Consider the following 72,089-nt stretch of genomic DNA (forward strand, 5'->3'; position numbering starts at 1 on the left):
GACAGCTTCGAATGGTCGTATGCATTCTATTATTTCCAAGTATTTGCTTATTTGTTAGCTTTTACGAATTCTGCTTTAAATCCATTGGTCTACGCGTTCTGCTCGGAAACTTTCCGAAAGAAATTGTGTATTTGGTCAAAACGCAAGCAAGATCATTCGTTGCTGTCTCATTCGAGATTAACTAATTATTCTATTCGATCAATCCCTCAAAATACTCAAGAAATTCCAATGGACAAAATATCTCTGTAAACAAACAAAAACAAATAAGCATATATTTTGTCTTTTTTTTTATTATCACGACTTCTAAACAATAGCATCATTGGTTAAAAGTTACAACATAACAATTACTGGTTCACTGTATTTGTAAACGGCGACAAGGACTGTCTGTAACTCTGTGTAAAACAAATATCGCAAAAAACACGAGTTTTTTCCTTTTTTTTTTACGGTTTTGTCACCTGTGTATACATCTTTCAACCATATACATCGGCAATATTTAAAATTCATGTTCAGTTAAATGAAGGGGGAAAATGGAGAGTTAAGATAATAATAATTATCTATTATTAAAAAACTAGGTAATCTCTACTTCTTACAGCCGTTTCCATTAGTGCTCAATAAGAAAATTACAAATTTATGCTATAAATTTGCAATTATATGTTATGAGCATAGTTTCATCAGAGAAAAAGAGTCTGCTTGCATGAAAGGAAAGGTCAGCGTGTAATATCTAAACTTTTCCTCTGATGAAATTATGCTCATAACATATAAATGCAAATTTATAAATTTGTAATCTTCCTATTGAGCACTAATGGAAACAGCTGTAAGAAGTAAAGATTACCAGTTTTTTAATAATAAAATATTATTATTATTTTAACTCTCCATTTTCTTTCCTTCATTTAACTGATCATGAATCTTATTCTAAATATATACCTATTGATTTAAAGAATTTTCATTTCCCAAATATACTAGGAATAGAACCAATATTTCCTTGGATGTAACCATCCCTTGATGAGGTTAACATATCCTCTAAGCAACTTTAATAATTAATATACATATATATATGTGTGTGTGTGTGTGTGTGTGTGTGTGTTTGTGTGTGTGTGTGGAGGCGCAATGGCTCAGTGGTTAGGGCAGAGGACTCGCGGTCGGAGGATCGCGGTTTCGATTCCCAGACTGGGCGTTGTGTGTGTTTATTGAGCGAAAACACCTAAAGGTCTACGAGGCTCCGGCAGGGGGTGGTGGCAACCTTTGTTTTACTCGTTCGCCCAACTTTCTCTCACTCTTTCTTCCTGGCGTCCAATCCAGTTGGGGGGAATACATACGCCATAGAAACCGGGACACCGAGCCCATGAGCCTGGCTAGGCTTGAAAAGGATGCATAAATATATATATATACATGAATTATACTATTTTATAGAGATTGTTATTAGTTAACAATACTCGTAGACAGGCTAGAATCGAAGTGCTCAAACTGAGCTAAGTTTCAATTTATAATTTGTATATATATATATATATATATATATATATATATATATATATATATATATATATATATATATATATATATATATATATATATATATATATATATATATATATATATATATATGTGTGTGTGTGTGTGTGTGTGTGTGTATGTATATATATATACATACATACAAACACATACGCACATGCATACATACATACGCACCTACATACATGCATACATACATACTTACATGCATACATGCATAAGAAAAATAAGGTAAAACTCAATTTTAGTTTAATTTAAAGTTCCTACTCGTGTTTCGCCATTATGGTTGTTTGGAGCTCTGCTATGGAAGTTCCAAATGCATATAAAAGCTCAACCACGCCGAATCCAAGGGATCCGGCGTGTTTCCTGACGATCCAGCGTGACTGAGCATCTACGTACATTTGGAATTCCTAGCATAGGGCTCCAAACAGCCAGATGGTGAAACGCGCATAGGAATTTTAATATAAACTAGCGTTTATACTTATTATCCCTACAGTTGCTATGTAGCTCATAACTGGTAATACTATTCAGCGTGGAAGTTACTTAACAACTATACAGAAAACAGATGAGGGCGGACTTCGGATTTAGGAAGCACCAACAGGTTGGAATTTCTTCGTTTTGATGGGGTTTTTCAGATTTTTTTTTTTTTGGATCTAGTTTAAAACGGGGGCACCAGTTTTCATTAATGTTTTATGTAGTGTTTTTGGTACCGAAAGACTTTCAAACTTCGTATACTTATCTATTTTGTGTTATAGAACAGAAAAAAATTTTTGTATTCGAATTTATTTCATGTAAAAAGTTGTCTTATTTCGATAATTTCTACTAATCACTGACGTCTATTCAGTTGAAAACAGTTAGCGCTGTAACGGTGTATATCGTATTAATCCCCTAACCCTAACCCTAAAACTAACCCTAACTCTAGAATCTGAACTCTAAAATTGTTACACACATAGATACGCACAGCGTAATTTATTATATAAACAATATATGCGTATAAATTACGATTAAACCGGATGAAATATGTCACAGAGAATAACATTTTTATGACCGCCCAGCAGTAACTCTATTCAGCTGAATAGACGTCAGTGATTGGTTGAAATTACAGAAATACGACAACTTTAACATGGAATAACTTGCGAATTCTTTTTTTTTTTTTTTTTTGTTAAGAAGACTAAGAGTAAAAGATGTTTTATATGACACATTCTACCAGTGTCCCAAGTTTCAAAGTGTTTCGTTAGTGTTTCGTTAAGAAAATACTGGTGCCCCCGTTTTAAATTAGATCCTTTTTTTTTTTTTCACAGTGCCATTGAAAAGCTCTGGACTATCTTTTTAGCAAAATCTTCCTTTAATCATACACTATTTCGTCTGAAAATATTTACTTTTTTTCTTACCGAAAAGGCTTCTCCGATAGTTTTTAAGCATGTGGTGTCCCAATATCGTGTAGTGCCCCCAAATCGGTCGGGGGTGGTGTAGAAAAAAAAATCATTTTTCGGAAATTTTTTTGCTAAAATGATAATCCAGAGTATTTCCAAAGGCACCGTAGAAAACAAAAAAGGAAAAATCCTCTTCAAAACGAAGAAATTCTAACTTGATAATGCTTCCTAAGTCCAACGTCCGCCGAGATGGGATTATAATAAATCTAGATGGAGGTCTAAACATAACAGTGACAATCGTACATCAACTTGTACACATAATTTCTACTTAAACACTACCTACAAGGTAACAGTTGACAATGGCTCGAAGTTTCGCCATGGGTCGCCTTCGTAATACTGTCTGATTCTTTAGTCCTTGGTGCTATTTATATGCTTAGGCTCGGCTTATGAGCAGAGTAGAAACGAGTTGAACGTGCTATAAGAATATAATTAGTATTTAAAACAAAAGAATTTTTTATAGTTTGACTAAGCCGACCAATGACAACATTTCGAAGTCCCTGTCAACATCTTCCTTGAAACAATAAATTTAAAACCTTTCCTAAATGCATTGAATCATCTTTCTGTGAACATTTGACTGTTTTTATGTATAACTGAACATTAAAAAATCCACGTTCACATATAATACATACATGCGTTTTGCTTCATTTATCATTATTCTTCATATCTTCTCAAAATACATCACTTTAACTTGGTATTTCTACCTATTAAACGGGTGTGATATCCCAGTTTTTGTGTGATTTTTGCTACCCATGGTAACTATTAACATATTTACATTATCGAAGATTTTTCAACCGAGATAATATTAATATATACATAAATTGATATATATACATATATATATATATATATATATATATATATATATATATATATATATATATATATATATATATATATATATATATATATATATACCCGGGTTTCTGGGTATTTACCCTTCGTCAGCGTACCCGATATATATGTGTGTGTGTGTGTGTGTGTGTGTCTGTCTGTCTGTGTGTGTGTGTCTGTGTGTCTGTCTGTGTGTGTGTGTCTGTCTGTGTGTACATAATATAATATGATATATATATATATATATACATGCATATACATATGTAATATATAGTATACACACACACATACATATACACATAAATACTCATATATATTGTGGTGCTAAAATTATTACTACTCGGGGTTTCGGTTATCCCTATTCATTATACTCTGTAAATGTACCTACCTACCGACATACATACATACATACATACATACATACATACATACATACATACATACATACATACATACATACATACGTATATATTCATACTGGCGCTATGCTAGAACATAACTCCAAGGTCGATAACTCTGCTTTTTTTTCAGTTTTGTTTACTTGACAATGAAAGAGCAACATTCGACCGGTTGACTACAACTAAAGTGGTTGCCTGGTTTACGGATTAAATGTGGTGGGGGGGTGTATTACGAAGATATCTCTCTCTTGTCTCTGCATACATAAATACCCTTATCCACCAACAAGTCTACTTACTTTACAAGCCATCTACAAGGGGGTAAACTACCCACCAAATTCAGTTCTGATTATTCGATCTCGTTACAGAATACAATAACAGTGCTCTGTGGTGAAGCTACAGAATTATTATTGCTCTCCATATTTCCAATGTATTCTGCACTAACAGCAAATAAGTCATCTCTCTCTGACAACCGAAACGTTAAACTGCTCACTTTCTTCACTGCAGTCTAAACTATTCGACTTTTTGAACATTTCGTACTAACTTTTTCCCACACAGACCATCACTAGTATTCTCGCATTCTGCTGTTTTACAGCAAAATTTTTAGGGTTTTAGTGAGGTGGAAAAGGTGCATGTGGCTAAGGCCCTTGTAATATTATAATCTTCTGATTTAATAAGAGTCATGATAAAGAACATCAAGAAATACGAAGACAAGTTAAAATTCACTGCCACATTAATTTTGCCGCTAAAAGAAAATACAGCAATTGGTTTACATGAATAATTCTATTTTTTAAAATACATATGTCTCTCGTGTTTCTTGAAGATGAAGATGTACGCGAGAAAAACATAAAACATGGCGATAAGAATCAGTTGACAATACTCTCTTCACTGCGAAAGTACAGCGGAATAAAACTGCTCTCATGCCGAAGATCCGAACTCTTTTGTGACGACCAACCTCACTGAGGAATACGCGGAAAAGCTTCCTCTAAATATCTGATGATGATGCGCTTAGCTAGTGGACAGTCCGCGTAAAGCTAGGACTCGACCGTCACGTAATGAGCCAAAATGTAGGTACCTAAATGTAAAAAGGCAAAATGTGTGTACCAAAAGGTGGGTAGTTAAAGGTAAAGAGTGAACGTGCTTTCTACCGATTCTTACATTATGTTCTTACATAACGAACTAGGAAAATTTGACAGGAATCTTTTCGCCATGAACATTAAGAATGTAAGGGAAGTGGCTTCTAGCTGGATAATGCAATTATACTAGAACAATGTAAAGTGAAATAAAAACGCTGGTTCCTTTTTAACGAAGTCGAAAACAGCTCTATTGGGCCTAAATTTTTTTAAAGGACAGAAATATCAATCATGTGACATTGATATCCTGAAATGTAGTTTCCTTTTTACTATATAATGCAACAGGGATTGTAAATGAATCCTTTAACGAAAGCTATACGAGACTCTTGATGGAGTTTGATGCAAACATGACATTTATGATGGTTTCTGAAGCTGTAGGCTTTATTTACTTATCGAATTTATTAAACATGTAACAATAACACCATGAACGTCGGATTCTTGGTTTGGAAACAGACTTGTGGTTGTGATACAGCTATGTAAACTTCTAATAAATTCAACCTGAAGTTGTTGTCATTGTTTTTACTGTTGTCATCGTCATTATTATTGTTGATGTTGTTTTGCTCTTGTTGTATAATTTCAGTTTAAAAGCTCTAACCCGGAGCAAATTAATCATCCGAGGCATTCCTGGCCATATATTGAGCGATTATTTTTCCATTCACAGAGCAGAAATAGAATGGTTTGTTTGTCTTTTAATTGTAAAATAAGATCCCTTTTCTTTCAGATGTGGTAACTTTTTAACCAAATTACACAATTTCAGGTATTTTTCCTGAAATGGTTAGCTTTCTCAGTATTCTTCACAAAAAATAGTTTTTAGGGGCATCAGAATAAGATTGCAGGAGAAGGAAGTCACACTTTACTCTTATTACAGTAGCTTGCAGGTTAATTTCTGAATTTCAAAGTCACAAAGAAGGATTTGTCCATTTCTCGTGTGTTGTGTGGTTCAACTGTGAAGGCGCAATAGCCCAGTTGTTAAGGCAGCGGACTCGCGGTCGTAGGATCGCAGTTTCGATTCCCAGACTGGGCGTTGTGAGTGTTTATTGAACGAAAAGACTTAATGTTCCACGAGGCTCCGGCAGGAGGTGGTGGCGGACCCTGCTGTACTCTTTCACCACTACTTTCTCTCACTCTTTCTTCCTGTTTCTGTTGTACCTGTATTTCAAAGGGCCCAGCCTTGTCACAGTCTCTGTCACGATGAATCTCCCCGAGAACTACGTTAAGGGTACACGTGTCTGTGGAGTGCCGTACTACTTATGGTTCAACTATAACTTGATCATTCTGACGGTGTATCGTAGAAGCACCAAATAGTCTCTGGTGCTTTTTATTACTTCTTTGAACATTTCTCAAATTAAGCAACACTGTCCTTCGTTCATGGCTTCTTTTCTTTTCTTTTTTTTTTTACTGCGTTCTCGATTCCTTTCGCGAAGTTCTTGATATTCTGCTTGCTTTTCATTCATTATTCGTGTCTTTTGCCTCATTCAACTCCCCTCTCTCTCTCTCTATCATTCTTTCTATTTCTCTCTCACTCTCGTTCCATATGTTCGGCTCACCATTTCCCTTCCATCTCTTCGTATATTGATTTTCTCTTTTAGACTGTAAGTATTCTGCACTTTCGTTCGCAGTTATTCTGGCCTTTCTTCTTTGTTAGTTTTGTTTAGAACGTAACTTTCTTTTTGTTTTTTTGTCTTAGTCTAAAATGTCTCGTGTTGCTTCAAGTTTCAATCTTGCTCCAAAATGAAAGTTTAAATACGACGAGAAAATATAATTAAAAGTTTAAAACTTCGTAGGAATTAAAAAAGAAAAGAAGATGCCTAAGAAAAGACTGGTAAACGAAAGCAAGAAACTCGACTACTTTCCTGGTCTTATTGCCGGTTTGTCTAACAACAGATAAAAATAATGGTTCGAACGGGGTTGCTTCCCGTCAAAATCGTCTGTGTCGTCTGCTTCTAGTCTTCCATTTTGTTCCATAACGAAGACTTGTTTAAATGTTAAATAATAAATAAAATTTACAGAAGTGTAAACTGACAACGGAAGCTAATAAAAGATACCAAGAAACTGTAATCCTTTCCGTACTGTCTGCTTGATTAACTACGACATATAAAAATAATAATCGAAGAAGTTTGAGCAAAGTACCAGTGGAAATTTCACCTTTTTAAAATTTCCTAATTTGTATTTTGAAACAAATTTATGTAACTTCATGAAAACTGTTTCATTGATTGTTAAAGATTTTTAGGGTAATAAACCACTCAATAGATTGAATTTATATTAAAGAAAATTGATTTAGCTCAGATGTAAATTTAACCAAAATTATTTGCCCTCCATGCAGGCCATTGCCACTGTCACCCTTACATATTTATTACCTCCACCTTCCTTGCTTTCTTATTGTCTGACTATAACAGATAATTGCCTCTAATATAAGCACAAGGCCTGAAATGTTGGGGGGAATGGATTAATCCATTACATTGACCCCAGAAAATGTATAAAACGTGAAATTTCCACTGATAATTTAACTAGATCCAAAAACGGGATTTCTACATGTCCCCTGCTCGAACTTCTTCGATTGTTATTTTTATCTGTTGTAGTTAGTCAAGCGTGGAGGCGCAATGGCCCAGTGGTTAGGGCAGCGAACTCGCGGTCGTAGGATCGTGGTTTCGATTCCCAGACCGGGCGTTGTGAGTGTTTATTGAGCGAAAACACCTGCTCCGGCAGGGGATGGTGGCGAACCCTGCTGTACTTTCACCACAACTTTCTCTCACTCTTTCTTCCTGTTTCTGTTGTGCCTGTAATTCAAAGGTTCAGCCTTGTCAGTCTCTGTCACGCTGAATCTCCCCGAGAACTGTGTTAAGGGTACACGTGTCTGTGGAGTGCTCAGCCACTTGCACGTTAATTTCACGAGCAGGCTGTTCCGTTGATTGGATCAACTGGAACCCTCGTCGTCGTAACCAACGGAGTGCCAACAAAGTTAGTCAAGCAGACAGCAAGGAAAAGATTCTAGTTTCTTGGTACCTTTTTTTAGCTTCTATTGTCTGTTTACACTTCCTAGACAGGTTGGAAGACTACGTATTTCTTGTATACAAGCAATATGTGGTTTTCCAACTTGTCTAGGAGGGCAATACTGCAAGTGAGAAACAACTCAGATTGACAACCCATAAAAGCATGAAAAGCAGACGTCAAAGGGTGATGATAATGATGACGACAATGATCATGATGATAATGAATGCTTCTCGCAGGAAATGCCGACATTTAGCTAATGTATAATGAATTGAAGGAAAGACAACTCAACCTGCTAGAAATAGCAGCCAAACCATCTGAGATTTGACAACGTAGTTTTACAGATGCAAATATGGCTGTATGGTTAGGATACTTGTTTTGCAACTATTTAGTTTTAGGTTCAATCCCACCGCGAAGTAGTGTGTTTATCATGCTGGCATGGGTTGGATAGATCATCTCACAGCCTCTACTAGGAAATATTGCCTTACTTATCACCAGTTAACCAAACCCAAGTGAGATTTTCGTTGAAACTGAGCGGAAATTTGCCTTCGAAAGGTGTGAAGAGCATTATTCCTGTTCTATTATGGCACTTTGGGCAAGTGTCTTCTATTGTAGCTTCAGACAGAAACTGTGTAGTACACATTGAGTGTGTGTGTGTTTCTGTTTGTGTGTCCCCTGCTGCTTGACAGCTGATGTTAGTTTATGTCCCCATAAGTTAGCGGTTTGGTAAAAAAAAAAAAGACTGATAGAATAAGTACCAAACTTAATAAAAAAAAAAAAATACCAGGAGTCGATTTGTTCAGTGCCCCAGTATGGCCAGAGTCTAATGACTGAAAGAAGTTAACAGATAGAAAAATATATATATAAAAATAGTAGTCGTTGCTGGATTACTTTTGGTCAAATGTCACCCATTAATCAAGACAGAGTTAAACTTTGCTCAGTCTTGAATAAGAGGTTTTGAGGAAAAATAACTGGAGTCTTGTTTCTCAAAACTTTTAATGTATTGTGTGTGTGTGTTACTATGTCCTTGCATTGACATCATGTGATGGTTGTAAATGAGTGTCATTCTCATGCAATGTTTTTCACTTCCAATCTTCCATGGAAATATGTTTGGACAGCAGGGATTATTATTTTGTGGAAACAGGTGAGGGTTGGCAATAGGAAGAGCATCTCATCTCATCATCGTTTAACGTCTGCTTTCCATACTGGTATGGGTTAGACGGTTTGAATGGAACTGCTAAGCCGGAGAGCTGCACCAAGTTCCAGTCTGATTTCGTGTGGTTTCTATGGCTGGATGCCCTTCCAAATGCCAATCTGACCATAACAAAATATGCCTCAATAAAAAAACTCTATCTAACCCATGCAAGCATGGAAAAGTGAACATTATTAAAATGACGATAATTATCCGAATAGAGACCCATAAGTAGAAATATAACAAAAAACAAACAACCCAGGGCCTTTGGTATTCAGGATTGTCCATGTATCTGCACCAGTGTGTGCTGGCTGGGGAAAATTTTTTTTTTGAAGACCAATGATTGTCCATGCAAGCAAGTCTCCCTTCATCATGCCACTAATGTTATACGAGAGAATGACTGCTGCTAAGTTAGAGCCTGAAATAACTTGCCATCAGTGTCATCATAGGTTTTACTGTTAGAAACACAAACAGCCAGAGAAGACACCACTGGACATCTTGTCTGCCATTTTGACAGTTCTACCAATCCAACACTCTGAATACTTGGATCATCATCGTCATCATCTAACGTCCATATTCACACTGGATTGAGTTAGACAGTTTGACAGGTTCCAATGGATCTGAGAACTGCATAGCACTTCAGTGTCTGTGTTGGCATGGGGGATCTTCCTACATACAATCTTCAGCCTTTCTGAATGTCAACCACTTTACAGTGCATACCAGATGCTTCTTTGTGCCACCAAGTATATAATTTCTTTTTTTAAATTGACGTTGCCTTTCTGGCACTTGTGCTGGTGGCACGTCAAAAAACATTTGAGCGAGGTCGTTGCCAGTGCCGCTGGACTGGCTTCTGTGCAGGTGGCATGTAAAATACACCATTTTGAGCGTGGCCATTACCAGTACCACTTGACTGGCATGTAAAAGCACCCACTACACTCTCGGAGTGGTTGGCATTAGGAAGGGCATCCAGCTGTAGAAACTCTGCCAAATCAGATTGGAGCCTGGTGCAGCCATCTGGTTCACCAGTCCGCAGTCAAATCGTCCAACCCATGCCAGCATGGAAGGCGGACGTTAAACGATGATGATGATGATGATGACGACTGAAAAGATGAAAGCCAAGGTTGGTTTTAGCAGGATTACAACAAATAAACAGGAATGATGCTCCACCTATTTCAATAAGACTTCTAGTTTCAATGTACCAAATCTTTACAAATCTCAATGGGTTTTTTTTTTAACTGGATTTTTTGCACGTTTCTCCTTTCCATTGCCCAAATATTGTTGAAAGTGTTAATCATGGTGTTAATATGTAGTTTACTAATTTGTCTACTATTTGTAAGGCTCAAGTATGGCTGTGTAGCTAAGCAGTTTGTTTCCCAATATTTTTTTCAGATTCAATGCCACTGCACTCTAGTCCCAAGCTGATCAAAGCATTGTGTAGATTTAGTAGCAAGAAAATGAAGGTTCATAATATACATACATGCGTGTGTATGTATCACTTTGTTTTGACATTATGTGATGATTGGTAACAAGTGTCACTGTTATATATTCAGAGTCTCTGACATCCAATCTTCTGTGAGAAACATATCTTGCAGTGAGGAAATATTACCTGCTGAGAAACTGGTGAGTGTTGGCAACAGGAATGGTATACATCCCTAGAAAATTTACCTTCTCAAATTCCATCTGAACCATGCAAGTACAGAAACGTGGATGTTAAAAAAATGATGTGGACTAAAATAAAAATAATGAAGTGGATTAAATATGCAGCTTCCTCATTTCTTTTCATATAAGACAATGTGTACCCCCTCTGACGTCTGCCTGTATTTTTTTTCTATTTTTCGTCAAATGGGGAATATGCTCCCTTATCTAATTTTCTTTTTTTATTTTCAGTTATATTGGGAAAATGTTTGTTCCCTTATTCAATTACAAGAAGAAAATATGCTCTCCCCACCTCCTACCACACCACATGCTCAAAACATTATAAAAGATGAAAAAAAATATTTTCACTATTTACAAATGTTTTAATGATCTTAAAATGAATTTTTTTTTTGTAATTTTATTTACAAATGATTTAAATGTATGTTTGTTTTGTTTCTTTCTTGTTTGTTTTGTCTTTGTTTAAAACTTTCAATTGAAAAAAAAAAAAATTGATACAATAAAGAACTTTTAACCTTTAACCCTGTTGGTTAAAGACAGCTGACAAGTTTTATCAAATAAAAAGTTTTAAAAAGCAAGGAAGAAAAATCAGCACCGTATTAAATAAAGGACAAATATTGGGAAATGATTCCTTTTCTCCTGTTTTTAACACAACAGAGTTCTATACCCAAAAAGATCGATAAAGTGTAGTTTGACCAATTAAAAACTACAAATGGATGAGGAGTAATAAACCAGTTCAATCCCAAATATTTGGCGGATTATAAATATTGGTTTCAAATTTCAAGGTCAGTGATTTGAGGGAGGGGGTAAGTCATTTACATCAACTTCAGTGCACAACTGGTACTTATTTTATCGACCCTGAAAGGATGAGAGGCGAAATCAACCTTGGCAGAATTTGAACTCAGAACGTAGAGACAAGCAGAATACTGCAAAGCATTTTGCCGGGCCTGCTAACAGTTCTGCAAGTTCACTGCCTTAAATATTATAAGTGTTACACTACTGGAGTTAGTAAAATTACAAAGAGTTTGTTTTGTTTTTGCTTTTGTTGTTTTTTTTTTATGAAATAGCTGGATGATATTTCAACAATTACCAAAACTTTTCAATTTAAGCTGAATTTAATTTCCTTTCAAATAATTTTTGAAATTTTTTTTTTTAAATATATTTCTGCTTCAAAATGAAGCCAATTGGAATTATGAAAATAAAATGCAAAATATAAGAATTATTTTGAAATTGGTTAAATATGAAATAGTAACCTAATAGTAACTTCATATTACTATTTTTTTGTTGTTGTTTTTGTTTCAGATTTTAACACTAAAATTCTGTTATTAGTTGCAAAGAGTTTAAAAAATATACAAAACGAAAAATTATTGAAAATGCACCTGGGTTTTAATAGAAATTTTATTTTATTAATTTTTTTTAAAATTTATCAAAATACCATATCGGTTTCAACAATTTTCTATTTTTCAATAGTACATAATTATATACACAATAAAACAGGCTCAAAAATCAAATGTTCAAAGTATTATGTTTTATTGGTATGAAACTTTTTTGAACATTCTCTTTCTTTTACATTTTTATCTTATTTTATATTTATTTACCATTGAAAATCTAACATTGTTGAAACCGGTATAGTATTTTGATAGATTAAAAAATATCTTTAAAAAACCAAAATCTGTTTTAAAACCAGGTGCATTTTCAACCCACAAACCAATTTTCTTACATATAAATGCAATGAAATATTCAATACATCTGAATGAAAACTAACTTTACATAAGTTTGTTTGTGACTAGCTTACAGTTTCATGATCCCGTTTCAGTCCTTTATGTTTTAACAAAACTGCCAATGTTTCAAAAAAGTAGAACAAGACTGAATCAAGATTTAAACTCTGCTTCAATTCTGTAAACCAGCTGCAAATAAACTACACACACACACAAACACATGAGCACATCAGTGCAAAACAAAGAAGAGGAAATAGTATTCAAATCCCAAAGGTAGAGTAAAATAGTAATTTACTGAAGCTCAAAGGATTTCACAAACTGTTATTAAGAATTTCATGTAACCACTCTTTTACATGAAAATCTAAGTTTGTGAAATCCTTTCAGCTTTCACACACACACACACATCCCAAAAGTAAATAGACACCCCTCATTTTATATATATATATATATATATATATATATATATATATATATATATACATAAATGGTGAACAAGAATGATCAAAAAGAAATGAACAAGAATTATGTTGCATTGGCATCAAAAAGATAAATTCCAAATTACTAAGATATGAAGACAAATTCTTCACAATCATAGGAGAAATATTCCAAAAGCCAAAAAGCAATATCAAGGCCAATTATATACACAGGAATGGTAATTACCTCAAACAGAAAATATGACTACATAAAAAAAAGCAAGACGTGTGATATTTTAAAGCCACAGCCAAATTCCAAAAAAGGCTATCTTTTCTGAACAATAAAATATACCTTCCTGTGTATGCTTCTTTATATTACACACATATATAATATATCTACACACACGTAAGTATATATGTAACTGTGTGTTTATATATATATATATATATATATATATATATATATATATGCATACATATGTATCTATACATATATGCAAATTTTTCTTTACACACACACACATATACATATAGTTCAAAAACATACATACACATTTATATACACACACATATAATACATAAATATATACATATGTACACACATACACATTTAAATATATATTTATATATGTGCGTATACCTGTAGATATAAACATGTCTGTGTGCAGACTATATATATATATAAAATATTATATATAATACATATATATATACATATACACACACATTATATATCATGAACTACAGTAATCAAGACAGATAGCCCAGTAAGCTGGCATTGTGCTGATATAAATTATCCATTTCCTGAGAACATTAAAAATTAATGAATGAAGTCAAAGTATCAAAGAATCTCTCTTCATTAAAACTGATAATTTCTGGTGTTAATTAATGGCCAAAGTCTACAAAGTTCTAAACAAAAATAAAGAATTTAGCAAGGAATTTTGCCACATTTTTTCTTTCTAAATAGAACCTTTTTTTTTTCTTTTTAATTTTATAAAAAAACGAAAAATAAAAAAAATCTATTAATCTGTGAAAAATATGAAATATATAGTTCTGGTTTGTTTACAAGCAGAAGACAATGATAGCAATTTCAAGCCAGTATTTACTCAGATCATTTAAATACGAGAAGTGTTGGTAAGGTAACAAGTTCAAACCCATGATACTGCAGAATAAACTACAGCAAACTCTTGGAATGAGTTTCAGTGACTAGGTTTAAAACACCAGTATCAAGTCCAGTTGAAGTGTATGACAAATCAGAAGACCTAATGCAATTAAATGATAACACACACACACACACACACACACACACATATATATATATGCATATATATATATATATATATATATATATATATATATATATATATACACATTACACCCACACGTGTGTGTGTGTGTTATGTGTTGACTGTTGGAAGAAAGTGTACTCAATACCACAGAAGAGATTAATAATATTTTTATTTCGGTCGAGACAATCTCTTGCTACCCGTGAGTTCCACCGGGGTTTTGACAGGGTCACCAGGCAAAGCACCAGAGTATCAGGTGACTCGACCAAAATTATATATGCATATATTGTATTCTCATCCAAGATGGAGAAGAGTACTAGCATTCCATGTGGTAGGTTGAGAAATTTCTCTCAGCATAAAACCAATGGTAGCCTCATTTACCCACAATTAAAGAATATTTATCTATCAATGCAGTATTGAGCACTCAGTTTTACTGTTCAATATTAGCATAAATATCATCATCATCATCAACATCGTTGTTTAACGTCCGCTTTCCATGCTAGCATGGGTTGGACGATTTGACTGAGGACTGGTGAAACCAGATGGCTACACCAGGTTATATATATATATGTATGTATATATGTATGTGTGTTCACGTATGGCTTTGCAAACCAGCAAAAGCTCACCAGTATGATAACAGCAGGTAGAGAAAAGATGAAGTAATCTAATGAAGTCATATAAATTACAGACTCAAATGAAAATGTGCTTGCATAAAGCACAGTCTGCATGTATGTATATGTGGATACATATGTGTGCAAATAAGATGTGCGTATGAAATGCGTTTGGATGCGCATGCAAGCATGCACAACACAGACGTGAAGGGGGATGGAGAGAAATTTTTTTACATAATTGATTCTTTTTTTTTTTTTATATAGATATTATTCTGGGCTCCCATTCAGATGAAAAAAAAAATAATAATAATAATAACTTTGGAGATAATTTTGGAAGTTTTCTGTCAAGAGTCAATATGATAAAATTAAGACAAACAAACAACATGTATTTAAAATAGAGAAATTAACAACAGTAGTGAAGTTTAAAACAAAAAAATTATTAAATTTGTTGTTAAATATCAACTACAAAACCTTAATTATTTATACCCATTAACCCTTTAGTATTAAAACTGGCCCAAAAATTCTACCTGTTTTATATTCAAACTGGCCAGATCCAGCCTCTCACAGCTACCCTGCAATGTCATTCTAATAATAAACAACCACATCATTGAAATCTCAAAGCTAAGAGATAACGAATGATTAATTAAAAAAAAAATGTGAATAAATAAGTTTTACATTCGGCAGAGTAATATGAATGCTAAAGGGTTAAATATCTGATGGTTTTTATGAAGGAGTTCTGCAATATTGTCCAAACAATGGTTTCTATGAAGCTCTGGATATCTTAAATATCCAACACAATTTACAAAACTCTGGGATTTTATTCCAATAACTAAATGATGCTCTGGAGATATTAAAAATCCGACTGGATCTATGAAACTCGGAGATATTATCCAATATCAGGTGATTCCAATGAAGAAACTCTAAGGATTTTACCCTTGTTTATTCTAACTCAAGTTCTCGATGTTTTTTTTTGTTGGGTTTTCTTTTTAAGGTCTTTTTGTTTCTACTTTCTTTGCCCCCTCTTCATAATCCAAATAGAAGAGGAAAAAAATGAAAAAAGGAAAAATAACAAAGAACAGAATAAAGACAATTTACTTTTAGAAAATTTGGTAAAAGTTCAGATGATATAAATTGGACTCTGCAAATATTAACATAGTTTTAATTTCGTTTTGTAAACCACTTTTTTTTTTTTCAACTTTTATTTTTTTCTTTAAATTTCTTCTTTTATCTCTTATCATCAGCAACATTTAAAAAAAAAAATGTTGAAGAAAAAAAAACAAACAAAGAATGTACATGTACACACATGTTGCATACATGTGTTATTAGTATGTTTTGTGTGTGCGTGGTAATTAAGTGATGTGGAGGTATGAAAACTCAATCAAATATATTTCTTTAAAAAAAAAAAAAACAGATGTTCTAACACCATTACTTTGGTGCCACAACACAAAGTTTGGCAGTCTTTTCTTTGTTTGTTTTTGGTTTCTTTTCATGTTTTTGTTGTTGTTTTTTTGGCCATTGGTGGCTTGGTGGCTTCCAACTAGATATACCTTATTACTAAAATTTCAAAATTTTCAGAGTCTATTTTATCATATATATATATATATATTTTATAATATACATATACAATGTTATATATACATAAATATATATATACATATATACACACATATAATTTATATATATATATATAAATACATACATACATATATATATATACACACACATATATAATTTATATATACATACATATATATCTATTTATATATTATATACTATACATATGTTTTACAAATATATGATACAAATATATAGTATATACAATATATATGCAATATATATATAATATAATATATATGCATGTGTGTGTGTGTGTATGTGTGTGTATATATATGTATGTCTATATATATATATATATATATATATACACATATATATGTATGCATGTATGTATGTATGTATGTATGTATGTATGAATATATACACACATATATGATGTAAGCAAATATTTGGAATTCGTTCTTTTAGTTGTGGCCACCGACAAAAAATTTTAAAAAAAAAGGAAAATTCCTGACTGCATCACCTCATTTGTTTCACATCATAAAAGCAGTCCACCAAATCATCTTTGCTCTGCCTTGTGTTTAGGGGGACGAAACAAACCTTTGGCCTTTTTGCCACCTGCCTTCCAATTTCGCCAGCTGTTGACACGTTCTTTACGACTTTCCTGCAAACAAAAGAGACCGCGATCAATTGATCATCATCCAATATTCAATACGATAGATTTTATCTTTTACCTGTTTCAATCATTAAACTGAGGCTATGTTTAGGCATCGCCTTGTAGAATTTTTAGTCGAATGAATCAACCCTGGTACTAATTTTTTTAAAGCCTGGTGCTTATTTTATAGATTGAACCAAATTCGATGACCGGCACCTGTGCCAGTGGAGCGCTAACAGCACCGTCCAAGCATAATCATTGCCAGAGCAGCTGACTGGCTTCCGTGCCAGTGGCGCATAAATAGCACTATTTGAGCTATATATATCATCATCATCATCATCATCATCGTTTAACGTCCGCCTTCCATGCTAGCATGGGTTGGACGATTTGACTGAGGACTGGTGAACCCGGATGGCAACACCAGGCTCCAATCTAATTTGGCAGAGTTTCTACAGTTGGATGCCCTTCCTAACGCCAACCACTCAGAGTGTAGTGGGTGCTTTTACGTGTCACCCGCACGAAAACGGCCACGCTCGAAATGGTGTCTTCTATGTGCCACCCGCACAAGAGTCAGTCCAGGGGCACCGGCAACGATCTCGCTCGAAAAACCTCATGCGCCACCCACACAAGAGCCAGCCCATGGGCACTGGCAACGATCTCGCACGAGAGATATCATGTGTCGCCCGCACATGAGCCAGTCCAGGGGCACTGGCAACGATCTCGCACGAGAGATATCATGTGTCGCCCGCACATGAGCCAGTCCAGGGGCACTGGCAACGATCCCGCTCGAAAAAGCCTCATGTGTCACCCGCACAAGAGCCAGTCCAGGGGCACTGGCAACGGTCTCGCTTGAAAGATATCACGTGTCACCCGCACATGAGCCAGTCCAGGGGCACTGGCAACGACCCCGCTCGAAAGATTTCATGTGTCGCCCGCACATGAGCCAGTGCAGGGGCACTGGCAACGATCCCGCTCGAAACATTTCATGTGTCACTCACACAAGGGCCAGTCCAGGGGCACTGGCAACGGTCTCGCTCGAAAGATATCACGTGTCGCCTGCACATGAGCCAGTGCAGGGGCACTGGCAACGATCCCGCTCGAAACATTTCATGTGTCACCCGCACAAGGGCCAGTCCAGGGGCACTGGCAACGGTCTCGCTCGAAAGATATCATGTGTCGCCCGCACATGAGCCAGTCCAGGGGCACCGGCAACGATCTCGCTCGAAAAACCTCATGTGTCACTCGCACAAGAGCCAGTCCATGGGCACTGGCAACGATCTCGCACGAAAGATATCATGTGTCGCCTGCACATGAGCCAGTCCAGGGGCACTGGCAACGATCGCGCTCGAAAGATTTCATGTGTCGCCCGCACATGAGCCAGTCCGGGGGCACTGGCAAACGATCCCGCTCGAAAGATATCATGTGTCGCCCGCACATGAGCCAGTCCAGGGGCACTGGCAACGATCCCGCTTGAAACATTTCATGTGTCGCCCGCACAAGAGCCAGTCCGGGGGCACTGGCAAACGATCCCGCTCGAAACATTTCATGTGTCACCCGCACAAGAGCCAGTCCAGGGGCACCGGCAACGATCTCGCTCGAAAAAGCCTCATGTGTCACCCGCACAAGAGCCAGTCCAGGGGCACTGGCAACGATCCCGCTCGAAAGATTTCATGTGTCGCCCGCACATGAGCCAGTCCGGGGGCACCGGCAACGACCTCGCTCGAAAAACCTCATGTGTCACCCGCAAGCCGGCCCAGGGGCACCGGCAACGATCTCGCTCAAAAGATTTCATGTGTCGCCCGCACATGAGCCAGTCCCAGGGCACTGGCATCGATCCTGCTCGAAAGATTTCATGTGTCTCCCGCACATGAGCCAGTCCATGGGCACCGGCAACGATCCCACTCGAAACATTTCATGTGTCACTCGCACAAGAGCCAGTCCATGGGCACTGGCAACGATCTCGCACGAAAAGATATCATGTGTCGCCCGCACATGAGCCAGTCCAGGGGCACCGGCAACGATCCCGCTCGAAAGATTTCATGTGTCGCCCGCACAGCACCATCCAAACATGGCTGATTCCAGTGCCCCATGACTGGCTCCCGTGCTGGCGGCATGTAAAAAGCACTATCCGAATGTGATCGATGCCAGGAACACCTGACTGGCCCCCGTGCCGGTGGTGCATAAAAAGCACCATCTGAACCTGGCTGATGCCAGTACCCACTGACTAGCACCTGTGCCGGTGGCACATAAAAAGCACTATCCAAACGTGGCTCCTGTGCCAGTGGCACATATAAAGCATCCACTACACACTCGGAGTGAGTGGCATTAGGAAGGGCATCCAGCTGTAGAAACATTACCAGATCAAATTGGAGCCTGGTGCAGACACTGGCTCTCCAGACATCAGTCAAACCATCCAACCCATGCCAGCATGGAAAACGAACATTAAACGATGATGATGATGATATATATATACATATCTAAATGAAAAATGCATTGTAAATAAACAGATAAAAAACGTATATGTATAAGACACAAAGAGCTTCTGAGTCTTATACGTATATCAATGGGTTCACTTCGCCAGATTCAGCCAGGCTGGTCGTTTGAGCCAAAAAACTTTTTGGCCAACTGCGGCCGGGTTGGTAACAAAAGGGTTAAGAGTACATGTGTCTGTGGAGTGCATGTTGATTTTACAAGCAGGCTGTTCCATTGGTCAGATCAACTGGAAAACTCATCATCATAAACAATGGAGTGACAGTTAAGAAGCCTGAAGTGTGATGCTATCCTCAAAGGTACCACATGCACAGGATAATAGCAAATGTCTTCTAAATCCAGTTTATATCTCTGCCAACCTTAATCAAAACTCCTCTGATACAGAGTACCTAGGATATGGTTGCAAGACATACACATAAACAGACTGAACTCCTGTCTGAAGGAATATAAATATCTACACTGCTCAAATACATAACAACACACACATCTGGTCCACAAAACAGTGTCTAAACAACTTACTTCATAGTTTTTCTGCCATTCTGCTTCAACTTTTCTCTTTTCTGCATCCAAAATTTCTTCTTCTGCTTTCCTCTTCCTGTAATGGGATACACATTAATCAATGACAATACACATCCGAATTAATCAATAGAAACACCTACACAATACAAAGTCAATCATTCCTAACGATGGGCATCTTGTAGGATGAGGAGATAAGTCGATTACATCAACCCGTGTTCCACTGGTGCTTATTTTATCGACCCAGAAAGGATGAAAATCAAATTCGACGTTGGCAGGATTTGAACTCAGAACATGTGACTGGTGAATACCACTAAACATTTCATCCAGCGTACTAACAATTCTGCCAGCTCACTGCCTTAATGATGATGATGATGATGATGATGATAATAATCTTGGTATAAAAAGATGGGCTACAGCAAATATTCTGCTCAATACCACAGATTTGCTTGTCAGTTGTTTGACCTTAACCAGTTGAGCATGTCCCTTGGTGGCTGACGATATGTGCATCTCTGATCATGAGCAGAAGTAGTGGGGGAGCATCATAGCCATGTGTTGAGAGGAATTCTTTGGGGTTTGAATAATTCACCTTTGGAAACACGGGTGTTTTGCTCAACATCCTTAAACAAACCTTATTCAGGGACCTTTTGAGTGGGATGGGCTACTCGACCTGAAGAAAATTTTAACTGGGCCCCACCTGCGTGGTCATGCGCTGTTTATCTTGATATGAGATCACCATGTCGCGCACATATGGTTGTGATGCATGTGCCTGGTGTACCCTTATCAGACGGGTAGTCATGATGGCTATAATGGGCTTCGTATATTTTACCCCAGTGTCACTTTGATGGCATGCACTGCTCTCTCACTCAATAATAATAATAATAATAGTAATAATAATAATAATAATATAGGAAACTTTACCTTTCATGCATTTCTTTGGCTTCTTTCTCTTGACGCAATCGCTCTAAGTCAGCAAATAGTTTACAAGTCTGCACATATACTGCATGTTTATGCTACAAATGGAGAATTACAAGTGAAAAATATAATAAGTACATGCTGCAGAATTATATTTAGAAAATATAATAATTACATGTAGAATATAGGCACAGGAATGGCCGTGTGGTAAGAAGCTTGCTTCCCAACCACATGGTTCTGGGTTCAGTCACATTGCATGGCACCTTGGGCAAGTGTTTTCTGCTATAGCCTCGGGTCAACCAAAGCCTTGTGAGTGAATTTGGTAGATGGAAACTGAAGGAAGCTCATTGTGTGTATGTATGTATATATATATATATATATACATCTATCTATCTATCTATATATATTCAAATCGTCCAACCCATGCTAGCATGGAAAGCGGACGTTAAACGATGATGATGATGATGATATATATATATATATACACATATATGTATAAATTTGTGTGTATCTGTCTGTCCCCCCTCCATCACTTGACAATCAATGTTGGTGTGTTTATGTTCCTGTAATTTAGCGGTTCAGCAGAAGAGACCAACAGAATAAGTACTAGGCTTACAAAGAATAAGACCTGGGGTCTATTTGACTAAAGGCAGTGCTCCAGCAAGGCCACAGTCAAATGACTGAAACAAGTAAAAGAATGATATTTCATAATCACCATTATGGTCATCATTATTGCTGTCATCAACACCCCATCGTTTTATATCTGCTTTTTGCAGGCTGCACGGGTTGGATAAAACTTACTGAGGCACAGGTCTACAGCTGGATGTCCTCTCTGTCACCAACTCTTATCTGTTATCTTTTGTAGCCCAAAGTACCATGTAGTGATGGAACCCGAAATCATACAGTTGCAAAGTAAACTGCACGGATTTTAAATACAAATATAAAAGAGCAAAACAGGGGACTTTCACACCAGAAAAGAAAGCAGATGTATGAGGATTTCAGAACGACTTCTGTCACATTCCAGGGAGAAAAACTAGAAGGAGTTGACAGCTTCCGTTACCTAGGTGACCAAGTCAGTAGTGGGGGTAGATGCTCTGAAAGTGTAGCTGCTAGAATAAGAATAGCCTGGGCAAAGTTCAGAACGCTCCTACCTCTGCTGGTGACAAAGGGCCTCTCACTCAGAGTAAAAGGTAGACTGTATGACATGTATATGAACAGCCATGCTACATGGCAGTGAGACATGGGCTGTGACTGCTGAGGACATGCGTAAGCTCACAAGGTATGAAGCTAGTATGCCCCGCTGGATGTGTAATGTCAGTGTGCATACTAGACAGAGTGTAAGTACCTTGAGAGAAAAGTTAGACCTAAGAAGCATCAGTTGTGGTGTGCAAGAGACACGACTGCGCTGGTATGTTCATGTGGTGCGAATGAATAAGGACAGCTGCGTGAAAAGGTGTCACACCCTAGCAGTTGAGGGAACCTGTGGAAGAGGTAGACCCAGGAAGACCTGGGATGAGGTGGTGAAGCATGACCTTCGAACATTGGGCCTGAAGACAGCACTGCCTACCTGGCACCCATGTCAGTGGAATGTTAAAAGCACCATCCAAGCTTGATCATTGCCAGGGCCGCTGATGCATAAAAGGCACAATTCGAGCGAGGTCGTTGCCAGTGCCGCTGGACTGGCTCCTGTGCAGGTGGCAAATAAAAAACACCATTTGAGCGTGGCCGTCACCAGTACTGCCTGACTGGCCCTCGTGCCGGTGGCACGTAAAAGCACCCACTACACTCTCAGTGTGGTTGATGTTAAAAAGGGCATCCAGCTGTAGAAAATCTGCCAAATCAGATTGGAGCTCCGAGAGTGTAGTGGTTGCTTTTACGTGCCACCGGCACAAGGGCCAGTCAGGCAGTACTGGCAACAGCCACGCTCAAAATGGTGTTTTTTACGTGCCACCTGCACAGGAGCCAGTCCAGTGGCACTGGCAATGACTTCGTTTGAATGTTTTTTATAGTTTAGGCAAATAAGTAGTACTTGCATTAAAGTGGTTGAGGTAAATATAAGCCGAACGTTATCTTGCACTGAGTGCTGACCTCAATCGGCGCGATTACTGTTGCCGTGTGCAGACAACCGAATGAATCACCGTTGTAAACTGGTTAAAGTACTTGATGTATATATATGCCAAAGCATTACTGCCAATGCAACCTGGTTGCTTGATAAAAAAAAAAAACTGTTCCCATGGGGTTAATAATACTTAAGGTCTGTAATGAGTCGTAGTCGTAGGACACATAAGGTTGGAGCTTAGCTTAGTTTCCTTGGTAGATAAGTGACTGAGATGATTACAACACTTCCTCCGGAATGGGACACTAGTCTATCACAGGGTTAACTTCCCAGGTGTGAACTGAACTCTTTTACAGCTGAGTGGACTGGAGCAACATAAAAGGAAGTGTTTTGCTCCAGAACACATTATCTTATGAGTGTGACTTAAACAGCCTAACCACTAAGCTACACTCATTCATCTGGGAAAGATAATGAGAAAAAATGGAGAGAAAAAAAAAGAGTACAAACTTTATTAACGTCATCATCAACTATAGGTTTGCCTTCTTTCTTTAACTGTTTCCTTTTCTGTTTATTCTGCAAATAGAAATTAAAAAACAAAATAAATGAAACATCTGCTGATGAAGAAGTCACTCAATAAAACAAGACATTCAGGTTTGCTATTTGTTTTCTTTCATCATTCAATGGCCACTTTTACAGGCTTGCATGAGTCAGATAAAATTTAAGGCAGGTTTCCAACAACTGGACACCTTTCATGTTTCCAACACTCACCTATTCCCCCCACCCACCATATCCAGACATGTTTTTCTTGAAAAATTGGAAATAAACAACATCATGATATGATGAAAATGCCTGTTTGCAACCACGATGTCAAGACACACAAACACACATGCATATACAAAAATCTTTTATATTTTACTTGTTTCAGTCATTAGACTAGGGCCATACTGGGGCAACCCCAGTACTTTTTTTTTTAAAGCCTGGCACTTATTGTATCAGCTACTTGTTGCTGAACCACTAAGCTTTGGGGCCATAAACACACCAATACCAACTGTCAAATGGTGATGGGAATAAACACAAAGACACACACAAACACCTGTCATCATCATCATTTAGTGTCCGTTGTCCATGCTGGGGTGGGTTGGTTAGTTTGACCAGTGATGGTAAGCTGGAAGGTTGCACCAGACTACATTTGAGTGAGTGTCATCTACTCTTGCTGAGTAGATCTGGAATGCAAGCTTCACAACCACACAGCCAGTGTCCCTAAGACTGGTCATGGGAAACAGAGGGAGATGTTAATATCCTCAAACCAAAGACCAGACCCTTATATTTGCCAACAAGTGGTTTCAACTAAACATACCTACAGTACTAGATAGTGGTGGTCATGGTGACAGTGTTATTTCAGCTAAACCTTAGTAAGAACCCAAAATATTAATAATCGTTTCTGCTAAAGGCACAAAGCCTGAAATTTGGGGTCAAGGGGCCTGTCAGTTACATCAACCCCAGTACACAACTTTTAATTTTATCAACCTCAAAAGTATGAAAGGTAAAGTTAATCTCAGTGGAATTTGAACTCAGACTGCAAAGATGGTCAAAATGCTGTTAAGCATTTTGCCCAGCATGTTAATGATTCTGCCAGCTTCACTGCCTTCACCAAAATTCTTAATAATATTTACCATTTCATCAACTCTGGAAATTGCTTCATCAATGATTTCTCGACATCTCTTATAACCTTCCTCATTTTCAAGAGTCTTGTATGCTCTGTTCACAGCTGAAACAAATAGAGAACAATTACGAGAGTAAAACACTCTTTCAAAAGACATAATAGAGTTGTTACAGACCAGGGGCGTAGCTAGGGTAAATGGGGCCCAGGGCAAGCATCAAAGTTGCGCCCCCAACCCCAATGTTTTTTAATGGCTTAATTAGAAAATGATTTTGGTCAAAATTGCACCCCACCTCAAAGTGTTTTAATTCAAAACTTATGAAAACAAGACATTTGTACAACAGAGCCAGAACCGGTTTCAGCCAGGTTGGTAACGAAAGGGTTAATGTCTGCCTTCCATGCTGGCATGAGCTGGACAGTTTGACAGGAGCTGGCCAAGCAGGAGCCTGCACCAGACTTCTGTGTCTGTTTTGGCAGTTCTTTTATGGCTGGATGCCCTTCTTAACACCAGCCACCCAGCAGAGTGGACTGAGTGCTTTTCACAAGCACAGGCGAGGTCAGTTTTGGCAAGGTTTTTACAGCTGGATACCCTTCCAAATGCCAACCATTTTATAGTGCGTACTGAATGCTTTTTATGTGGCATCAGCACTGGCAGGGTCACCAAATAACTAGCAAGACAAAGATCTTTGAGAGGGGAGGGGCATTGGAGGAGGTGATCTTACCTCAGATGATGAAAGGTAAGTGCAAATGAGAATCTATAGTCTGGATACAAGAGCTGTATGTTTTTTATTAATCTACTGTAGATGTTCTCTTCTACAATTTCAGACAATATATTCACATATAGGCGCAGGAGTGGCTGTATGGTAAGTAGCTTGCTTACCAACCACACAGTTCTGAGTTCAGTCCCACTGCATGGCACCTTGGGCAAGTGTCTTCTACTGTAGATGGAAATTGAAAGAAGCCCGTCGTATATATGTATATATATATGTGTGTGTGTGTGTGTTTGTACCCCCAACATTGCTTGACAACCGATGCTGATGTGTTTACATCCCCGTAACTTAGCGGTTTGGCAAAAGAGACCAATAGAATAAGTACTAGGCTTACAAAGAATAAGTCCCAGGGTCGATTTGCTCGACTAAAGGCGGTGCTCCAGCATGGCCGCAGTCAAATGACTGAAACAAGTAAAACAGTAAAAAGAGTAAAGAGTATCCATCAAACCATTGACAGCTTCAGCCTTCAACAGTGCAAGACTTTTGTTCTTTGCCCCTTAGAACAATGTGTTTGCATGGGGTTACAGTTTTTAATGAAATATTCCTCTAGTTTTCCTTATTTCAAAAAGGTATAGATACATTTTTGGTTACGGTGTGTCCTTGGTAGGACTACCAGAACAATTCTGTCTGCAAATAGCTTCATAAACATCTTTGACAAGAATACCAGGTCTCATGGTAAGGTAGGTCCCTTGTTGACATTCATTGACATATATGTGGTGCATTGCTGTAATCAAGAAGACTCACCCACCACAGCAGAATTGATACTCTAAATCCAATGTACCACGTAAAAAGCATTGGTGTTGAAGCTGATGCTATATAAAAAATACGGGTACAGGTGCCTCGTAAAAAGCACCCAGTACACTCTGTAAAGTAGTTGGCGATAGGAATGCCATTCAGCTGTAGAAACCATGCCAAAACAGATTATGGAAACTGGTGCCTTACCATCTCCTGTCAAACCATCCAACCCATTCCAGCAATGGAAACAGACGTCAGATGATGATGATGATGATGATGATCTACTGATATGGGCAATATCTTCCACACCAATATGGTACATTCAACATTTTTTAATCAACACAAAACTTTTAAGTGTTGTTGTCTCTCTTATTAATCAGTTGTTATCTCCTGTTCCTTAATGCAAAGGAATGTGATCTATCTGGTACAGGTTCAGGAGAGACAACTCTCTCAGTCAATGGTGATATTATCTTCTAGATAGCAGGATATACACACAGGATAAATTTCTGCTGATATGACAAGTGTTTCTCTTTCTAGTTTCCATTTAGTAAACTATTCCAGTTACATTTCAGTCACATAGACTCAGGGTACCTATTCAGTATGTAGACCATCTTTCTTTTCAAATTATAAGAATTCTTCCTATGAATAAAGAGCTGATTTCTAACAAAGAAACAAAGCTGCATCATGCTCAGAAACATTGTTAAAATCCTTCCTGACATTTTAAAATTTAGACTAAAAACTCATTTAAGATTTCCCTGAGAAAGGGCTCTTTTTATGAAGACATTGCTTTCTTTCAGCCTGTAGTAAATAGTTGGCACCCATGCCAACGTCTCCTTTGTTGGACACTTAACTTGGCTTGTGAAGACCTGTTGGGGCAAATGAAAGCGAAATCGTGATGGCACCTGTACCAGTGGAGTGCTAAGAGCACCGTCCAAGTGTGATCGTTGCCAGAGCAGCTGTCTGGCTTCTGTGCCAGTGGCACATAAATAGCACCATTTGAGCGTGATCGTTACCAGCGTCGCCTTCCTAGCACTTGTGCCGGTGGCATGTGAAAAAACATTTGAGTGAAGTCGTTGCCAGTGCTGCTGGACTGGCTCCTGTGCAGGTGGCACGTAAAATACACCATTTTGAGCGTGGCAGTTGCCAGTACCACCTGACTGGCCTTCATGCCGGTGGCACGTAAAAGCACCCACTACACTCTCGGAGTGGTTGGCGTCAGGAAGAGCATCCAGCTGTAGAAATTCTGCCAAATCAGATTGGAGCCTGGTGTAGCCATCTGGTTCACCAGTCCTCAGTCAAATTGTCCAACTCATGCTAGCATGGAAAGCGGACGTTAAACGATGATGATGATGATGATAAGAAACTAAGTTGTGGCTTATGCTCACACACTATATTTTCTTTAATGAAGATTTTCATTCATTGTCTTGAGATGTCTTTAATGTTACAATTTTACGTTGGGTGAATGCATTTCATACATGAGGTACACTAATGAGTAGGAGATCGATTGGGGCGCCACAAATGGTAAGGACCAAGAACACCTTCAGAAATGCATCAAAGAAAGGCAGCAAGCTGGCAGAATTGTTAACATGCTGGGCAAAATGCTTAGTGGTATTTCGTCTGTCTTTATGTTCTGAGTTCAAATTCTGCCATGGTTGCCTTTCATCCTTTCAGGGTCAATAAATTAAGAACCAGTTGCATACTGGAGTCGATCTAATCGACTGGCCCTCTCCTCCAAAATTTCGGGTTTTGTGCCCAGAGTAAAAAAGAAATGCATCAGTGAAAACGGACACCACATGATGGATGTTGTTTTCCACACTTGATTTTGACAAATGCTAATTCAATTCGAACACATTGATGTCAATAAAATTTATTTGCAGCTAAAATTAACGAGTTTGTGAATTTTTCAAAAACGTCCGTCCTCTCTGCCCTACCCTGTATATAGGACCCGGGGTGAATTTTTCAGACCATTCTTTTTTGTCTGCAAGAAAGTGTGTCTTATGTGCTACCAAATACGATAAGTATGAATGATAGCTAAATAATTAATAACTTTAAACATAATCTTGATTAACAAAATACGTACCTTCAAATGATATTTGTGCTCTTTCTTTATCCTGCTGATTTTTATCTGGATGCACCAATATGGACATCTAGCAAAAATACAAACGAAGCATACTTGAGATACACATACATGTATAAGCGCTATATATATATTTATAAATATATAAATGTCTAAACTTTTGTATGACATGTATACATATATATATATATACTCTCTCTTTTACTTGTTTCAGTCATTTGACTGCGGCCATGCTGGTGCACCGCCTTTAGTCGAGCAAATTGAGCCCAAGACATTCTTTGGATGCCTAGTACCTATTCTATCACTCTCTTTTGCCGAACTGCTAAGTTACGGGGACCTAAACACACCAGCATCGGTTGTCAAGCGATGTTGGGGGGAAACAGACACACAAACATATACACACACATACATATATACATATACATATATATATATATATATATATATATATATATATATACATATATATATACATATATACGACAGGCTTCTTTCAGTTTCCGTCTACCAAATCCACTCACAAGGCTTTGGTCGGCCCGAGGCTATAGTAGAAGACACTTGCCCAAGGTGCCACATAGTGGGAATGAACCCGGAACCATGTGGTTGGTAAGCAAGCTACTTACCACACAACCACTCCTACACAATCGTAAAGCATATGTGCAACTACAAACAAAGCAGACCTCAATATCGTTGAAATAGAAAAATATATTTAAAATATTAAATAAACATGGAAGGCTCACACACAGAAACACTCTGAGTTTCATGACAAAGCATAAAAACAAAGATTCCCAGCTGTTCATCAAGGAATCAATGCTTGTACCATTGCTAATCAACTTTTGTATAAATCTTCACACAATGGCTAACGAACAGTGGCATGGGTGTTGATCACTAATTGGCAATTGGACAACTTTGTATTGTGGCTTAACAGGAAAGTCAGTGAGTCTTTTATGTCTGTTTAGCATATGCGTACGTATATACAGGTCGTCATCGTCGACTTACAACCACTATTGGTTCCAACTGACTGGTTGTAAGTCAGCCGACATAGCTCTCTCAAAGCAAACTCTCAAGTAGAAGTTACACACAGCATTCTGTATTATACTAATATACTGGCGTTAGTCGAAAATTTCAGAGTCTCAAGCAGTCATCTTATAAACAAATACGAGGTTGCCTCGATGTCTCCACAACAGGATAGCCAACCAACACAGTGGCGATTGATAACCAAACCTAGGGGAAGCTGTTAGCAGACATCATCCATAGATGGGTTAATTTCTAAGAAACTAAACCCATTAAATTTCAACTGGACTACTTATTATTGCTGCCAGGAGCTGATACGCCAATCATTGTAAAGTTGATCGGTCGTAAGCCGGATAGGTCATAAGTCAACAACAACCTGTATATATAATATGACTTTTGTTGATTTCAGTCATTAAAAGGAAGGGTTTTTCTTGGAAGACTGGAAATGAACAAAATCAGTCTTATGATAATGATACTCATTTACAATCCTCATGTGATGTGATGACAGAGGCACACACAAACACACACACACACATACATACATGTATATATATTTATAAACACAGAATAGGCTTCTTTCAATTTCCATCTACAAATCCATTCATAAGGCATTGGTTGGACAGGAGCTATAGCAGAAGACACTGGCCCAAGATGCTGTGACACTGAATGCAAAACTACATCATTGGGAAGCAGTTTTCTTAGCTATGCAGCCTCATACAACATTCAATCTGGTTTCTCTTCATCTGTAACAGATTCATCCTCACAACCCCAAAATTTGAAAATTATGAGGATCTAATTGACTACCTGTCTGTATTTTTTCTTTACTTCAGGCATAGGCATATCAGGGTCAATTTGAAGAACCTGAAAAAAAAGAGAACAAAACAACATAAAATAACAACAAATATTGAAGTATACAAAGCATTAAGATTGCAATACATATCATGTGATGGTAGAAGCTGAAGCCAGATTGACAATAATAGTTAAAAAGTAACTGGACTTGGTTCGAAACTGGGAAAAATGAGAGACATTTAAGCAAGGCTGTGGAATCGGAGTCATGGAGTCAGAGTCAGAAACAATTAAGGGGTAGCTGGAGCTAAAGTCGATAAAACTATACTGACTCCGACTCACAATATCTTTCATCATCATCATCATCATCGTTTAACGTCCGCTTTCCATGCTAGCATGGGTTGGACGATTTGACTGAGAACGATTTGACTCTGATCTGGCAGAGTTTCTACAGTTGGATGCCCTTCCTAACGCCAACCACTCTGAGACTGTAGTAGGTGCTTTTATGTGCCACCAGCATGAGGGCCAGTCACACAGTACTGGCAACGGCCATGCTCAAAAAGGTGTATTTTACATACCACCTGCACAAGAGCCAGTTCAGCAGCACTGGCAACGATCTCACTCGAATATTTTTTATTCTTTAATATAAATTAGTTATAACACATAGGCCTACTCAAAGTACATGCGTATGCATATGCTTTATGAGATATGTAGACCACGATTACAAAAAGAAGAGTCGGAGTTGGAGGTGCAAATAGTAGCTGAGTCGGAGTTGAAGTTTATTGTTTCGGCTCCACAGTCCTGCATTTAAATATCAGTTTTGTATCTTTTTGGTGTAGGGATCACACTCAAACAATCATCAAAAACACTGAATTAGCAAATCTTGGTTATGGAACTACAGGAAATTGTCATTCATTATTCAGAGTTAAGAAAATATATATAGAAAAAAAAAACACCCGGTACATTTTATCAAGTGTTTGGCATACAAGGTTTTCCAGCTGTAGAAAACTTGTCGAAACGGACAATTGGAACCTGGTGCAGTTGTCTGGCTTGCCAGCTCCAGTCAACCCTTCCAACCCTTGCTAGTATGGAAAACAGATATGAAATTGTGGTGATGATGATGATGATGATGATGATGATGATTGTGGTGGTGGTGGTGGTGATTAGCCGCAAATATGAGGAGATAAATTCACCAATATAAACAACAGGACTAGAGAACCTTTACAGAGAGTATATAATGCAGAAAAGATGTATATATTTGATTGTGTGGAGAAAGAATGAATGAATGAATGAATGAAGGGAGGAAGGAAGGATGGATGGATGGATGGATGTAGTGGGTTGTCTAGACTGCAAATGTACAGTGGATTTGTATAGAGCACAAACATAGACATGTATACAATCCATTGTATACAGCAAAAATGTAGGGGAGGTGTGTAGAGTCCATTTTATAGGCCATATATAAAGAAGAGACGTGTATAGCCTATTGTGCAGAACACAATGCAGGAGAGGTGTGTAGAGTCTATAGAATACAAATGCGGGAAATATATATAGTGCATTGTATAGACCAGGAAAAAAATCTGGAATAAGTGTCATCTGAAGTTTAACTTGATGCTTAGGAATGTAAGGCACAGCTTGTTCATGTGGGAGGTTACTTTAAAAGTCATGAAACTACCTGAAGTAGATAGCTTGTATCTGTTATTTTATTGGTTTCAGTCATTGTCCTAGAGTGTTTTATTAAAAGCAGTAAACCCCAGGCAAACACAACGTTATTGTTCTAAGAGGGCGAAGAACAAGTCTTGCTCTGTTGGAGGCTGAAGCAGTCAATGGTTCCATGGATGTGTTGGATGTATTGTCTGAAGGTGTAAAAGAGAACATCTACAGTGGACTAATAAAAAACACAGCTCTTGTATCCAGGCTATAGATTCTCATGGAGAGTTTTAACAAATTATACTGAACCCCCAGAGATTTGTCTGGTACCCCCAACCATAAACACACACCAAGAAAATAAAAATGCTATAAGTAGAAGCTGCACTCATCCTCTCCCCTATCTCACCCCTATATCTATGATACCCTTCTGACTCACGCTCTCTCTCTTACTGCTCTCAATACAGTCATCCACTGCTCCACCCCTCACCTCTCTGGCTCCCACTGTCCTCTCTCCACAACTTCTTTACCACCTCATCACCACCCACCTACATCTCATGTCCTTCTCTCAACTTGGGTCAGATAAGAAAACTCTCCCGTGTTGGTAAATAATAAAAACAAAATTCACAAAGTAAGAATGAATTAGTTTGCAATGAAGAAAAGGAGAGATCACAGAAGGGCTCACCTCACGCATCAGGGTTTCCCTTTAATTACAGTAAAATAACTAATTTTATCGTGAACCTTCTAAGTGGTTAACTTGATTAATTTTCCATTCAGTTTTTTTTTTAATAAAATAGTGAAATGAAGTGAGGAAATGTAAACTTACATCAAAAGGATTCAAGTTAAAATATGTGGATCCTGGTCTTGTAAGACGATCAATCTGCTCTTTAGATGTGAGACATGCATCTCGTTTTTCAATTTCTTTCACCTAGAAAAAACAACAGAAAAATTATAATACAACAAGCATTTTTAGAATTTATTCACATAAATTACTCTTCCTCCACTTCCTCCCTGATCCTCTGTCTATATTCTCTTTTATACATTCATAGCATGCTTTGGTACCTTGTCATCTTAATTATCTGAAGTCCACTTTAATGTGGCTGACATTATAAAGGGTACCCAGCTACAGAAACTATGCCAAAACAGAAATAGGGGCTCTGCACAGTCTTCTGGTTCATCAATTCCTGTTGAACCATCCGATTCATGCCAGCAAGGAAAACTGGTGTATACGCTCTCTTTTTCTCTCTTTTACTTGTTTCAGTCATTTGACTGCAGCCTTGCTGGAGCACCGCCTTTAGTCAAGCAAATCAACCCCGGGACTTTTTCTTTGGAAGCCTAATACTTATTCTATCGTTCTCTTTTGCCGAACCGCTAAGTTACGGGGACGTAAACACACCAGCATCGGTTGTCAAGCAATGTTAGGGGGACAAACACAGACACACAAATACAAACACACACACACACACACACACATATATATATATATATATATATATATTGGCGTTAGGAAGGGCATCCAGCTGTAGAAACTCTGCCAAATCAGATTGGAGCCTGGTGTAGCCATCTGATTTCACCAGTCCTCAGTCAAATCGTCTAACCCATGCTAGCATGGAAAGTGGACGTTAAACGACGATTATATATATATATATATATATATATATATATATATATACGACAGGCTTCTTTAAGTTTCCGTCTACCAAATCCACTCACAAGGCTTTGGTCGGCCCGAGGCTATAGTAGAAGACACTTGCCCAAGGTGCCACGCAGTGGGACTGAACTCGGAACCATGTAGTTCGTAAGCAAGCTACTTATCACACAGCCACTCTTGCGCCTATACTGATAATATTTTAATTACATCTTTAAGTATGGGAGACAACCCCAGACAGGTTTCTGTCTAATTATAAGTTCATTTTATAATATCAAAGCATGCACAATTACTTCTGATTATGTACACTAGTTCATTAGTTGAACTGGTGTCTAGTGTCAAACTCGGTTGCAATACAACAACCGAGTTCAACATGAGACACCTGAAGAAGGGTGGAGCATACCACAGCTGAAACCTAGCGAAAGCAACAATCAAGACGACACCAGTTTGACTAATATAAACAGTATAAATTCCTCATCTTAGAAACATCGAATTGAACTATTTCTGAGTTATTTATTCTCTAGACTTTTCTATTCCTCTTTGCCAACCAATGTCGAATCTTCTATATTTAATTAGTGATTCTCTATCAACAAGTACAGTCAAATCTTTACTTTGCCAATGGTATCTCTTAGACTTGCCAAAAGAATCAAAACACTATTAGGCCAGGACTAATTAATATCGATTTAGCCTCATAACATATAGGCAGCGAGCTGGCAGAATTGTTAGCACACCAAGCAAAATGCTAAGTGGTATTTCATCTGTCTTTACGTTCTGAGTTCAAATTCTGCCGAGGTCGACTTTGCCTTTCATCCTTTCAGGGTCGATTAAATAAGTACCAGTTACGTACTGGAGTTGATCTAGTCGACTTAATCCCTTTGTCTCTCCTTGTTTGTCCCCTCTATGTTTAGCCCCTTGTGGGCAATAAATAAATAAGAAATGTTAGCACGCTGAGTGAAATGCTTAGCGGTATTTCATCTGCCGTTACGTTCTGAGTTCAAATTCCACCAAGGTTGACTTTGCCTTTCATCTTTTCGGCGTCGATAAATTAAGTACCAATTACGCACTGAGGTCGATGTAATCGACTTAATCCCTTTGTCACTCCTCCTTTCTCCCCTCTATGTTTAGTCCCCTGTGGGCAATAAAGAAATAAAAACATAATGATTTCTAATTGGTTTCCTTAATATTTACTAAACTGTATATGTCAACATTAATTCAACGGGTGAAGGGCAAAACAATGACCATGATGCAAAGAGAAATAAAGCAGTTTGTCTGATGTTCTACCCACTTCAGCAGACCCGTGCCTGTGCCATGTAAAAAGCACCGAGGACACTCTGTAAATTGGATGGTATTAGGAAGGGCATCCAGCTTCCCAGCTCCTGTCAAACCATCCAACATGGAAAAGGGACAGTAAATAATGATGATGGCATCAATCATGTGGTTTTGGGTTCAGTCCCATTGCATGGCATACTCAAAAGTGTCTTCAACTATAGCCCTGGGCCCACCGAAGCCTCATAAGCAGATTAACTAGATGGAAACTCAAGTGTGGTTGTGAATGAGTAGCACCATCATACAAGTGATGTTTGCTGTCGGTTTTCCATGAAAAACGTGTCTGACCATGGGAAATATCACCTTCCTTGGAAAGAAGTGAAGGTTGGTGACTGGAAAGGCATCCAGCTGACCCACACAAGCATGGAAAAAAATGGACACTGAATGATGATGATGATGATGATATTTTTGAAATCTCAAGAAATCAAAAATTTGATAACAGTATTATATAATGTATTACTGATCAATATTCTTATTTCAGCTCTTTACATAACGAGTTCAAATCCTGTCAAGATCAACTTCATCTCTCACCCTTTACTTTTCAAGGTCGATAAAATAAAGTACCAATCAATTACTGGTATCAATGTAATAGACAAAGCCTTTCAGTTCAAAATGTGCTTTTGATGGTCGGGAAAGAGGGCTATTGATGGATGGTTTCATAATTTGCTGACCACTCCTCAAACACATATATAATTCCCTTCCCTCAATCAGTAGCATAGAATATTCAGTTACCATCAGAGTGGAGAGCCTAATTTGGTTATTTGAGCTTTAGACAGCGCATCAATGCTTGATATCTATTTTTTTAACAACACAGCATGAATGAGTAAAAAATGAAATAAATTTAAATAGTACAAAACCTTGCTGTAACTTAGGATGTCCACTATGGCGCTAGCCTAATTTATGACTGCCTTAAATAGGGGAGTAAACCAAGTATGTTTTCCCTAAGAAGCTGTCAACAATTTTGTTAAAATAATCTGTCAGGAAACATATACCTCTTTTTCTTGTGGTGTATACGTGCACACACACACACACATACACATACAAACACATATATATACACATACACACACACACAAACACGCATATATATATATACATACATACACACACATATATATATATATATAGTGTTTTATGTGTAGAAAGAAATGTGAGTACATTCTTATTTTTCTCACAGTGAGGCTTTGACTTTTCAAATTTCAGTTTTGATTAATGTTGCACTATATATAAACAAGCGAGTGTGTGTGTGTGTGTGTGTGTGTGTATATATATATATGATGAAGATCTATATATATATATATATATATATATATATACGCACACACACATACACACACTAGAACTGTAACACAAAGATGAATTTCATAGATAGTAAATAAACGTCAACATCTGATAACCACCAGAAACTGACTTTTACTGATGCAGATATCAGCAATGTTTGTTCTTTTTTCGGGGCTTTTTTTTTTCTTTTTTGTAATGTAACGTTATCTTAGTATTGAAAGCATATGTATGATTGAATATGAAGAGGCAAACAAATGAATATATGTACGGATTCATGTACAAATGTACATTTGCATACATGTGCATGTATATGCATGTGTGTGTGTGTATATATATATATATATATATACACACACATGTATTTGTTGCTGCATTTATATGTATTGGTGCCTGCATGTTGTAGGAGGAAATCCAGAAAAAAAAATGAATGGAAAGAGAAATAACATTTATAGATAAAACAAACACAGTTTAGATGGTGAAGCAAGCAGTGGATGATAAAACAAAAAAAATGATTCTTTTTAACTCCAATCCCATGAAGAAGACCTACAAATCCTTCCCTTGTAATCTTATCGCGTTAATAACTAGAGCATATATAACGTCATGTGTAATCTGTTACAAATTTGCATCAGTATCACTATCGTCTTATTTCGGCTTGATTGCAACAGAATATGGAATAGAAAATTTGGTAAAACAATCTCTGATAGACAACATGTGTGCATGTGTGCAGTAAAGTGCATGATAGCTACTGCAGAGCTGAATCTCATACTCAGCTCTCATTCCATTTCATTTCATATTTACATTCTATGAGCAATACATTTACATATATATACAGAGATACATATATATATGCACAAACACAGAAACACTTACACACACACACACACACATATATATATATATATCATCATCATCATCATCATCGTTTAACGTCCGCTTTCCATGCTACCATGGGTTGGACGATTTGACTGAGGACTGGTGAACCAGATGGCTACACCAGGCTCCAATCTGATTTGGCAGAGTTTCTACAGCTGGGTGCCCTTCCTAACGCCAACCACTCAGAGAGTGTAGTGGGTGCTTTTACGTGCCACTGGCACGAAGGCCAGTCAGGAGGTACTAGCAATAGCCACGCTCAAAATGGTGTATTTTACGTGCCACCTGCATGAGAGGCAGTCCAGCGGTCCTGGCAACAAACTCGCTCGAATGTCTTTTCACGTGCCACTGGCACAAGTGCCAGGAAGGCGATGTTGGTAACGGTCACGCTCAAATGGTGCTATTTACATGTCACTGGCATGGAAGCCAGACAGCTGGTGCTCTAACAATGATCACGCTCGGACGGTGCTCTTAGTGATTTACTGGTACAGGTGCCATGCACAAACACAAAAACACTCACACACATTATATATATACATATATATATTGTTATAGTTTACATCCACTTTGTCATGTTTGTATGGGGTGACCAGAGTTTAGTGAGGCAGATTTCACTATAGCTGAATGCTCTTTCTGTTACCAATTCATACCTGTTTCCAAGCAAGGTAATATTTCCCTATGGTCTGACATGCTTCCATTAAATATTACGAAACAATGACATTCATTTACAATAACCATGTGATGCCGACACAAGGAGACACACACACATAGAAGCATGATCTTCAAACATTGGGCCTCATGGAGGCAATGACAAGTAACTGAGACCTTTGATGATGTGCCATCTTTGAGAAGACACATCAAGCCAAGTGAAATTGCAGTCACAGCCAATAACAGTGTTGTGTAACTGGCACAAGTGCCAGTGACATGCAGGGAGTATCCTTCAAACATTGAGCGATATGCTGTGTTTGAGAAGACCCGTCAAGCCAAGTGAAATCATTGTTCACATGTAGCACAGGCATGGCTGTGTGGTTAAGCAGCTCACTTTGCAACCATGTGGCTTCAGGTTCAGTTTAACTGTGCAGCAACAGCAGTGTCAGCCTTCTACTATAGCCCCAAACCAACCTTTGCAAGTGAATTTGGTCAACAGAAACTGTGTGGAAGCCCATCATTATCATCATCATCATTTAATGTTCCCACCCATTCTAGCACGGAAGATGGACATTAAACAATGATGATGATGTCCATGCTGGCATGGGTTGGACAGTTTGACCAGGGCTGGTAAGCTAGAAGGCTGAACCAGACTCCAATCTGATTTGGCATGGTTTTCTACGGCCGAGTGTCCTTCCTAAAGCCAACCACTCTGAGAGTGTAATGGGTGCTTTTATGTTCCACCGGTATCTGTCATGACTGCGATTTTGCTTGGCTTGATGGGTCTTCACCTCAAGCATGACATAATGCCAAAAGTCTTGGTCATTGCCTCCGTGAGGCCCAATGCTCAAAAGGAACTCTGCCACTTTGCCTCCGTGAGGCCCAACACTTGAAAGGAACTCAGCCACTTTGCCTCCGTGAGGCCCAACGCTCAAAAGGTACTCTATATGTGCCACCAGCACAGGTGCCAGTTATGTGACATCAGCATCAGCCATGACTATGATTTCACTTGGCTTGATGGGTCTTCTCAAGCACAGTATATCGTCAAAGGTTTTGGTCACTAGTCATTTCCTCTGTGAGGCTCAAAGTTTGAAGACCATGTTTCATCATGTATAAATATGTGTGTGTGTGTCTTTGTGATTGTTTGTCGCCTACCACCACTGATAACCACTGTTGGTTTGTTTACATCCCCACAACTTAGCACTGTGGCAACAGAAACTGATAAAGCATGTACCAGACTTTAAAAATAAGTATTGATGGTTAATCTATTTGATTAAAACTCTTCAAGGGAGTGCTCCAGAATGGTTGCAGTCCAATGACTGAAACAGTAAGATAAAAGACGTTCATACACACACACTCACACAGCAGTAGATGCTATGCTGGAGAGACCCACCCTACCTATACAAACTAGTAAAAAGAGACATAATGATGACAAAAAGATTGCTAGTATACAAGTGTTTCTCAGCTTCTACAACCAAATGATCTGATATTTACAGATAAGTGAATTCAATTGTAAACTAAACAGATACGATTGTGTTTTCCTGAAGAATATTCTACATAATTCAAAATTTGGGAGCAGTAAGTTTCTATAGAACTGTTAACCTCATACATTTACGTTTCATTAGAGTTCAGTAAGAACAGTTGCCATGACACGGGAAGAATGTAATGTTTTGGATTGTTGCCAAACATCTGAGAGTGAGGAAGATCAAGAAAGTGTTGTCACCTTAGTCATAAACTATTAAAATTTGATCCAGATTTTTTTAGCCGTTTGGGTTTCAGTTTTCTCCATACTAGAGAGTTCTTGGGCCATGAGCTGCACCAGATTTGAACTTGAGACCTATGAGCTAATAGTCTGATATGTTAACACAGCTAAACCAAACAGTTTTAGTGTCAGATCTTGACTGTATAAAGTACGATGTGTTGGAGAAGTCAACACTGGCATCATTTGAAAATAGACTAAGGCATGAAGTTTGTATCATAAAGCTAGGGGCAGTCTCAAGCAGGCTGCCACCAAAAGGATTAAGTCTTGGCTATCCTATTTTTAATCCTTTTGCACTTAAACCAACCATATCAGACCCAAATATTCTACCTGTTTCATGTTCAAATTGGCCAGATTGGGCCCCTCGTCTTACCTTCCAATGGCATTCTAAAGATAAACAATTACATCACTGAAATCTCAAAGCTATGAGATAATACAGGATTAATTCAAAACAATGTGAATAAATGAGCATAACATTTGACAGAGTTAACCTAAAGGCTAAAGGGTTAAGGTATAAAATAACTGGGATTTCATAAAATAACTGGAATTTTTTAAGGTGGTGTGATTTCTAAAGAGATTTAGTTGTTATTTGTAGCAGGTGTCTGGAACATAAACATGAAACTTAAAATTGAAAGTTTGTATCATAGAACCAGGGATGGTCTCAGGTGGATTGGAATCAATAGATTTTAAGATTAAACTTAGATTTTTACTACTTCTACTACATAAATTTGCATGTTCTTTGGTTGGTTTGCTGGCTGGATGTATTTATTGTCACACAAAACTTACAGAAGTTTCCTCACCAGATTGGAGCCTTTCTCAACTCCATGTCAGCTTGAACGTCACTGGATGAAACTAACTGAAGTAGACCAGGTGTGTTCCCTCTAAATGTTTCTCTCCGCCTTATATCAACTTGAAAGCTTTGTAAAAGAAAAAGAAAAACAAAACTGGCACCAAAGAGGGTTCCAGTTGATCCGATCAATGGAACAGCCGGCATATGAAATCTAATGTGCAAGTGGCTGAGCACTCCACAGACATGCGTACCCTTGTCATAGTTCACAGGGAGATTCAGTGTGATACAGAATGTGACAAGGCTGGCCCTCTGAAGGTGGCGAGCTGGCAGAATCGTTAGCACGCCAGGCGAAATGCTTAGCGGTATTTCGTCTGCCGCTACGTTCTGAGTTCAAATTCAGCTGAGGTCGACTTTGCCTTTCATCCTTTCGGGGTCGAATAAGTAAGTACCAGTTACGCATTGGGGTCGATATAATCGACTTAATCCGTTTGTCTGTCCCCTCTGTGTGTAGCCCCTTGTGGGTAGTAAAGAAGTAAGGCTGGCCCTTTGAATTACAGGTGCTACTCATTTTTGCCGGCTGAGTGGACTGGAGCAATGTGAAATAATGTGCCACTGAGAATTGAAATCACAACCCTACAATCATGAGCTGAACACCCTAACCACTAAACTACTTGCCTTCACTTGAAAGCTTTGTAAACTGGATGGAAAAGCACAGCAGTGGCCCCTTGAATATAAACACTATAAACATATAATGGGTCCTTGAATTAACTGACATTTGTAACCAATAAATTGGATATCTTTCATTATTTTCAGTCACCAAATTGCAACCATGTCGGGACACAGCATCCAAAGGTTTTTTTAGTTGATTTTATTGACATGAGCATTTATTTTGTAAAATTCATCATCATCATCGTTTAACATCCGCTTTCCATGCTGGCATGGGTTGGACAGTTTGACTGAGGGCTGGCAAGCCAGAAGGCTACACCAGGCTCCAATCTGATCTGGCAGAGTTTCTACAGCTGGATGCCCCTCCTAACGCTAACCACTCAGAGAGTGTAGTGGGTGCTTTTTACGTGCCACCAGCACGAGGGCCAGTCAGGCGGTACTGGCAACACTCAAATGGTGCTTTTTACATGCCACTGGCACAGGACCAGTTAGGCAGCACTGGCAACAACCACGCTGGAATGGTGCTTTTTAAATCACTAATTTACTTTTTGACATAAACACAACTCAACTCATTGTTGTATGCTACACAGCTTCCATCTACCAAATTCCACTTTCAATACATTGACCCTCAGGTCAGTCAGAGGGCTACAGCTGAAAGCACTTGCTCAAAGTACTACACAGTGGGATTGAACTTGGAATCACAAGGTTGTGAAGTGAACTTAACCATACAGCTATGCATTGTGTTTTCCTGAAGAAAATTCTACATAATTCAAAATGAGAGAGCAGTGGGTGCCTATAGAACTGTTAACCTGATACAGTTCTGCTTCATCAGAGTTCAGTAAGTACAGTTGCCATGACACGGGAAGAATGTAATGTTTTGGATTGTTGCCAAACATCTGAGAGTGAGGAAGATCAAGAAAGTGTTGTCACCTTAGTCATAAACTATTAAAATTTGGTAAAGATTTTTTTCACCTTTTGTGTTTCAATATTCTATATACTAGAGAGTTCTTGGGCAATAACTGAATTTATAAAACTTTTATTCCTAACACAAATTGGGTTACTGAAATCGCTAATTAAGTAGACCTTGCACCACAAATATTCTAAACACATTTAAGAACCAGAAATATTCCAAACATTCTAAATATTCCAAAATTTAGCAGTTTGAATATTCTACAAATTCAACACTGTCAAAATACTAAGGAACTCTAAAAGATGATACAACCTGATAAGATTTAAGAAAACAAATTACAGTAAACTCTTTAAATTCTCGGAAACTTATTGAAACAATAATATTGTTGATATACCAACACTTGGCAGGTTCAAAATACTGTGGCACCAACTGATTTGGAGAGAGTCAAAGCGAGCTGGTTAAAAGGAGTTTTGAAATACACAGAACCAAACACATGAGTCTAGTAAACTCAGAAGCAAGCTAAAAAAATGGTAGATGAAAAGGAACTAATAAACTAGTTAATTAGAACACTGAACATATGTTTCTCATCAAAGATACATAATATCAGCTGCGTAAAGTAAAAATTATAGTAAATTGATGAAGAGATATCTTTGAAAATATGTATGTTTAACTGTGAGATTGATGACTTCCCAAAGGATATTAATACTGTGAGTAAAAAAAGGGAGTTTCAAACTGAGGAACTGAACAGAATTACAGTTTTAATTTGCTAAGTACTTATCATTGCTACCATACAAGTATCATAGTGCCACAGATAATGGAAAACACAGGCTGCACCAAGTATTCATATGGAATATAGGACAGGCAATAAAACATGGCTAACGGAAATTAAAAAAATATGTATATAAGAATTGATCAGAGTAATTAATGTTGTAGAATATAATAATAACGATGTAAATAATAGCTGTATCTGATAGCGGCAGTGGGAGTACAAGAATCATTTAATGTAAATAATTGTGCATGCATTGTAAGGTTGTGGAGTGGGGTACCACCACAGTTATTTAATGTAAATAATTATTGTATATTTACATGAAAGTAGCAGTGGTGGTGAAGTGGTGGGGCACAACAATTGCATAATGTAAATAATTGTTGCACATGTGTGCCTGGCGTTGGTGGAGGAGGAAGCGGCAGTATTGGAGGATGTACAACATTTCTTTTTAAGTGAATAAATAGTTGTTGAACATGTATCAGGTGGTGTTGGCAGTGACGATGAATGTGCAACAATTAGTTAATGCAAATGTAAATAAAACTCACCATACATTTACCTGATGGTATTGGTAGTGGTGGTGGTGGTGGTGGTGATGGTGTGTGCACACACATTTAATGTGAATGCAAATAAAACGACAATGTTGGTAATAGGTGTATAACATTTATTGAGAATAAAAAAATATCAAATAAGACTGCTTCTAAGACGAATACTGATAATAAAACCACATGCCACAAAGATGCATATACGAAATGATGTAGGTTAGTCGGTCCAATAGAGACAAAAATAACAGAGGTAATGGTTTAACTCTTTTGACACCAAGCCCCCCCCCCACCCCTCCTGGGACCATGCCTGGTTAAAATATGATACAAAACTCCTTGTTTTAATCAGCTCATCATCATCGTTTAATGTCTGCTTTCCATGCTAGCATGGGTTGGACGATTTGACTGAGGACTGGCAAACCAGATGGCTACACCAGGCTCCAATCTGATTTGGCAGAGTTTCTACAGCTGGATGCCCTTCCAACTTTTGTGAAAACAAGTGCAAACAAAAGAAGATGTAAATGGCACACTCTGCTAATTCTATCTTTCTTAAAATCGGTTTCCCTACAAATATTTCCTTGCAGTTTAAATCTAAAGGGATGTCTACTTGAAACTCTAATGAACAACTCGGTTACAGAGACATTAGATTTAAAAAATAAGAATAAAAATATAATGAAAGTAAACAAACGAAGTTTGTTTTAGAAGCGTTGAGATGTACTGAAAGATACAGAAATAATTTATTCTCAAACGCATGATAATGCTAATACAATAGCATGACCAGGATAAACTATCCCTATATTGCAGAAAAATATTGTTACCAGCCAGCCAGGAGACTCAAACTAACATTGAGTCTCATGGCTGGCCGGTAACGATTTTTTCTACAAAATATGGATAGTTTATCCTGTTCATGCTATTGTATTAGCATCATCATGCCTTTGAGAATAAATTACTTCTTCAGCAACAGTACTTTAAAGTAAAGATTTGCTGAATATCTCACATTGTGAGATTTAAAAATAGTAATTTTCTAAATTATTTCTGTATCTTACATCAAAATATATTTTAACATGGTCTGGAATCAGAATGAAAATGAACAAAAATAATTGTAACAATCACCAAATAGTAAATATTATGTTACCTGTAGATATTTTTAATTGTCACTATTAATTATATTTCATACATCAACCTTAGAAGGAGGAACAAACATCTTTAACCCTTCTGATATCAACCTGTCTGAGACTGTCTGTGGTTCTAGGATACAAGCTTCTAATTTTTAAGTGATCTAAATGAATATTTTCATGCTAACTTATGCTCTAAACACTAGCTTCATAATACACTAATCCTTCGCCATATCCCAGTTCACCTATCACACTCTGATAGGTACATCGTGGATTTTTCTGGCTAATACATGTAAATTTATATTGCAGACTCCTCAGTATATCACTGGTTTCTGTGGCCGAGAGGTATTTATATTTTTTTTTATGCCTAAAAATTAATAAACTAATCAATAGAAATACAGTGCAGTACTGCACTGTATAACACTTTAATAAATTTTTTAAAAATACGTAGTGTACAGTAGATGAGGAAACAAAGAATTGCACACACTATATGGAAAACAAAACTTGGGAGACGAGTGTGTGGTGGTGTTTTGCATTTATAATAAAATAAATATATACAAATTTATAAAAATAAAAACAAAAATACAGTACAGTATTTTTCAGATTTTCATCTATTCTGGGGGGTTCTGGAGCATAACACCCACAGTAGTCGAGGGATTACTGTAAAATTAATTTACTAAATTGTGTATTTAGTGTCATGTAAATGGCACCTGTGCTGGTGACATGCAAAAGCATCCATTACACTCCTAGAGTGGTTGGCATTAGGAAGGGCATCCAGCTGTAGAAACCATGCCAAATCAGACTGGAACCTCGTGCAGCTCTTCAGCTCAACAGCTCCAGTCAAACTGTCTAACCCATGCCAGCATGGACAACAGACGTTAAATGATGACGATGAATTGAAACAAAGGAAACATATGCCAACAGAAATATGAGAACTAATGGCTTAATACAAGATGATACAAGATAAATCAATGAACTGTTGTTATCTAACAGAATCTCTGTGTATCACGACAATAAGATAGCTGATGTTTTTAAGTAGGTTAAAAAATAAATTTACATTTAAGAATTATTGTATTAATTCATGCGTACGTCACAATATTTTATACTTGATTTTAGAAAAAAAAAAGTAGGATCCAACTTGAACACAGGCAGAGCTAAAATTATGAAGGAAAAAAAATTTAATACCTAAACATATCACTTAATCAGGGGTGTGACTTATGAGTAAATATGGTATTAACACATATCCTAAAACATACTTAAGTTAAAAAACCAATTTATTACATTGAAAAAATAACATCTATTACACACAACTCCTGTAATTACAGCAGGATTCAACATTAATTACTTATTTAAATCAAAATATATCACTACAAAATCCTCTACAAAAACCCAAACAAATCACAGATTTTCATTTCATTCAACATTGCAAACAAAACCTGAATAGACAGCAAAATTAATTTAATTGCAATCCACACCTGAAAACGTGGGGAAAAATTATGTACAATGTAGTTTTAAACCAGAGCAGACCCAGGTAAGAATGGACCCATCATCTGCTTATGCTCTGTCTCTGTATCCCTATTGTCTCTTCTATTTCATGAGTCTCTGCTTCTTACCGATATACAAATACAATCAATACAACTGTTTTTCTTATTACTCTATATCTCACATGCCAACCACACTCACAAAGAAAGATGAAACAAGCCAATGAGAGAACTACTACACGGTTGTTCTGCATTGCCAGAAATAACAACCAAATTTCCCTCATATACCACACCACTGTCTTTTAAAGGAGGGACATGTTGGAAAACATGATTCTAGTTACCCTGGAAAGAGGAAAAAATGATAGCATGGTTACAGGAGGAATATCTTTGATAACTGGTCTGCTAGATCAACCCCTGGCAAAGCGCTAAACAACAATAATAAAAAACATTAAGACTGACTTCTTACAGAGCCGAAACAGTACCCTCCAAACTATGCTGCTAGGGTAGCTTTCTGTTTCTGTTAGAGTCGACAGATTTAGTAGAAGCCCTGATTGACAAAATGGTGGGAGATGGTAGAATCAAACGAACATCATCACCATTGGTTTAACGTCCACTTTTCCAAGCGGGCATGGGTCAGATGCCCTTTCAATCACCAACCCTCGCCTGTTTCCAAGTAAGGTAATATTTCTCCATGGTCAAACATATTTCCACAGAAGACTGGGAACGAGAGACTCCACTTGTATGACAGTGACAATCACTTACGACTACCCCATTAAAACAAGGACACACAGACAATTGTATGTGTGCATGTGTATGTACATAAATCATCATAAATAAATGAACACACAAAGCCTTATGAGCGGATGGAAACTGAAAGAAGCTAATTTTGACGTTTTTAATCTGCCATGTGAGAAATATAGAGAAATATTGCGTTGTTTGGAAACAGAGGATGGTCGGCAACAGGAAGGATATTCGGCTGTAGAAAATCAGACTCAGTGAATCCATTTTCTGATAAACTGTAAAACACATACTGGTATTAACATACTGCACCCAATTCAGTCAACTGCGATACATTGAGCCCAATTCTATCAACAGTAATATATATTCGAGTCAATTCAATCGACAGTAACCTACGGAGGTCAATTTAATCGATAGTAATATATATTCGAGTCAATTCCAGTCTCTTATTACGTATAACTTTGATTTTGACAATTTGTAAATATGAGTTACCTTTCTTGAATTTCAGAGCACAACAAAATTTACATCGACTACTCTTACATATATCACGCACATCATATAATCTCTCTCTCTATCTCACACACACACACAATCTCATCGAGTGACGGAGTAGAATTAAAAAGCGCCAAAGACAATCCTTTTCACAGCCCCCAAAACCCACAAGCCAATTCTTGAGTGCTAAGAAGACGATGAGAAATGTCTTCCGTCTGGCTAAAACAGAGAAATGTGGTAGTGATGCCCGGCTACAGATTAAGTGTACCACCATCGAAACACATATACAATCCATCATATTGACTTCCAGATTCTGTCTACACAATTACGGTGCCATGGGTTGGGTCGAACCACGTAACGGAATCGAACTTGGAGCCATATGATTACTCCTTTATTCTTTTACTTGTTTCAGTCATTTGACTGCGGCCATGCTGGAGCTCCGCCTTTAGTCGAACAAATCGACCCCAGGGACGTAAACATGCCAACATTGGTTGTCAAACGATGGTGGGGGTGGGGACAAATACAGACACACAAATACAAATATATTTCCCAACCGAATGATTCCGGGTTCAGTACCACTGTGTGGCACCTTGGGCAAGTGTCTTCTACTATAGCCTCGAGCCGACCAAAGCCTTGGGAGTGGATTTGGTAGATGGAAACTGAAAGAGGCCGATCGTGTGTATGTATTTATATATATATAAATATATATATATAAATAATGTATATATATATATATATATATACATTATTTACATTATTTACATTTGACGGATATTCGTCCTCATCTTGTTTGTTGTTAACAACGTTTCGGCTGATATACCCTCCAGCCTTCGTGAGGTGTCTTGGGGAAAGTTCGAACCTGGGTTCTCATTCCTATCGATGTTACTATTATTATTATCATATTATTATTATTATTATTATTATTATTACTATTATTAATCAGGTCACTGCCGTGAATCGAACTATGAACCTTGGGGTTAGTAGCCCGCGCTCTTAACCACTATGCCATATGCCCGTGGGCAATTATGGGGTGAATTTTAAGGCTTATAAATCTATTATTTTTCTATCCTTCCTCAATACCGGTTCCCATATGCTATTCATATCTGCACTCGGTCTGCTTAGGAGGTTGTTGTGTCCTAGCATATGTGCTGCTTCTTTTAGTTTTCGTATTTTCCAGTGTTGTTCCCTGTCTATTATTTTAACTTCATCCCACAGGGGGAGGTGGTTTCCATTTCATTTTTCCATACATGATCAGCTATACCCGATTTATCAATATCTCCTCGTGTCACAGCTTTGCGATGTTCTTCTACCCTTATTTTGAGGGGGGCGACATGTTTCGCCTTTGTATAACCTACCACAGCTGCATGGGATGGAGTACACGCAGTTTTTGGTCATATTCTCTGTTGGTGGTTTTACCCGAAGGAGATATTTGCAAAGTGTTGTATTGCTCTTGAATACTGCCCTGATGTCATATGGGCCGCATATCTTTTGTATCTTTTCGGAGAGGCCTTTCACATAGGGTAGACAGACTGTAGACAGTTTATTGGTTTCATCCTCTCTTTTCTTCATAATTGGAGTAGATAGTATGTTCTTGGGGTAGTTGTTTCTTAATAGATTGTTACTGAGCTTGATCATTTCCTCATCTAAAAGAACGCACTAGTATACCAATCCCGTGTACTCCATCCCATGCAGCTGTGGTAGGTTATACAAAGGCGAAACATGTCGCCTCCTCAAAATAAGGGTAGAAGAACATCGCAAAGCTGTGACACGAGGAGATATTGATAAATCGGGTATAGCTGATCATGTATGGAAAAATGGAAACCACCTCCCCCTGTGGGATGAAGTTAAAATAATAGACAGGGAACAACACTGGAAAATACGAAAACTAAAAGAAGCAGCACATATGCTAGGACACAACAACCTCCTAAGCAGACCGAGTGCAGGTATGAATAGCATATGGGAACCGGTATTGAGGAAGGATAGAAAAATAATAGATTTATAAGCCTTAAAATTCACCCCATAATTGCCCACGGGCATATGGCATAGTGGTTAAGAGCGCGGGCTACTAACCCCAAGGTTCCGAGTTCGATTCACGGCAGCGACCTGATTAATAATAGTAATAATAATAATAATAATAGTAACATCGATAGGAATGAGAACCCAGGTTCGAAATTTCCCCAAGACACCTGACGAAGGCTGGAGGGTATATCAGCCGAAACGTTGTGTTAACAAACAAGATGAGGACGAATATCCGTCAAATGTAAATAATGTAAATAATTCCTCATCTCTTAAATATAGAACTATATAGATATACGACGGGCTTTTTTCAGTCTCCGTCTACCAAATCCACTCCCAAGGCTTTGGTCGGCCCGAGGAAATAGTAGAAGACACTTGCCCAAGGTGTCACACAGTGGAACTGAACCCGGATTCGTGCTGTTAGGAAGCAAGCTTCTCACCACACAGCCACTCCTTGCGTAGAAAACTTCACAACCACACGATCATCGATCTTTTCCTCACTCAAAATCACATTCCGCTCAACAAACAGAATTATAGTGACGAGCCTATAAACATGTACTAAAATATTGTATGCAACGCTTAAAGAACAAATACATAAATAAGCCAGATGTCGAGTGGGCTACCATTTCGCACGCGCAAAATGTTTAATAACAAAACAAACAAAAAACATCCAAAACACTTTAACAAAGACTTTAAGAACAAATTGAAGAGTGTCAATTGTAATAATAATAACCCTTTCTGTTGTAGGCACAGAACCCGGAATTTGGAGGAAGGAGTAAGTCGATGTAAACGACTCCAGTGTACAACAGGTACTTATTTCATCGACCCCCAAAAGGATGAAAGGCAAAGACGACCCGGGCGGAATTTGAACTGATGCGGACGAAATACTCGCCACTTTCAAGTAATGACAACAATCCTTTCTACCATAGGCACAAGGCCTGGAATTTTAGAGAAGGTGACTAGTCAATGTAAGCGACTCCAGTACTCTACTGGTACCTATTTTATCGACCCCGAAAGGATGAAAGGCAAAGTCGACTTCGGTGGAATCTGAACTCAGAGCATAAAGACGGACGAAATGCCGCTAAGTATTTTATCCGGCATGCTCACGATTCTGCCAGCTTGCCGCCTGAGCAATAATAATAATAATAATAACTTCATCTCAGAATTATAATTCTGTAATTTATGTGGGAAACAAGCAAAAATAAAATGTGCAAAATACATTCCTTAGTTAAATAAAAAGACGGTCACCCTTCATTTACAATATCTTCTGAGTTCGTCTGTCTTTACGTTCTGAGTTCAAATTCCGCCAAGGTCGACTTTGCCTTTCATCCTTTCGAGGTCGATAAATTAAGTACCAGCTGCGTACTGAGATCGATCTAATCGACTGATACCCAACCCCACCCCAAAAATTTTCGGGCCTTGTGCCTAGAGTAGAAAAGAATATTTTCTGAGTTTGTGATATGGAAAATAAACTATGAAGCTTTAAATAAACCTTTAAGAATTGGTAAGAAATAATTAAATAAACGTTATTCTCCAGGAATGTCATACATTTGAATAGAAACACTATTGAGACGGACACAAGATCTTAAATTTAGAAGACGGCACACGATTAGTTTATCTGACGCCCAGTTATCTGACAGGTAAGTTTTTAATTATTCCGGCCCTGAAGTCGCGAATGACAACAATGACGACTGCTGTTATAGACAGAAGGCCACAAAATTAATGAGATAACTTGTCCGTTTACTCGATTCCTGCATATTAACGATACTTATTTTATCGACCGGGTAAAGATGAAGGATAAATTGGCAGAATTTGAACATGCAACGGATATCAGTATAATTCGTCTGACTCTACCTAACTACATAAACAGGACCCGATAAATTAGCAGTAAGCTAACGAATTCACTCTTCATCTTCCTGTGATCGATAAAAGCGGTATCGATAATATACTGCGATCGATAAACTATGCTTGAGACCCAGTTTTCTATTCCCAGCAAGAGCCGGTTTTACTTCGACTTTCATCGGTGTACTGGAGGAAAACTGGATGTCACTGAATCTTCTCATCTCCCTTCTCAACGTATTAATTTGTCTAAGTTCCAGTGAGTTAATAAAGAAGTAAAAAATGTAAAGAGACGAAGTTCCAGTCGAGTGATGCTGGCGGCGTGAACGTTTCATTCACGGTTTGAAGCCAATCACTTCACTGATGGAACTGCTGACGTCCGACAAGACTTCTTTCTACAACACACTTCCTTTAAAATGTAAAGCATTTGTACCTAAAGGCAGACACACACACACACACACACACACACACACCACTAAATGGTGAAGTGGAGCATGAAGACTCATCTAAGGATGTGTTGGCTTCGCGATCCAGTTTTCAATCACTGCTTGGAATCCTTTTTTCGTTTTGGTCCGAAAAAAAAAAAGAGCTTTCCATCTCATTCCCCATTAAAAAAAAAACGATAGCTTATATCTCTACAGCAGAAATCAATATTTACATATTAATCAAATAATTCAATAATAAAGAATGATAATTTCTAAGAGAGGCACAAGACCAGAAATATGGCGGAGGAGGGGGGAGTTAGTCGATTAAATCGGCTTCAAGTTAGTTAAATGGCTGGTACTTCATTTTACTGATCCCCCCCCCCCCCGCTTCCTAACGGGAGGATGAAAGGCAAAGTCGACTCCGGCGGGATTTGAAGTTAGAACATAAGGAGCCGGAACAAACACTGCCATTCAAAACGATTCTGCCAAGGCTTTTCATTATTATTACCACAAAGGCGACGAGTAACGGAGTAACGGGGGGGGGGGGGGATTAGAAAGAGTTGCGAGGAAGGAGTTTACATAAGAAGCTGAATGAAACGATATATATGATAGCATAGTCATGAGAGAGCTTCAAGACGAGAATTGCTATCGTAAGTCCTTCAGATACAAGAAGAACCTGACAAAATAACAATAATTGAATGTAATGTAGGTACTAGACTAGGAATTTGGAGAGAGGAGGACGGACACAGTCGATTAAATCGACCCCTACAACTTGAATAGCAGTGTATTTTATCGATCGCACGATGATATAAGGCAGAGTCGAACGCGACTCAGCAGGGTTTGAACTCAGACCGTAAAGAGACGGGATAAATATCGAAAGCCATTTTATCGGAGCTCTAACGTTTCTAGCCAACGGGCACTTGTTACCGATACTCCGGCAGAATTTTGACCTTTTTTTTCTTCTTTTTTTAGCACGAATGAGAAAAAAAAATTTAAACAATCACTATTCCATTGGGAGTGCTACGGTAACAATCCGCAAATAGTGCACAGCACCTCTGCATTGAAAATAAAGTACTTCAATGAAAAGAATGACCTCAGCAGGCAGCTGGAGACGAACGAAACTTGACCGAGATGATATAAGAAAATACAAACAACATAACTTGGCAGGATGCATTCCGGTGAGAGAGGGGGTCTTTTTGATTGCTTGTTTATTTAGGTACAGACGTAATCCAAATATATTTAACATTCATGAATAACATCACCCACTCTCATACTTGCAATTTATACGAAACGCGAGTACCGTAAAGTTTGGTGCGTGCCTGTATATATATATATATCCCTGTGACACATATCTCGCTCTCTCTCACACAAACACGCACATATACAACAAAATACAGGTATATCAATTTGTAAACAATTCAAGAAAGAAAAATAAAACTCCTTGGCAGGAAGCGAACCACATAAATCTCACTGGATTGTCTGCGCACACAAACACAGATGTTTATTATTTATTATGGCGGGGAGCTGGCAGAATAGTTAAAGCGTCGGGTAAGTGCCTGGCGGTTTTTCTTCCGGTTCTTCACGTTCTGAATTGTAATCCCGCCGAGATCAATTTTGCCTTTAATACCTCGAGGATCGATAAAACAACACACCAGTGAAGTAATGATACCGACTTACCCCTCCCCTTCAAAATCACTGCCTTGTGTCAAAATTCCTAAGAATATATTATTGTTATTATAATTATTATGGCGATGAGCTGACAGAATCGTTAGAGATTCAATTAAAAATAAAATGCTTTGCGGTATTTTGTCCCGGCCCTTGGCGGTTTGGGTTCAAATCCTGCCTCTCAACCTTTCGGGGTGTCGATAAAATAAAGTTCCAGTCAAGTACTGAGATCAACTAACTACCCCGTCCCCCCTCAAAATTGCTGGCATTGTGCCTCAATCGGAAGTACAAGTAGTATTAGTAGTGGTAACTAAAGTGTATGTGCACGCGAGCGAGTAAAGTATGCATTTGTGAACAATTGAAGAGAAAAACAAAATCGAAGAGAGGCACTAAACCACGCTCATTCTTGCTTCTACAGTTTTTAATATATTCAAAAGTCGCAAAGTTATACAATCTTAAATATACAAGCAATGTGTATAACATAGCGCTCGTTTCTAACAAAATCAATGCTTAAAATGGTTTACTTATAGATTTGTTTCCGCTGATTTCTTCAAACTAGTCACTTTACATTCTTACATAAAAGAACACTGCATGCATATTAACAGCATTTTAACTGCAGTAATTTAATGAGTTTAAACGCACGCATTAGTGAACAAGCAGACTAACTGGGTGTCTTCTTTTAAAGAAATATTATTTTAAAGGAAATTAACTGAAAGTAAAAAGAATCGTGATTATGAAGAGTGCAGACCAGTGTCACTGATCCATCAATAGGAGTGTATATAGACTTGGTTCATTCTTCTCGTTTGAATTGCCGTAGTTAAAAATATCAATTTATACCTGCTTTATAAACAAGGTTGGGATAGAACTTCCTAGTCTTATCTGTATAAGCCTCATCTTTTATCCTTAAACTTGTTGTCCGCTTTCAGATTAAACTCTTGGACAAGAATATATATGTGAAACTATATATATATATATATATATATATATATATATATATATATATATATATATATACGTGTGTGTATACAAGCTCTCCAAATAAAGATTACAATTGTGGGACGAAACGTGAAATCGTAGAGATAGTACATATATAAATAACATATTAAAAAATTTATAGGGTCTAAACCGATATATATATATATATATATATATATATATATATAATCATATATGTATATATATATATATACACACACACAGAGTATATATACATATGAAACTAGAGGAATGTTCATAAACGATGGTTTGACACCATTAATACAAAGCTCTATTTACAAAGTTCGAGAGAATTTCTTATATGTATACGTATACGAGTGAATAGGTTCAAAGAGATGCGGCAAGTCTGTTAAATTAAAAGCATAAAATACTTACTTCTGTATAAAAATTACTAAAAGCTTCTTCAACGTTGTCTGACGAAGTCGATTCCGCCATTTTGGTATGAGTTACTCTCCTGAAATGAGAGACAGATAGGAATAAAGAGAGAGGGAGAAGAAGAAGATAGATAGACAGAGAGAGAGAGAAACATACAGACAGAGAGAGACAGACAGTCAGAGTGGTAGATAGACAGACGGAGAGAGAATGAGAGACCGATAGAGAGAGAAAGAGGGAGAGAGAGAGCGATCGGAAAGGAGATTGGATGAAAAAAAAATAAGGGGAGAAGTAAATAAATCAGGGGAGATAATGCAGAACTGAAAGTAGACTAGATTTTATAATATTTAATTTTTTTGTACTTTCGTTTTAAGGTAAATTTCTCCACCACCACCGGCCACCATCCTCCTGTTTCTTTTGCATACATCATCTATGCTGTCCTAGAATTGATTGATTTTATAAATTTAGATGTTTACCATTATGTCGGAATAACGTTTTTGTTTTCTTTTATTTTCAGTTAGATTGATCTTTCTTACAACTTCTTTCTCAACTATAAAGATGAAAAGAGTGGAACCTGCTTGTCAGCCAGGCAAATTACAGCAGTGAAAATCCTGCCAATAAGCACAACAGAAAGAAATGGACATATATGACCTCATGACCATGTACTCAGTAACCTGGTCCAGTAACCTCATAACCTTTGCCAAATCTGTCATACTTTCCTGTAATATTTAATAAAGAATTTCAACTCAAAAATATTAATATATTTATTGAATATATGAACATATAGATATATTCAACAGTTAATCAAACACAGATGTTTAGCAAAATATAAACTTAATCTTGATCGTTTTCCATTATCATTATTATTGTTGTTGTTGTTGTTATTGTTACTGAGCCTGTAAGCTGACAGAATTGTTAGCACACTGGGGAAATGCTTAGAGGCATTTTGTCAGTCTTTACATTCTGAGTTCAAATTCTGCCAACGTCAACTTTGCCCTTCATTCTTTTGGGGTCAATAAAATAAGTACCAGTTGAACACTGGGGCTGATGTTACTCACTCCCCTGAAATTGCAGGCTTTGTGGCAAAATTTGAAAATATTATTATTATTATTATTATTATTATTATTATAATTATTATTATTGAGTGAGAGAGCAGTGCATGCCATCAAAGTTACACTGGGATAAAATATACGAAGCCCATTATACCCATCATGACCACCCGTCTGATAAGGGTACACCAGGCACATGCATCACAACCATATGTGTGCAACATGGTGATCTCATATCAAGATAAACAGCGCATGACCCCGCAGGTGGGGTCCAGTTAGAATTTCTTCAGATCGAGTAGCCCATCCCGCTCAAAAGGTCTCTGAATAAGGGTTGTTTAAGGATGTTGAATGGAACACCCATGTTTCCAAAGGTGAATTATTCAAACCCCAAAGAATTCCTCTCAACACATGGCTATGATGCTCCCCCACTACTTCTGCTCATGATCAGAGATGCACATATTGTCAGCCACCAATGGACATGCTGAAATGGTCATGGTCAAGCAAATAACAAGCAAATCTGTGGTATTGAGTAGAATATTTGCTGCAGCCCACCTTTTATACCAAGACAAAACAATGTACGTAATAAAACTTCCAATCACTTAAGATCAGAAGCCACGAGGGCCACTGCCTGGTACTGCATCAGGGCTATCATTATTATTATTATTATTATTATTATTATTATTATTATTATTGAGAGAGAGTAGTGCATGCCATCAAAAGGACACTGGGGTAAAATATATGAAACCCAGTATACCGATCGTGACTATCTGTCTGATAAGGGTACACCAGGCACATGCATCACAACCATATGTGCGTGACATGGTGATCTCATTTCAAGATAAATGGTACATGACCTCGCAGGTGGGGCCCTGTTAGAATTTTCTTCAGGTTGAGTAGCCCATCCCACTGAAAAGGTCTCTGAATAAGGGTTGTTTAAGGATGTTGAATGAAACAACCATGTGTGTGTGCGTGTGTGCGTGTGTGTCAGCAGGCAGGTGTTCCTGAAGGCTGGCTCAGGCTTCCATTCAACACATAAAGCCAACCAAGCAAAGACAAAAGTTTTAGTCAGCAGAAAGAACAAGAACAAGAACAAGGAACTCTCCCTCACTCTTTTTCTCTCTCTCTCTTTCTCTCTCTCTCTCTCTCTCTCTCTCTCTCTCTCTCTCGCTCTCTCTAACTCTTTCTCTCTTTCTCCTTCACTCTCTCTCTCTCTCTCTCTCACTCTTTCTCTCTCTCTCATTCTCTCAATCTCACTCTCTCTCACACTCATTCTCACTCTCTCTCACACTCTCTTTCTCTTTTTCTCCCTCACTCTCCCCCCACTCTCTCTCTAACTCTCACTTTCTAAACTAAAGCCTAAGTAAGTAGGAAGGCTGTCAAATCACAACCTCTTTCAGATTGATGGCCCTGCTTGATCTGTAGAAAAGGCGTAGGTAGAAACTCCATACCATGTACCCAATGTAAGTTATGGACACATAAAAGGTGCAGCAATATCAAAGGAAGGTTAACCAGGAAGATAGTTTTTGTGTGTGGTAAATGCACTGGGGCAATAAACACTGAAGATGTACAGAAAACAGATTCCATCACATGCCAGGGGAAAAAACTAGAAGTAGTTAATAGCTTCTGCTACCTGGGTGATGAAGCCTGTAGTGGGGGTGGTTGCTCTGAGAGTGTAGCAACTAGAGTAAGAATAGCCTGGGCAAAGTTCAGGGAGCTCCTACCTCTGCTGGCAACTAAGGGCCTTTCTCTCAGAGTGAAAGGTAGACTGTATGATGCATGTGTATGAAGTGCTATGCTACACGACAGTGAAACATGGGCCATGAATCCTGAGGACATGCGTAGGCTTAAAAGAAATGAAGCTAGAATGATCCGCTGGATGTGTAATGTCAGTGTGTATACACGACAGAGTATAAGCGCCCTGAGAGAAAAGCTGTGCATAAGAAGCATCCAATGTGGTGTGCAAGGGAGGCAACTGTGCTGGTATGGTCATGTGTTACGTATGAATGAAGACAGCTGTGTGAGGAAGTGCCACTCCCTAACTGTAGAAGAGGTAGACCCAGGAAGACATGGGATGAGGTGGTGAAGCATGACCTTCGAACACTGGGCCTCACAGAGGCAATAACAGGAGACCGGGACCTTTGGAGATATGCTGTGATTGAGAAGTCCCAGCAATTAAAGTGAGATCGCAGCCACACATGTCCAGCCCTGTTAAGAATACCCTTGATGCGTCGGGCGATATGATATGCTTGAGAAGACCTATTGAGTCAAGTAAAACCAATATTGTAGCTGGCCCTGACTGGCCACTGTGCTGGTGGCACATAAAAAGCACCATCCGAATGTAGTCAATGCCAGGTCTGCCCGACTGGCTCCCATGCCGGTGACATGTAAAAAGCACCAACCAAACATGGCTGATACCAGTACCCCCAGACTGGCTCCCATGCTGGTGGCACGTAAAAAGCACCATCCAAGCATGGTCGATGCTAGGTCTGCCTGACTGGACTGTGCCGGTGGTGAGTAAAAAGCACCCACTACACTCTCAGAGTGGTTGGCGTTAGGAAGGGCATCTAGCTGTAGAAGCATTGCCAGATCAGATTGTGTGATACCTGTGTATGAAAAGTTATGCTACATGGCATTGAAACATAGGCTGTGACTACTGAGGATATGTGAAGGCTTGAAGGAAATGAAGCCAGTATGCTCCACTGGATGGGTAATGTCAGTGTGTATATATGAGTGTAAGTGGCTTGAGAGAAAAACTGGGTATATGAGGCAGACATCAGATGTAGCATGCAAGAGAGAAGTCTGTGCTGGTATGGCCATGTAAGGCATATGAATGAAGACTGTTGCATCTAGAAGTGCTGATCTCAAATAGTAGAGGGAACATGTGTAATGGATAGACCCAGAAAAACATAGGATGAAGTGGTGGAATAGGATCTACAGATGTTGGGACTCACAGACTGGATGACTGGGGACTGAGACTCCTGTGCTTGAAAAGGCACATCCAGCTAAGTAAAATCTTGGTTGTCCCTGCGTACAGCCTGTCCCCTGTATCCCTCTCCAGCTGAGCATTCCTAGCCTTGCGGGCTCGTGGGTGCTGGAGCCATGTTAAAAGCACGCAACCTGGTGCCACATAAACACATCCATGCTGGTCCTGCATAAAAGCACCCAGTACACTCTGTAAAGTGGTTGGTATTAGGAAGGGCATCCAGCTGTAGAAACAATTGCCAAAACAAACATGGGGCCTGGGCTGTTCTTCAGCTGACCAGCTGCTGTCAGACCACCCAACCCATGCCATCATGGGAAATGGATGTTGAATGATGATGATTACGATGATGATGACGATAACAATGATGATGATGATGATGATGATGACATATGCATATCTCTGTTATGTGCACATGTGTGAGTCTGTGTATGTGTGTGTGTGTGTGTGTGTACGTGGTTGACTGTGACCAAAGTTGTCTCTGTTTGTGAGTAAGTATGTACGCACGTCAGTATGTCTGTATGTCTGTCTGTCTGTATGTATGTATGTATGTATGTATGTATGTATGGATGGATGGATGTATGTATGTGCATATGTGGATATGTATATATACACTCACAAATATACATACATGCTCACAAATATACATATATACATTATGTATATATATTCATACACACATATACATACACACACACACACACATATGTATATATATATATATATATATATATATATATATATATATATATATACTGAGAGAGAGAGAGAGAGAGAGAGAGATAGATGGATGGATATACAGAGATACAGATATATATATATATATACATGCATATATAGGTGTGGGGGTTCTGTGTGTGTGTGTGTGTGTGTGTGTGTGTATATATATATATATATATATATATGTATATGTATACAGACATACATATATAACCACCCATATATACAAATACATACACAACTACACAAACACCAGCATACAGCACACACACACATGCAAACACACACACACATGCAAACACACACACACGCACACATATGCACATGCACACACAGATGGATTGTGATTCATATACCACCAGAACAGTACAAAACAGAATATAGTCTTAAAAAGTAAAAAAAAAAAAGAAAGAAAGAAAGAAAAGAAAAAAGAGAAAGAACCATTGAAGCCAAGTCAGAAACACTAATATTGATTATTTTCCTGACAAGAGAAAATATAAAGAATAAGAACACACCCAACCCCCGACCTTCCCCACACAACCCACCCACTACCAACCACTCACCAATAATTATTGGAGTCTAAACCCAACAATTACCAGATTATAAAGAGGTTTTGAGCTTAAAAATAACCAGTTCTCAAAATCACTACAGATATGATTAGAAACAAAATTTCCTCCCATCTATAGAAAAAAAAAATAATAATAAAATAAAATAAAGTTATAAAAATATAAAAGAAAAGGTTGGCAGCAGCTTCTTTCTCCTGCTTATTTCTGTCTTTTATATAATATTTTGAAGTTAAACAAGAACAAAAAGACTTTTGTAAAAGGGAAAATCTTATGGAAAGAGAACTCTGTTTCGCTTTTGTTACAATATTCTTGTCTCAAGTAGAAGGGGATTGATTTAATTGACTATTCTTGCCCTAAAACGCGTAATCTTCTGTATTATAGTTTTGTTTGTTTTTTCTCTTTTATGTCTTAGTCAAGAGAGAAGAGTAGCGCCCATGACTTTTTACTCGGCTGCGAGGCTTATGGTAGAGAAGGAGGGAAGGAAGGAAGGAAGGCTATCTTCAACTGAAGGACTGAAGCCAAGTGTTTGCAATGGAGTGAATTCTGGTAGTGGAGGGGAAATGGCCCAGTAGTTAGGGCAGCGGACTCGCGGTCATAGGATCGTGGTTTCGATTCCCAGACCAAGCGTTGTGAGTGTTTATTGAGCGAAAACACCTAAAGCTCCACGAGACTCCGGCAGGGGATGGTGGCGAACCCTGCTGTACTCTTTCACCACAACTTTCTCTCACTCTTACTTCCTGTTTCTGTTGTGCCTGTAATTCAAAGGGTCAGCCTTGTCACACTCTGTGTCACGCTGAATATCCCTGAGAACTACGTTAAGGGTACACGTGTCTGTGGAGTGCTCAGTCACTTGCACGTTAATTTCACGAGCAGGCTGTTCCGTTGATCGGATCAACTGGAACCCTCGACGTCGTAAGCGATGGAGTGCCAACAACAACAACAACGAATTCTGGTAACTGACACTCAGTCGGATATGATCAGAAGTGCCCCAGTTAATCCGATCAATGGAATAGTCTGCTTGTAGAATTAACGTGCAAGTGGCTGAGTACTCCACAGACATGCATACTCTTGAAATACATGTGCAACTACTCCTTGTCAGCTGAATGGACTGGAGTAAAGTGAAATAAAGTGTCTTGCTCAAGGACACAATACACTGCTGAGTACTCCATAGATATGCATACTCTTGAAATACATGTGCAACTACTCTTTGCCAGCTGAATGAACAGGAGAAAATTGAAATGAAGTGTCTTGCTCAAGGGCACAATACACTGCTGAGTGTCAAATTCATGACCTTACAATCGTAAACTGAAATACCCTGAATTCTGCAAAAGGTACCCAGGGACAATGTGTTAGTATTAAAAGAAGGTGATGGCTTTAAGTCTTTTACCCATGAAGACTACAGGTGTTTGAGGATTGTGGCTGTATAAGACGTGAAGGATGGATAGGGGTTGAAGACTTTCATCAACCAAAGGACCTAGGATGGCTGCTCACAATCTAATAGACTCTGCTAAAGATATCTAAGGACTCTCTTTTCTCTTTTACTGGTTTCAGTCATTTGACTGTGGCCATGCTGGAGCACCGCCTTTAGTCGAGCAAGTCGACCCCCAGAACTTATTCTTTGTAAGCCTAGTACTTATTCCATCAGGCTCTTTTTGCTGAACCACTAAGTTACGGGGACGTAAACACACCAGCATCGGTTGTCAAGCGATGTTGGGGGGGACAAACACAGACACACAAACACACATACATATACATATATATACATATATACGACGGGCTTCTTTCAGTTTCCGTCTACCAAATCCACTCACAAGGCTTTGGTCGGCCCGAGGCTATAGTAGAAGACGCTTGCCCAAGGTGTCACGCAGTGGGACGGAACCCGGGACCATGTGGTTGTTAAGCAAGCTACTTACCACACAGCCACTCCTGCGACTATATAATGGGTTTCAGACAAGCAGCAGTAAATTTCTTACTACACATTTCATCATCATCATCATCATCATCATCGTTTAACGTCTGCTTTCCATGCAGGTATGGGTTGGACGATTTGACTGAGGACTGGTGAACCAGATGGTTGCACCAGGCTCCAATCTGATCTGGCAGAGTTTCTACAGCTGGATGCCCTTCCTAATGCCAACTACTCTGAGAGTGTAGTGGGTGCTTTTATGTGCCACCAGCACGAGGGCCAGTCAGGCGGTACTGGCAACGGCCAGGCTCAAATGGCGTTTTTTATGTGCCACCTGCACAGGAGCCAGTTCAGCAGTACTGACAACGACCTCGCTCGAATGATTTTTTTCACGTGCCACCGGCACAAGTGCCAGTAAGGCGACGCTGGTAACGATCACGCTCAAATGGTGCTATTTATGTGCCACTGGCACAGAAGCCAGACAGCTGCTCGCTCGGACGGTGCTGTTAGCACTTCACTGGCATGGGTACCAGTCATTGAATTTGGTTCAATTATGATTTCGATTTCATAACTGAACCAAATTCGATGACTGGCACCGGTGACAGTGGAGCGCTAACAGCACTGTATGTCTTAAATTTTCTAGCTTGTTACCACAGTATGTCACTGCTTACATCACTAAGTGAATACTGACAAACAGATACCTCTGGCCATTTCCTCGCCTCCAACAATCATTCTGTCAAATATTAATGTTGTTACTTCCAAATAAACTAACAAAGTGATACCTAATCTTTTCTACTCTAGGAACAAGGCTCAAAATTTTGGGGGAGGAGGGGGGGGCATTCGATTAGGTTGACTCCAGTACACAACTGGTACTTAATTTATTGACCCAAAAACGATGAAAGGCAAAGTCGACCTCGGTGGAATTTGAACTCTGAATGTAAAGACAGACGATATACTGCTAAGCATTTCACCTGGCATTCTAATGTTTCTTATTTCTTTATTGCCCATAAGGGGCTAAACATAGAGGGGACAAACAAGGACAGATAAAGGGATTAAGTCGATTACATTGACCCCAGTGTATAAACGGGTACTTAATTTATCGACCCCGAAAAGATGAAAGGCAAAATTGACCTCAGTGGAATTTGAACTTAGTACGTAATGGCAGACAAGATACTGCTAAGTATTTTACCCAGCGTGCTAACGATTCTGACAGCTCCCTGCCCTATGATGTCTAAAGATATTCCTTTCTACTCTAGGCACAAAGCCCTAAATTTCTGGGGAGGTGGCCAGTTGATTAGATCGATCCCAGTACATGACTGGTACTTAATTTATTGACCCCGAAAGGATGAAAGACAAAGTCAACCTTGGTGGTATTTGAACTCTGAATGTAAACGCAGACGAAATACTGCTAAACATTTCTGCCAGCTTGCCTCCCTCAAAGTGATACCTAATGATCACTGTTCAGCCTCACGTAACATCACCATTTACACAGAATTAATCAGAAACCATTTTTATTATAATTTTTATTTGAAGAATAAATAAAATCATTGAAAAATACAAATTTCTGACTGACAGTCAATATGGATTTAGAACGACCGGATCAACCTCTTTTGATGCTTAGTGAATTAATTAAAGAAATTATTAATTGTATAGACAAAAATAAAATGTATTCAGTGTGAGTATTTATAGATATTATTGATCAGAATAGATCATTCAATAAATTGGACAAGTATTTTATTAGAAAGGGTTGATCTTGATTAGTTGAAAAGCTATTAAAACACAGGCAACCAGCATTAATACCAGGGTTACTGGCACCCAATGCATGTTCAATTTTGGCACATTTACAAGTATTTCTATATATTATTATTTTGTTTGAATTTTCTCAGGGAGTGAAAATTGCAAAAATTGTAATAAAGTGTTTTATTGCAATACAGGGTATTTGAGCTAAATTTGACACAGTTTGTAATGACTTATTCACTATTCACTTCCTGTCCATATTCTATGCAGTTTTGGTTATTTTTTCTGACACACGTTGTAGTGCACCTGAGCACTGTACACAATAAGTTCATTATATTATTATCATTATTATTATTATTATTATGATTGAGTGAGAGAGCAGTGCATGCCATCAAAGTGACACTGAGGTAAAATATATGAAGCCCATTATACCCATCATGACTACCTGTCTGATAAGGGTACACCAGGCACATGCATCACAACCATATGTGCGCAACATGGTGATCTCATATCAAGATAAACAGCACATGACCTCACAGGTGGGGCCCTGTTAGAATTTTCTTCAGGTCGAGTAGCCCATCCCGCTTAAAAGGTCCCTGAATAAAGTTTGTTTAAAGATGTTGAGCAAAACACCCATGTTTCCAAAGGTGAATTATTCAAACCCCAAATAATTCCTCTCAACGCATGGCTATGATGCTTCCCCACTACTTCTGCTCATGATCAGAGATGCACATATTGTCAGCCACTAAGAGACATGCTCAACTGGTTAAGGTCAAACAACTGACAAGCAAATCTGTGGTATTAAGCAGAATATTTCCTGTTGGCCATCTTTTATACCAAGACAAAACAATGTACATGATAACACTTCCAATCAATTAAGATCAGAAGCCATGACAGCCACTGCCTGGTACTGCATCCAGGCATTTATTATTATTATTATTATTATTATTTTCTCTTTATCACAGGTTTTGTTGGAGCTCCTGAAGTCTTTCATGCATAGCTGGCTTACTACCTTCAGCCTATGGTACCATGCTATTCATTCTTTTCAGCTACCTAATACTTTCCTGATTATTCTGGCCATGCCAAGGAGGCAAACCTTTTGTAACAGTTCTACTGGGCACTCTATTCCAATTTCCTTTACATTCTTGTTGATGCCTTCTGATACTGACCCCAAGGACCCAACAATAATTGGCACTCTTTTCACCTTTTTCATTTTCTATAGCCAGGCTATTTCGTATTTAAGAGTGCTGTATTTAACTACTTTTTCACTTTTTTTCTTGACTACCCGTGGGTTAAAGGGGCATGCAACATCAACTAAATAGCATATGTGGTGCACCTTGTCCACCAACACTAGGTCTGGTCTGGTCTGTTATGCTCTAGCACCTGATCTGTTTGGGTTGGGAAATCCCAGAGGATTTTGCTAGTGCCTGACTCTGCCACTCTCTGCAGTTTGTGCTCATACCACATCTTGCCTCTCTCTTACCCCACAATTTCCAATGTAGCACTCTCACTACCTGGTTGTGTTGCCACAATTTGTAGTGATTTTGGGCAAGTGTAGGGCATTTGTTAATGATATGGGCAATGGTTTCTAAGAAAACACAATATCCCAACCAAAAATATAAGTATTTTAAAAAAATGTTTTAATATTAACTAGATTATGGTTGGGTGATAACAGCTTACTCAAAGTAGTTGCCCTCAGCTTCCACCATGACCTCAAGATGGCTTTGGAACCTGACACATGCATTCCTTGCTGTGTCCCTGGGAAGATCTTTGAACACCTCCTTAAACTTGGTCACCAGCTTGGCCTTGGTATTGCAGGTAGAGTGATTGATGTCTTTTGCAACCATGCTCCACACACAGTAATCAATGTGTTATATCGCAATACTACACAGTGGCTGTGTGAGCTGCAAATCCTCCACTGTTATGTCTCAAGCTACTGCTATCTAGCACCTTCAGATGATCTCTACTCAACCGCTACACAACTGCTACTTAACACTCCTACCACAGCCAGATTACCTCTATTTATATGTCTTGGGAGATCCTAGTTCTTCGCCTGGGGGCGTCGACACAACACAATGGGTTTTTCAATCAAGGGAATTAGGAATCCAGAAACTGGGGCGAAGTTGAAATTCTCCAACCACCACTTCCGACTATTTCCAGAGGTACGGCAAGGAGCCAAATCTTGCTGCTACACATATGGCCCCCTAGTGGCAAGCTTCTTCAGCCAGGGATTGACTACAGTCTCCAGCAGCTTCATATGACCTAAATCCCTGTTCAGAAATGTGGGGATGAATTCTAGCATGCATGCGCAGTGAGAGCGTCTGTCACATTCATTTCCTGTTGGTCAGAGCTTTGTTGTCAGCATTACAGTTGCATACCATGCCTTACAACCTTTCCAACATTCACAGAGCATTGATCAGTAGCAGTCATGATGTCAGCATTTTCATACCTGGCAAGAATCATCATGATACAGGTAAATCTTTCCCAATATTGATATATATATATATATATATATATATATATATATATATATATATATATATATATATATATATATGTATACATACATACATACATATATGTATATACAGGAGCACTCCGTCGGTTATGACAATGAGGGTCCCAGCTGATGTGATCAACGGAACAGCTTGCTCATGAAACTAACATGCAAGTAGCTGAGTGCTCCACAGACATGTGTACCCCTAACGTAGTTCTCAGGGAGACTCAGCGTGACACAGAATGTGACAAGGCTGGCCCTTTGAAATACAGGTACTGCTCATTTTTGCCAGCTGAGTGGACTGGAGCAATGTGAAAAATAACGTGTCTTGCTCAAGGACACAACGCATCGCCGGGAATTAAACTCACGACCTTACGATTGTGAGCCGAATGCCCTACCCACTAAACCACCTGCCTTCACATGTATATATATGGTTGTGTGGTGTGTGGTAAGAAGTTTGCTTCCCAACCACATAGTTCTGGGTTCAGTCCAATTGCACGGTACCTTGGGCAAGTGTCTTCTACTTGGGCCAACAAAAACCTTGAGTGAATTAGCTAGATGGAAATTGAAAAATGTCCATCATCCTCATCATTGTTTAATGTCTGCTTTCCATGCTGGCATGGGTTGGACAGTCAGTTTGACTGAGGACTGGTAAGCCAGGAGGCTGCACCAGGCTCCAATCTGATTTGGTAAAGTTTTTACAGCTGGATGCTTTTCTTAATGCCAACCACTCCGAGAGTGTAGTGGGAGCTTTTTACGTGCCACCAGCAAGGGTGCCAATCAGGCGGCACTGGCATCGGTCATGCTCAAATGGTGCTTTTTATGTGCCACCGGCATGGGTGCCAGCCGGGTGACACTGGCATCGCCCATACTCGAATGGTGCTTTATACGTTCCACTAGCATGGGTGCCAGTCAGGCAGCACTGGCATCGGCCATGACTACAATTTCACTCGGTTTGACTGCGATTTCACATATATGTACACACACACACACACATATCTGTGTGTCTTTGTGCCTGTGCTTGTTCCCCATCATCACTTGACAACCAGTGTTGGTGTGTTTACGTCCCCATAACTTAGCAGTTCAGGAAAAGAGACCAATAGAATAAGTACTAGGGTTTAAAGAAAAAAAAATGTATTGGGGTCAATTCATTCAATTAAAATCCTTCAAGGTGGTGCCCCAGCATGGCCACAGTCTAATGAGTGAAACAAATAAAAGATAAAAGGGAAAAAAAATAGACACCAAAATAAGCAAACAGAAAACTTGATTTCAAAAAATTTTTACTTTATTTTCTAGATTTTCAACTTGTTAACAATAGAAGCAGAACATAACCAAAACAATTTTTTATCACACATCACTTTTTTTTACCAACTAAAATTACAATAGTTAAAATTATCAGAAAGTGAATACACATACACACACACACACAGCCTTGTATTCTTCTTGTAGCCAATGCAGCCTGAAGGCTGTGGGCATATATGTACATGTATGAATACACATATATAAATGTGTATATATATATACAATATATTATATATATATATATATATATATACACACACACATAGATATATATATGTATACATAGACATACACAAATATATATATATGTCTATGTATATATACATACAACATATATATATATATATAGTTGAAATTTATAGAAAAACAAAAGACGAAGACAGGTGTATGAATATATACACATATATATATATACAAATGAATATGCATATATATATATATATATATATATATATATATATACACATACATATATATATATATACATACATATATATATATATATACACAAATGAATATGCATATATATATATATATATATATATATATATATATATATATATATATACACAAATGAATATGCATATATATATATATATATATACTCACACACACATGAGAACGCTTACAAATATTTGCTATGTTAGCAAAAAGTTTTGTCATAATAGGCACATTGGAGATGAAAAGCTAATACCTAACAGAAGAAAAAAAAAAGTGAAATAAAATATACTACAAAACAATCCTGTTTGATTTTATATATAATTCTGATTTAATATTGCGAGATTTTTGTTTTTATGTGAATATTAAAAAAAGGGGGGGGGTAAAAAATATGAAATTATTTTGAAACTTATTAAAGAAAAACAAACTGTTATATTGTTCAATATATGGCTCAATAAAAATTAGAACTTAGAATTGGATATTTCAAATGGACTGATTCAACTACATCTTACAACAATAATAATATTGAGCATTTCCATGTGATGTTTGTTTTGCGCATTTCAAAAAAGAAAAACAGTATATATATATATACATCTATATATATATATTTATTTAGTTGTACTTTATTTAACCCGTTTGATACCAACCTATTCAAGATTACTGCTGGTGCTTTGATACAAACTTCCTGTTTTTAAGTGATCTAAATTAAAATCTCCCATCAAATTTTCATGTTAATAATTTATGTACCAATATGTTACAAACACCAGTTTAATAATGACAAAGTTATTTTACTAAACACTTGATTATTTTTTTTAAAATTAATTGAAACACAAAAGTAGTGTATTTCAGTAGAAATATGGTAACAAGTGGGTTAGGTTCAAAATTATAGTGTCCACAAGGTCTGGGTACAAGGAGTAAATAAAAATCATAACATAAACAATTAAATATAAGAAATAATAATTCTTTCACGTATGTGTTGATCCCCGTGTACCCAGACTTTGTGGACACCCTGTACATCTTTTAATGCTTATAAACTTTTGAATTGCATAAACATTTCGTACTGATAGGACAGCAATAACTTTACTCTCAGTAAAATGGGGTCTAATATATTTAACATGATGGACCAAGAAATATTAATTAGATATAATTACATCAGAGATGGAAAGAACGAACGAAGTCTTGTCTTGATGATTCACTCTGATCAAAATAGTCTGCAGATACACCACCACATTTGAAATTTATTACAATCCAGCAAGTGTTATATAGCTTTACATTTATTTTTCACTCTTGCTAGTATGTTTGGTCGGAGCAATCCCTACCATTTGTGATATATGATGAGTACACTTGTTAAACGTGGCAGCAACATCGAAAGTAAACTGCACACTCTCTCGCTTATCTACTGGCGGTCAAGCAGAGTTATCTACCTTGATTTGGTGTACAAAGTCACATTCGAACACATGTCTAAGTTGTCAGCAGCCCAGTATTAAACCTCACAGCCATTGTACTCTGTGTATGTGTGTGTGTGTTATGCGTGCGTGTATGTGTGTGCTGCATTTTTCCAGGTTTAAAACAGAAAAAAAAAAACAATCTGAGCTGGTATATAAATACCTATAAAATTAGTTGTAGATTTCATATACATACATACATACATATAATTTATATATATATCTTATTTCTATATCATATAAATATACTTTATATCATGTATATATATATATATATATATATATATATATATATATATAAAGTGTAGTATATTGCCACTTAAGTGTGGCTGACCCCTAGGGGTGGATGTTACTGTTGCTTTTAGTAACATCCACCCCTAGGGGTCAGCCACACTTAAGTGGCAATATACTACACTTTATCGTGCAGTTACTGTTAATACTTCATTTAGAGAATTAACATTGCTATATATATATAGTTTTAGGGAAAAGAACCAAGGTTCATGAACTCATCGATGAAAATCCACTATCACATATAGAAAAATTAATAAGTAAAAGCAATTTTAATTTTTAATAAATTGAATTTAATTGAGTTTTTACCTGTAAATTTGGATTTTTATCCCTAATAACATTATATATATATATGTATATATGTATGTATGTATATTATACACACACAAGCACATACATACACACACATACTGACATACAAATACACAAACACACACATAAAATATACACATCAAGATAATTAACTAAAAATATTTAATTGGTAAGACAAAATATTAGAATATTTGTGACAATTAAAAATTACAGTTCATTTCTTTTGAAACTTATTTCTTAAAAAAAAAAAAGAAACATTACAATTAATTGAAAAATCATATTTTAAATATTACTATTATAACCAAGAAAAAATATTCATTTGATTAATCAATGTATAGAAAAAAAAATAGATACTGATTGAAATTTTCAATGAATACAAAATGAATATTGATTTCTAATTTCGGCACAAAGCCAGCAGTTTTGAGAGAAGAGGTGGTTAATCAATACTATCAATCCAGTATTTGACTGGTACTTTATTTTATCAACCCCTGAAAGGATGAAAGGCAAAGTTAACCTTGGCAGGATTTGAACTCAGAATGTAAAAAGCCAGAAAAAAAAAAAAAACCCCACTTGCAAAGCATTTTTTCTGGCAATTTAACAATTCAGCCAAAATTATAATAATAATAATAATAATAATAATAAGTGGGGCTAAGGTACAAATATACAAGGCCCGATATGCCCATCACGATAAGACACCAGATAGGTAGATGCATGTGCCTTGCGTACCCTTATCAGATGTGTAGGCATGATGGGTATATAGGGATTTGTATATTTGTACCCTAGAGTCACCTTTATGTCGTGCGTTGCTCTCTCACTCAATAATAACAATAATAATACTAACCCTTTCTACAAATGGCACAAGGCCTGAAATTTCGGGGGAGGGGACTAGTTGATTAAATCAACTTCGGTGTTTCACTGGTACTTTGGTTATCGACCCCCAAAAGGATGAAAGGCAAAGTTGACCTCAGCAGAATTTGAATTCAGAACATGCTAACGATTCTGCCCATTCACCACCTTAATAATAATAATAATAATAATAATAATAATAATCCTTTCTACTGGAAGCTCAAGGCCTCGAATTTGGGGGAAGGGATTAAGTCGATTAGATCGACACCAGTGCGTAACTGGTACTAATTTTATCGAGCCACAAAAGGATGACATATTTAGAAATATCTATGCAGTATGGAAAACAGCATTACATCAATCTTGAAAATTTTTCTCATTCTGGCAAATACAGGAGACAACTCTGGACATGTTTTGATCTTATTAGACCTCCTCAGTAAAGCTATGCATACACTTCCAAATACTTATTCTTTCCTACTCTAGGCACACGGCCCGAAATTTTGGGGGAGAGGGCCCAGTCAATTAGATCAACCCCAGTATGCAACTGGTACTTAATTTATCAACCCCGAAAAGATGAAAGGCAAAGTCAACCTCAGTGGAATTTGAACTCGGAACGTACAGGCAGACGAAATACCGCCAAGCATTTCGCCCGGCATGCTAACAATTCTACTAGCTCACCACCTTAATAATAATAATAGTAGTAGTAATAACTTGTTTCTACTATAGGCACAGGGCCTGAAATTTTGGAGGAGAGTGCTAGATAATTATATTAACCCCACTGCTCAACTTGTATTTATTTTATTGATCCTCAAAAAAGGACGATAGGCAAAGCTGGATTTGAAATCAGAACTTGGGGGAAATGCAGTTAAGCATTTCGTCTAACGCTTTAACAATTCTGCCAGCTAATTACCAGAATAACTAATAATAATAATCGTTTCTACCATAAACACAAGGCTTGAAATTAATGAGGGAAGGGACTAGTCGATTCCACTGACTCCCAGTATTTGACTGGAACCTAATTTATTGCCCCCACTAAAGGATGAAAGACAAAGTTGACCTCGGCAGAATTATATAATAAGGGTTTCAAATTTTGGCACCAGGCCAGCAATTTGGGGGGAGAGGGTAAGTTGATTACATCGACCTGAGTGCTCAACTGGTACTTTATTTTATCAACCCTGAAAGGATGAAAGGCAAAGTCAACCTCGGCAGCATTTGAACTCATGGTGTAAAGACATGAAATGCTGTTAAACATGTGTCCAGTGTGCTAACGATTCGGCTAGCTCACCGCCTTAATAATAATAATAATAATCCTTTCTACTATATAGGCACAAGGCCTAAAAAATTTTTTTTTTGTAGGAGGAGCTAGTTGATTACACCAGCCCCAGTATTTCATTGGTAGTTAATTTATCGACCCCGAAAGGATGAAAGGCAAAGTCGACCTTGGCAGAACTTGAACTCAGAACATAGCAATGGGCAAAATATTTTTAGGCATTTCATCCAGCATGCTAACGACTCTGCCAGCTTGCCATCTAATTAATATTAATAATAATAATAATAATAATAATAAATTCATTACATATACCTTAATTTATCTAAACTTTAGAAGACACTTATCTCACCTGAAGCA

The 72,089-nt window shown here is 37.9% G+C and overlaps 2 protein-coding genes across 2 annotated transcripts in view; one reads left to right on the forward strand and one right to left on the reverse strand.

Moving 5' to 3' along the window:
- The window catches only part of LOC106873537 (galanin receptor 2b), a 64,522-nt gene extending 64,258 nt beyond the window's left edge, over positions 1-264 (forward strand). Inside the window, exon 3 of the mRNA XM_089347783.1 lies at positions 1-264. This exon is cut by the window's left edge and continues 502 nt beyond it. Coding sequence (XP_089203909.1) covers positions 1-249 — 249 coding nt within the window. The 3' untranslated portion in view covers positions 250-264.
- Positions 265-16,553: 16,289 nt separating this feature from the next.
- On the reverse strand, positions 16,554-54,572 carry LOC106873534 (dnaJ homolog subfamily C member 8). Its single transcript, XM_014920925.3, has 9 exons — positions 54,383-54,572; positions 32,864-32,965; positions 30,412-30,468; positions 28,597-28,663; positions 25,025-25,119; positions 23,859-23,924; positions 21,302-21,393; positions 20,384-20,459; positions 16,554-17,383 (listed from the first exon to the last, which is right to left on the reverse strand). The coding sequence occupies exons 1-9, from the start codon at positions 54,440-54,442 to the stop codon at positions 17,279-17,281; spliced, it is 720 nt and encodes a 239-aa protein (XP_014776411.2). The 5' UTR covers positions 54,443-54,572; the 3' UTR covers positions 16,554-17,278.
- Positions 54,573-72,089: the final 17,517 nt, after the last annotated feature.

This window comes from Octopus bimaculoides, chromosome 2 (assembly GCF_046866305.1).
Source record: "Octopus bimaculoides isolate indiv1 chromosome 2, ASM4686630v1, whole genome shotgun sequence".
In the NCBI taxonomy this organism is placed as follows: domain Eukaryota; kingdom Metazoa; phylum Mollusca; class Cephalopoda; order Octopoda; family Octopodidae; genus Octopus; species Octopus bimaculoides.

What these genes read in the sequence shown, in the direction of transcription:
- LOC106873534 (XM_014920925.3), bottom strand. Translation starts at nt 54,442, where the DNA reads ATGGCGGAATCGACTTCGTCAGACAACGTTGAAGAAGCTTTTAGTAAT. An exon ending in TAAAGAAAAAATACAGACAG is followed by an intron (nt 28,664 to 30,411) that starts GTAGTCAATTAG and finishes TATTTTTGCTAG; the next exon opens with ATGTCCATATTGGTGCATCC. An exon ending in TTTCCAGAGTTGATGAAATG is followed by an intron (nt 23,925 to 25,024) that starts GTAAATATTATT and finishes TTCTATTTGCAG; the next exon opens with AATAAACAGAAAAGGAAACA.